The sequence below is a fragment of the Zingiber officinale genome, chromosome 5A (assembly GCF_018446385.1).
Source record: "Zingiber officinale cultivar Zhangliang chromosome 5A, Zo_v1.1, whole genome shotgun sequence".
NCBI classification, from domain to species: Eukaryota; Viridiplantae; Streptophyta; class Magnoliopsida; order Zingiberales; family Zingiberaceae; genus Zingiber; species Zingiber officinale.
This window is the reverse complement of record NC_055994.1, coordinates 107,930,192-108,002,280: the sequence shown is the minus strand read 5'-3', so window position 1 is coordinate 108,002,280 and position 72,089 is coordinate 107,930,192. Positions and strand designations below refer to the sequence as shown.

The 72,089-nt window shown below is 39.1% G+C and overlaps 1 protein-coding gene and 3 non-coding genes across 5 annotated transcripts; all 4 read left to right on the top strand.

Annotated features, from left to right (window-relative positions):
• The first annotated feature begins 41,146 nt into the window (after window positions 1–41,146).
• LOC121983118 (ABSCISIC ACID-INSENSITIVE 5-like protein 3) lies at window positions 41,147–43,419 on the top strand. 2 transcript variants are annotated; one of them, XM_042536091.1, is made up of 4 exons: window positions 41,147–41,269; window positions 41,362–42,071; window positions 42,149–42,220; window positions 43,229–43,419. In XM_042536091.1, the coding sequence occupies exons 2-4, from the start codon at window positions 41,388–41,390 to the stop codon at window positions 43,307–43,309; spliced, it is 837 nt and encodes a 278-aa protein (XP_042392025.1). In that variant the 5' UTR covers window positions 41,147–41,269; window positions 41,362–41,387; the 3' UTR covers window positions 43,310–43,419. The 2 variants fall into 2 exon arrangements, with proteins under 2 accessions (XP_042392025.1, XP_042392023.1); XM_042536089.1 differs by lacking the exon at window positions 41,147–41,269 and having other exon boundaries at window positions 41,299–42,071.
• A 1,873-nt stretch (window positions 43,420–45,292) lies between these two features.
• LOC121983646 lies at window positions 45,293–45,394 on the top strand. Its single transcript, XR_006112667.1, has one exon. It is a non-coding gene; the product is annotated as a small nucleolar RNA Z101 (small nucleolar RNA).
• A 67-nt stretch (window positions 45,395–45,461) lies between these two features.
• LOC121983647 lies at window positions 45,462–45,545 on the top strand. Its single transcript, XR_006112668.1, has one exon. It is a non-coding gene; the product is annotated as a small nucleolar RNA Z102/R77 (small nucleolar RNA).
• Window positions 45,546–45,725: 180 nt separating this feature from the next.
• LOC121983658 lies at window positions 45,726–45,866 on the top strand. Its single transcript, XR_006112679.1, has one exon. It is a non-coding gene; the product is annotated as a small nucleolar RNA snoR74 (small nucleolar RNA).
• The last annotated feature ends 26,223 nt before the right edge of the window (window positions 45,867–72,089 follow it).

Genomic DNA, 72,089 nt, shown 5'->3' with positions numbered 1-72,089 from the left:
ATTTCCTTAAATAACTCTAGGTTAACCAAAAGGAACAATCGAATCACAAATTCGAAAAAGAAGGAAAAACAAAATCGAAAAATAAATTCGATAAACTAGATCTAATTGCCTATTGTATTTAGAATTCTTACAAAGAGAAAAACTAGCATGATGCAGAAAATAATTACTAATTATACCTTCTCTTTGTATGCTAATGACCTCGAGATCTTCTGCCGTATTCCTCGCCTCGCCTTGGACGTCGTGTGGGCGACGATCCTCCAAGATGAACACCACCCAAAAGCTTCCTCCTTCTTCTTCTAAAATCCAGCCACCACCACCACCAAGGAGAAGAGAGCAAAGGGAGAGGAAGAAGGGAGAGGGCCGGCAACACCAAGAGATCACCCAAGCAAAAGAATAAGAGTTGTGTCTCATGAAGCACCCTCACCCCTTCTTTTATATTACTTGTCCAAGGCAAATAAGGAAAAACCTTTTACAAAAAATAAAATCATCCAAGAGTTTTTTCTTTTCCCTTTTTATTTTTCTTTTTCTTTCCTCTTGATTGAATCAATCACCAATCAATGGTTATGATCAATCCTATTTGGTTTAGGATTGAATTTGGTTTAATCCTATTGGCCGACCCTTGCTTGGGCACCAAGCAAGGTGGCCGGCCACAATTAAAAGGAAAGGAAAAATAATTTTTAAAAATTTTATAAGAAGAAATCCTCTTATAAAATTTACAAGCTCTCTTTCCTAAAGTATGAGTTAAAAAAGGAAAGTTTCTAAAAATTAAAACCATGTTTTAAAATTTAAAAACTCTCTTATAAAATTTCCTTTTTTAACATGGTGATAGAAAATTTAAATTTTAAAACTTCTTTTCCTTTTTTTCTTAAACCATAAGGATGGTTAAAAAAGGAAAGTTTGAAAATCTTTTAAACTCTCTATTTAAACATGTGGCTTAATTCAAATAAGGAAAGTTTTAAAAATTAAAATCTCTCTTTTAAAACTTATAGTTTTCTACAAAGAGAAGATTTTAAAAATTCAAAACAACCCTCCCTTTTTGAATTATTATGGCCGGCCCCTACAAGCTTGGTCACCAAGCTATAGGGTCGGCCCCTTTAAGAGGATGTGGCCGGCCATTGCTTGGTCACTAAGCAATGGTCCGGCCCCCTTCTTGGACACTAAGAAGAGCCTTACATTTGGATGGACTTGAGGCTATAATGAGGCTACGACAGGGACCTAGAGGAGAAATTAGTTTTGGCCTTCCGATGAGCTTGAGTATCCCATGTTCGCCGCGAACACACAACTCAAGTTCATCGATAATAGCTCATTCCACTAGAGAGTTATTACCGCACTACCGCACCAATCCCAAATTACATTATGGGCTCCTTCTTATCATGAGTGTGTTAGTCTCCCTGTATTTAAGATTACGAATGTCCACTAATTATGTAAGTTATTGACAACTCATTTAATTAATATCTAGCTCCAAGAGTAGTACCACTCAACTTTATTGTCATGTTGGACTAGCTCCACCTGCAGGGTTTAACATGGCAATCCTTATGAGCTCCTCTTGGGGACATTCTCAACCTAGATAACTAGGACACAGATTCCTTCTATAATCAACAACACATACTATAAGTAATATCATTTCCCAACTTATCGGGCATATTGATTTATCGAGCTAAACCTCACCCTTTGATAAGTCAAAGAAATAAATATTATATATATCTGTTTGTTATTATATTAGGATTAAGAGTACACACTTCCATAATAACTAAGGTTTAGTTCTTTTACTAAGTCAGTACAAAAAGAACTTACCTAAATGATCCTACTCAATACACTTAAAGTGTATCAGTGTAATTTATTAGTCAAGATAAACTAATATTTAATTACACTACGACTATACTGATGAGTTGTTCCTTTCCATCTTAGTCGTGAGCAACTGTTTATAATTTATAGAGAGCCGACAACATTATCTTCTGAGTGTGACACCACACTCCATGTTATCTACTATATAAATTAATTGAACAATTACATTTAACAAATAAATGCAGAAATTGACCAATGTGATTCTTTTATTTCAACAAATAAATGTTTACAAAAGCTAGGCTTTTAGTATACACTCTAACATGATTGAGCCATGTGTGTACAATATTGACCTCGAACAAAGAAAGTGGGGGCTCCTATGTTCGGATCAAGAGGACCAGACACCAGGTAGAATGTCCTAGTTGCGGCTAGGCAAAGAAGTCCTAGTAGGTCGGGTGGACCGAGGGGCAGAAAGACCTGGTGGGTCGAGGATCGGACATGGGAAGTCTGTGGTCCTTTGTTTGAGGGGGGATTGTTGGGGTTGCAAGGTTGCAAAAATAGTCCCACATTGAAAACACATGGGAAAGATCATGGGTTTATAAGAGAAAAAATATCTCCATTAGCATGAGACCTTTTAGGGAGAGCCCAAGAGCAAAACCATGAGGGCTTAGGCCCAAAGTGGATAATATCATGTAATTATGGAGATATCTAAATTCTTTTCCATCCTACAGTCGGAAATCTTTGAAGCTAAGGATGGATCCAATCGGCAGCCTCTTGTACCACCTCTACACTAATCCGGAGAGCATGGTGAGGAATATACGACACTTGACTCTATCGGTATACTGGTGGAGCGTTGTCACATTACAAATTTGATAAGGTGATCTTCAGGTCAGTTGCCTCCATGTATTCCCCAATCGTTAAAGGCCTATAATGGCGTGGCAGCTGGTCGTCGAGGATCTCTTGGGAGAACTATCGGTTAATCTGCTCAGTAGAGGTATCAAGCCGAGGTGCTTTACCTTTTCACTCATCTTGGACGGGCACGTCATTTGACGAGGAGATGGGTGTCTGCTCTGCTCTTCCCTGCTCTTTTGACGGCGTGAGGAACAATGCACAGTGGTAAGGGATGGGCGCGTTCGGAGAGTCTCGAGAGACATCGGTCGGCTTGTTGCTTTGCTTCCGACCGGCCTAATCTTCTGCTTGGGCTCTAGGTTCAATGTGTTGGCTTGTTCCTGATGCAGGGGGTGTTGTCCACTCAACGACCGACCGCTATCTGCTACTGCTCCATCATCTTTGCCGCTAAGGCTTGTATTAGCAACTCCAAGTCTTCTTGCGTTAGTGTTACCGTAGTAAGTTGTCCAACATCCTCCATCTTCACTCTTCAGATTCAGGTAAAGATTCACACAGATGGCGCCAAATGTGATCCTGTCTAAAAACGAAGATGACGACAAATTGGGGATGTCGATGGAAGTTTGATGCAACAAAGACTCCACGTAAGCCTGCAATATAGGAGGCGTTAGTGCCAAGCCGGGAGGGGGTTCCCGGCTATAACCCTATGATGCTCAAGTTAGTTTCCGATGAGTAGAAAAATGGAGAACTGTAGCAAGAGTGTGTAGAAAACGAAATTACGCATACCTTCGCCTGTAGATGGGAACCTCCTTTTTTACAGTCACTATAATATTCATGCACGCATCTCAAAGCGTAGGCACATTTTTTAGCATCTTAGGAAAAACAAGTCAAAAATGTCCCTGACATCATTCCTTAAGCAGCTATGCAACTTTCTGATGTCACAGCCTAGAAGTTTCTAAGTATGATTTACCTACTAGACATGCTCTGCTGTCAGCGGCACAAACTCTCAAAAGGATATGATGAGGTAGTCAGTAGGCCAATACACGGCCGACCGGCCGTTGCTCGGCCGAGTAGTCCCCGTCCAGACATAATACAAGGAATTATTGTTCTGCTTTCTGGTCAGGCGTACTATTGTCGGAGTGCTACCCTTTGTCCGACCGGACATGCCTCCCGCTCGGGGGTAGTGGTATCGGGGAGTTGCTGCTTGACTATTAGCCTTAATCTTGGGCTTTCCTAGAGTGGTCGTTCGAGCACGACTAGGGCCGATCAGGTTGTCATGCCCATTCGAGCAAACGAGGCCACCACTCAATTTAATTGGTTTGCTTCATGAGCCTGGGCCTTTAACTATTTTGACTTTGATCTCCACGTCTATTGTTTTTCTTCTATTTTAACCTAATGGTGAGCCTCTTTTCATCATCGCATCATATATTATAGGTGCTACGAACATTCTTTTGATGATAAATAAAAAAGAATACCCTTTTGATATTTCAAATTTTGTTCTTTTGATCGGGATTTTGTAGCTTGATTAAAAAGGTCTTACAAAGTTTGGATTAAGAAAGCTGGAGGTGATCAGTTAGATCCCATATAAATTTTTCATCAACAATCAAGATAAATTTAAGAAATATGTATGAGTTTTAATGGACGATCCAGCATTACAAATAATTTAAACTCATGTATATTATGTGATGAATGAGGTTAGAACACTACCTAAGCAGTCCGTCCCATCATTTAAGGAGTTAATAATTTGAGGGGAGGCAGAGGAGCCTCCTTTTTGTATTATCATCATCATTATAATCATATGTCTTTAATTAATCCTGAAAATGAACAGCTCGATCTCACAGATCAACTACCAGTAAATCTGAAAGCATGAGTAACTTTTTACCTATATATATATATATATATATATATATATATATATATATATATATATAACATAAAAGAAAGTATTTGAGAATTTTACCGTTGTTCTACCCGAGAGCATCTCCAACCTTTCATGCACCGGAAGGTGAGAGTTCAGGGATTAAATCTACTCGAGGCAATTCTTTCAGTGACACTGGGCGTGCCCCCTCACCATTTCCAACAGTAGTTCATTGTTTTCATTTTTATTATCTTGCATTTGTGTTGTTCTAGTTGCCACTTGCCAACTTCGGACGGAGAGAAGTCGTAAAAATAGCTTTTTATTTATTAGTAATTTTGATTAAAATTATTAAATAATTAGTTAAACTTGTTTGGATATTAATTAAAGTTACTTTAATTTAATTAAAAATAATTTACTTTATTAAATTGATCAAATTTTAAAAATTATTTTGATCTAAAAGTGCTATAATATAAAATCATTATTCAAAATTATTTAGCTCAAAGTTGCTTTAACTGCTCCGTGTTAAAGCATCTTTGCTCAAAGTTATTCATGATTTCAGATGTTCTTATGATAATAAAAATAAAGAATGTATTTTTTATTTTTTATTTTTTTCTCTAAAAATATGTGGGATGTCCTTTTAATTAGATCTTAATAAATCCGCATGTAAACAATATATGGAATCATGCATGAATTAACTTTTTTTAAAAAAAAAAAAGAAAAGGATTAGTAGTCTTTAAATTCATTTAGTAATTTTAAACGAATTGTTAAATTGTCTTATAGCACTCATGAATAAATAATAAATAAAAATACAACCAGGCTTGAAAGACTTTGAAAAACACAACATAATTCTTCTTTATTAAATTTAACTTGTTGGCAAATTTTCTAGAACACTTTGGGAACTCAAACTTCAAAAAAAATCACAAAAAAATTTAGGGCTATTTAGTAATTTTTGATAAAATTATAAAATGACTTTTCATAACTCAAATTAAAAAAATATAAACATAATAGATCTTTAGGAATTCCAAGAATAATCGATGTATTAGTTTTAGAAAATTTTCTAAATGTCTTATAAAAATCAAACTAAAAAAAAACACATAACAAACTTCCAAATAATCTAAGAAACAAAATACAAGACAATTTGTTAGTGAGGTGACCTCCTAAATTTCAAACATCAAAAATAAAACTTTAGTAGGAGTTCAAAGATCTAAGGAACATCTTACTTACTTTCAAAATTTGATTTTGTTAGTGGTGCAACACCTCCTCTTATCTTCATGGATTCTTTACCGGTGGAGTCAGGTCAGAACCAGGAATTTTATATCGAGGGGGTGAAATGCATATATTTATGTTGAGGGGAGGTGATCATATCGTTGTCTTCCATTTGCCTCTTTCACCCCCTCCCCTATTCGTATACCTCATACACTTCTTATATTTCAAAATTGAGAGGGAGGGGAGTAACCGCCGCCATCGCCCCCTGCCCTAGGTGGAGCCTTTATTGATTTGTCAATCTAGTGGCCTCTGTGTTTGCACGTCAACATGAGATAGAGCTCACTTTTGTCGGTGTTCACCTATCCTTTATACTAGTGAGGATTGTTGTCTACGTAGGCTGCCACATGATAGAGCTCACCTTTGTTGGTGTTCACCCGTCCTTTTATACTAGTGAGGGTTGTTGTCTACATAGGCTGTCACATTAGCTCGAGACCAACTCAATCGATGGAGGCATGTCCAGTACCAGCGACGATAGCATTGGCATTGTACCTTTGCCACAAGTCCCATATGCTGCCAGCTTTCCTATCAATGGAAGTTGTTAGCATCCTTGTGTCAGAGCTGCAACTGTCAGCGGTGGTCCGAGATCGGGATCAGAGCGGTTTGGCTCGATAGGGATATTTTCGATCAAGCATGTTCTAGTGATGTGAGCGTGTTGTTGTGGGAATGTTCCTAGCGTGTGACCTGTTATGAGAATGTTTCAGGTTGTGGATGTTCCCTAAGTAAGTGTACGGTTAGAATTGTTAGATTATATAATTCTATTGGAATTATTTGTTTATAGACGTAAGATAATTTAGTCTTTTATTTTTTTTAAAAAAAATTAGGATTTAGATTTTTTAATAATTAATTATATAAGCACTATTTATTTTTTAATCACTTTTTGAGATTCATTAAATTAAGGCGGCTATTTTTTTTTTTCTTTGACGTCAATTTCTATCAGAATTTCCTTTAATTTACTATGGGAATGATCTCAGTCAAGGATATTCTCAAAGTGAATAAATCTCTAAAATCTTGTATGATTTATTACGGGAATGTTTCCGATCAGGATATTTCTAAAGTAAGTACATGATTGGAGTCCTGTGTAAGTTGCTACGAGGAATATTTTAGTTGGAGATGTTCTCAAAATGAGTGCACCTTTGAAGTCTCGTGTGATCTGTTATGGAGATGTTTTCGATTAAAAATGTTCTCAAAATGAATGCACGGTTGAAATCTCATGTAGTTTCTAAGGCATATCCTCCCACGCGGAGATATAGTTGTGTAGGCACGAGCAATCAATTGAACAGGTAGTCCCGGTATATCAGATTTGATTAGAACCGTTTAGCACTTTTTAAGTAAAACTATTATATGAATTTTTGCTCTCGAGGTTATGGTGGAGCAAAAGGATGTCAAGTTTCACTCGGGCATCGATAGTTCGCATTTGTAGAGATTATTTTTTCCAAATGGAATGTGCAACTACTAGATATTGGACTTCGGGGTCATTCATCATAAGTATTTTCTGATTTACCCAGATGAAAAACTTCTCTGAGACTAGAACGATATCTCAATTCAATGTTATCTTATTTATTATTTTTTCTAGATGGTTCTAAAAGACCCAAACATCAAAAATAATAATAATAAAAACACAACAGAATTCTAAAGGTTTTAAGAAAAACGAACACAAGATTAATTTTTAAAATTAACTAAATTTAGGGTTATTTAGTAGTTTGAGAAGAAGAAAAAAAAATATTTTCAAAATTCAAGCATCTAAAAGTTATAGCCAAAACTATTAAATTATCTTTAAAATTATCTTCAAATATAAGGCATAATTCAATTTGAGTTCAAATTAAGAATATGTTATATTGTTATGAGACCGCTCTGAGACACAGTGTAGCCGTAAGACGCTTGGTTGATACTTAAAAACATCACCATTCAATACACATATTCTATTTTGGAGAAAAAAAAATTAGAGGAAGGGCGGCCTACCTCCATCTCGCAGAGTGGCCGTGTTTGCGGCCAACAGTTCTAGTACCGAAGTGGAATATGGCGGCCTACAATGATTGACCGATTGTGGAAGTTGGTTGCTGAATGGTCTTGAACTTAAGCAGTAAACACTTTTTGAGTTTTCCCTAATAGTCGGTAAAAAAATTTTATATGACCGAATAGATCACCTTCTGAATTAATCAGTTTCGAATAATTAAAAACCTCAATTATCACAGAAAAAAATAATAATAATAAGTCCTCCACGAGCATTTAGCAAAAAATATGAGACAAACAATTCAATTACAGATACACGAAGAACATGATCGATGGTGGTTCATCAGTAGTATGTAAGCTTATATTAGACGTGCCGCCTGACCTAACTGTATTTCTAACGCTTAATATACGTAGAGAGACAGTTAAACAAATCCTCATGTTGATAGATCTCTTACAATGCAAGCAACATTCACATCCCATCAAGCTGTGCGGATGCAGTCAATTAGGCGGTAACACGAGGACATGGAAACCAAAGAGATTGATACGATAGTTTAAGAGCACATTCATGCACACCAGAGAAGATACTTAGGAATGTGTGTGGGCAACAGCCAACAGGTGCTTTTAATTTATTGGAAAAACAAAAGATATGTGGGGGCATTGACCATGAGTTCATTCATTGGGATGGAGCAGATTAATTAATTGAAATCTGAAATGACTTGATAATCTTAACTCCCAAGTGCTGAGCCTGATCAGCTTTTGCTCAAAAGCAGCTGAACTGGCATGAGAATTAAAAAGTGATGCTGGCTAATTCAGTGCAATGGCTTTTGAAATCAAAAGATTGGCGTTTGCTTTATGACAGTGCATAATATAGGCAATGTAGTCCCGTGGGAAAAAGGGAGCTACAATTGACGCACTTTTAAAGTTATGTAATTCTCAAAAGATACATCCTAGTTTTAGAATTGCCAAAGACACACTTGTTTTTGATCGTAACCTTCCGTCTGTCTGCCTTAAATTAGAGAAAAATTATTATTATTTTTTAAATATAAGAAAACAAAATCGAATCGAATTAAATAAAAAACTTGTATTATTTCATTAAGAATTCATACAAAAGTCATGACCCTAAAAACCTCCTTCTATGATCACCTCCTAAATTAATCCATATATTTTAAATTTTTTTATAATTTTAATAAAAAATTAAAAATACAAACGAAGATTAATAAAAAATTGTAAAATTAAATGGACATTAATAAAAGTAAAAAATAAAAATTATTATTTTTTTAGATAGCTAATTACAAGAGGAAAAAAGGAATAAAATTAAAAAATTAAAAATTAAATAGATAAAAATAAATAAATTACTTTGGTGTTATTTTGATTAAATCATCACTATCTTGATGCTGATTTCTTAGAACCAACACCAACTTTGTGCTAGTTTCTAAGGATTAGTATCACAGTGATGATGTTATTCGAAAATAAAAACCAATGAAATCTGTTGATCTCACAAATGGTGGTGTTTATTTCTAAAGATTAATGCCACTATATTTATTATTCAAATATCAGAACAAATATGAACTATTGATCTCACAAAACGATGATGCTGATCAACGCTACTATAGTGCTGTTATTTGAATATCAAAATAAAATTCTAAAACATAAAAACTTTTGAGTATTGTTGGGAATGCCTTCAAACTCATAACTCGAGGTAAATTTGGGCTCTAGGGCAATGAAAAATTTTACTGGATTTGGAATAAATCCAATCAGAATTTGCTAGATTCATCAATGGATTTTGACTAAATTCTTTGATGAACCTTGAGAATTTAAATTTTTGAAAAAAAATTAACATGTAGAAAAAGATAGTAGTGTAGCAACAGTATTGATGGTGTGAAATCCTAGTTCTGAGATACATACAAGAACTTATGGGTCCATACTAATTATCTCAAAGTTTGAAATTTTAAAAATCTTTTGAGCACTGCTGGAATGCCTTCAAGTTGATAACTCAGGGTATATTTTGATTCTGGGGCACTATAAAAACTTACTATACTTGAAATTGATCTAATTACTGTTAGAACCTCAAGGTTGTTTTTGGTGTGATTAAACAAGTTAGATTATGTCTTGTTATATTCTGATCCATGTGTCTAAGTGTGCAAGCATTTAGGAGCACAGGAAGTCGAGCAAAAGACGTGACTACCGAGAAGGACGACACGGGAAAGAGCCGACGAGGTTAGTGCGTCCGAGGGATGAGACGCTGCGAAAGAGTACGACAGTGGACGAGAAAGATATGCACGATGTTCGAGGGACGAGAAGCCGGAGCGGAAGCCTGTTCGAGGAGAAGGCCAAAATTAGGCCCGTGTGAGCCTTATTTTGGTTGGCCGAAATCACCTAGGCGACCGGAGTAGTGGAAGAGTTAGAATGGAGCTATGGAGCTGCCCGACCATGAAAGGCGCCTTCGACTAGGCAATCTAGCCGTTGGCGGAAAGGATAAAGTTTTATCCTTTGCCTTGCTGGAGGCGCCTTCCAACCCTATGGAAGGCACCTTCAGCCTAAATATAAGTTTTTCCAGGGGCTATAAAAGGACCCCTGGACCTAGGAAAAATATAATAACTTCTATATTAATTTCCTAACAATAGTCTGAGCTATTAACGGATGTAAAAGGCTTCTCCGCTTTCAGTGAAGGAGACTTTTAAGAGCTTCCATTTAGCTTGGATTAACAACCAGCTAGGTTGTAACCAACTAAATTATGGTGCATTTTACTGATTTTATTTAAGTTGTTATTTCTGTATTATTTTATTTTCTATTGCTGCTAACCTAAGTTGGAAGATCGAGAAAGACATTTTATTGTTTCAGGCAACTCAACCCTCTCCAGCCGGCCCACCTGACCAACAAGTGGTATCAGAGCCAGGTCGCCTCAGAAGAACTAACCGCCGACTGAAGCAAACAAGAAATGGTCGAAGCTAGTATCTATCCACCAACGTTCAAGGGGGAGTTCATGTTTTGAAAGCAACGAATGGAGGTATTTCTCAAAATAGATTTTAATATTTTATTAATAATGAAATATGGTTATGAAACACCGAAGAACATGAACGGAGAATAAATCGAAAAATGCCTCTGGACCAAAAAGCAGGGTGACGATTTTACGTCAAATGGTAAGACTGAATTTATCTTTTAAGCGTACTATCGGTTGAATATCTCGACAAAATTAGCGACTACCAAAGTGCAAAAGAACTTTGGGAAAAGTTATTGAAGCTCCATGAAGAACCAAAAGAGGTCGAATCCAATTACTCGATGGACACCAAGTCATCATCAGAAGAATCCGAAACTAAGGAAATCGTCGAAATAGCTCTTCCAAAATGAGCATCGAGAGCATCGATGAAGGGGGAGCGTCAACAAAAGAAATCAACAATTCAGGGGGAGCTACAGATGACGGGATTGCAGGGTAAGTTAAGTACAATATCTTCCATCTAATACGTTATTCAAATTTGTTAAGTTATTATCAAAAAATTGTTACAAGTTAGAAAAAGAAAATATAGACTTGAAAATATAATTGTCCAAAGCATGCCCGCTAGATTTATATGATAATTTAAAAATAGAAAATGACAAATTGAAAACAGAGATAGAATATATGAAAAATCGTGCATGCTCAGAAGAACCATGAAGAATAATTTATTGAAGCTCCATGAAGAACCAAAAGAAGCCAAATCCAATTACTTGATGGACACCAAGTCATCATCAGAAGAATCTGAAACTAAGGAAATCATCCGAATAGCTCTAATAGCCAAGTACCTACCAGAAGACGAAGCAAGCTCTTCCAAAATGAGCATCGAGAGCATCGATGAAAGGAGAGCATCAACAAAAAAAAGCAGCAATTCAGGGGGAGCTACGGATGACGGGATTAACAGGGTAAGTCAGGTACGATCTCTTTCATCTAATAAGCTATTCAAATTTGTTAAGTTCTTATCAAAAAATTGTTGCAAGTTAGAAAAAGAAAACATAGACTTGAAAATATAATTGTCCAAAGCATGTCCGCTAGATTTATATGATAATTTAAAAATAGAAAATGACAAATTGAAAACAGAGATAGAATATATGAAAAATCGTGCATGCTCATATAATAAAAATATTAGGAAATATAAAAATCTGAACTAATATCTTAGATTACATAGGGGTCAAATTAGAAAAATATCCAAAAGTTACGTACCCCCGAAATTTTTAATTAACCTAGTTGGAAAGAACCTATATTGGGTTCCAAAGACTTGTCTAAATTAATATTTATACTTAGGGATTTCAGAAAGTACATTAAATATTTGATTTCATTATGAGGCTTTGTCTAGAAGTGGTTGATGATCCAATAACCAAGAAAGTCTAGTGTCTTACCACAGTCTGAAAGTCAATTGACGAAATAAAATGTTTAATTGAAAAACTAATAAGCATGAAATAGTTAGTTAAAATAATGCTTTCAATTTTTGTCAATTTCATACCATAGAATTTTTTTTTCCTAAGTTAGAGTTTCAATTTTTTTTTTCAAAAATACTTACTTTTTGTTTTTGGAAAGATACCCTTAGCTTTTTTTGTTATCCCAATTTTTTATGTGATCAAAGGGAGAGAAGAGAAAATTAAGTCTAGGGAGAGGTAGAAGTTAAAATTTTAAATTTAATTTAAAAATCCTTTTTACACTTTATTACATACTTGTAATTTTTTTTTGCTTTAACTTTATATTTGTTCACCCTAACTTAACTTGTGTTGCTCACATTAAAAAAGGGGGAGATTGTTGGAACCCAAAGGTTATTTTTGGTGTGATCAACCAAGTTAAGTTAGGTCCTGTTATATTCTGATCCCTGTGTCTAAGTATGTAGGAACTTAGGAGCACAGGAAGTTGAGCAGAAGACGCAGCTAGCGAGAAGGATGAGCTCGGTGCGTCCGAGGGACAAGACGCTGCGGAAGAGTATGCCGGTGGACGAGAAGGACGTGCGACGTTCGAGGGACGAGAAGCTAGAGCGGAAGTCTGCTCGAGGAGAAAATCGAAATTGGGCCCGGGTGAGCCTTATTATTTCGGTTGGCCGAAATCACCGAGGCAACCGGAGCTGCGGACGAGCTAGAATGGAGCTGCTAGAGGCGCCTTCAACAGGAGTTAAAGGCGCCTCCATGACCTTTAGGCAGAAGGTGCCTTCAACCTGCCATTGAAGGCACCTTCCATGACCATGGAAGGTGCCTTCGACCAGGCAATCTAGCAGTTGGAGGAAAGGATAAAATTTTATCCTTTGCCGCTGGAGACGCCTTCTAACCCTATGGAAGGCACCTTCAGCCTAAATATAAGTTTTTCCAGGGGCTATAAAAGGACTCCTGGACCTAGGAAATATATAACAACTTCTGTATTGATTTCCTAGCAATAGTCTGAGCTATTAACGAGTGTAAAAGACTTCTTTGCTTTCAGTAAAGGAGACTTTTTAAGAGCTTCTATTTGACTTAGATTAACAACTAGCTAGGTTGTAACTAAGTAAATTCTGGTGCATTTTAATGATTTTATTTAAGTTGTTATTTCTGTATTATTTTATTTACTATTGCTGCTAACATAAGTTGGAAGATCGAGAAAGACATTTTATTATTTCAGGCAACTCAACCCTCTCCAGCCAACCCACAGGATCAACAGTTACTAGGTCCATCAATGGATTTTAACTGAAATCCATTTATGGACCTAGAGAATTTAAACCTCTGAAAAATTAGCATGTACTAGAACATAGTAGTATAGGGAAGGTATTCATGGTGTGAAACCCTGGTTCTGAGAACTCTACAAAAAGTTATGGGTTCATGCCAGTTGCCTTAAAGTGTAAAAATTTAAAAACCATTTGAGCATTACTAGGAATGCCTTCAAGATGATAACTCTGGGCACATTTGGACTCCAAGACATTGTAGATATCTACCGGGCTTGGATTAGATCAAATTAGAGTTTGTTATATCCATCAATGAGTTTTGAATGAAACACATTAATGGACTTAGAGGATTTGAATGTCTAAAATATTAACATGTACTAAAGAGGATAGTATAGAGAAGGTATTCATGGTGTGAAATCCTGATTCTGAGACCCCTATAAGAACTTATGGGTCAGTTTTAGTTGCCTCAAAATCCAAAACTTTAAAAACCTTTTGAGCACTATAGGAAATGTTTTCAAGCTGATAAATCAAGGCACAATTGGACTTTGGGATACTGTAGAAATCTATCAGAATTAGAATGAGTCCAATCAGATCTTGCTAGGTTCATCAATGAGTTTTAACTAAAATTTATTGATGCACTTAAGGGATTTCAATGTCTGAAAAAATAACATGTACTAGAAGAGGGTAGTGTAGGGAAGATCTTCATGGTGTGAAATTTTGATTTTGAGACCCCTATAAGAACTTATGGGTCCGTTATAGTTGCCTTAAAGATTGAAACTTTAAAAACCTGTTGAGCATTGTTGGAAATGCTTTCAACCTAATAAGTGTTGGGGTTTTCGGGCCACGAAAATTACTTTTTCGCGTCGTGAAAACCCCGAAACCCCCGCTACCGGATCCGTGCGAAGATAAAACTTTCGAAAAACTTACGAGTATGAGTTTCTAAACCTCGATCTACAGTAGATCTACAAAGGAGAAGGAATATACCCTTGATGTGAAGCCCTTCGCAATCTCGCTTGTCCTCGGTTCGCCAGATCTCAAAAGTGTCAAAGTAGACACTTCTCTATGTGTATCCACACAAGCAAGAGATGGAGAAAAATCTCTGAGGATGTGCTAGCAACCTTAGAGATCAGTAACCATGGAGGAGAGGGAGAGAAGAGAACCAAGAAAGAAGAAGATGGAGTTACACATACAAAATGAAACTCCTCCACATGAATAAAAGTGGCCGGCCACTTTAGGATGGTTTGTAACCTCCATGGGATGCCAAGAGTCACAACTCTTGGTAACTCCCATGAGGTGGCATCCCACTTAAGCAACCATGATGATGTGGAGCATCATCATTGGCCCACTTAATGCCAACTCACCAATGAGGTGGCAAATGGTCAAGTCAAACTTGACCCTTCATCTTCCTCTCAAGTCAAGTCAAACTTGACCACTTCTCTCCCATGGTTGATCAAATCTAACCATTGGTTCAAGTCAATTTAAATTTAATGAATCTCTATTCATTGAATTAAATTAATTAAATGAGTCTAAGTCCAAATTAGACTCACTTAACACATGAACCAAATTGAGTCCAACTCAATTAGCCTACTTTGGATTACTCTTAATCCAATTTGGTTCATCATATGAACCTAATCATTTAGGTTCATCAAATGAATCTAATCTTCATCTAATTGCCCTTTGTGTGTGACCCTATAGGTCTTGTAACGTTGGCAATGCTCCTAAACTCATTTAGAAGCATAAGTAATGAGCGATATCTAGCAACACATCATTACTACCCAAGTTACAAGAATGTTAAGATCCAACATCACCTTTGTGACTACTAATTGTGACTCCTCACAATATATGACAAGTGTCCTTCTATCCTAGACATCTAGATTGATCAATGTGAGGCATAGACCGTATCATTCTCTGATCAATCTAAATTTTGAACTCCAAGTAGACTCACTAAATCAAATGAGCTCAATATCTCATATTGACTTATTTGGGTATGGCCATGCACTTCGTGGTCTCACTCTATCAAGAATATCGATGTCGCTCCCGTCATATAGGAGGGATAGATCCCATCTACATCACTCACATCCCTCTGCATAATTCGTTACATACCCAGTAATCGCCTTTATAGTCCACCCAGTTACAGGTGACGTTTGACGAAACTAAAATACATAACTCCTTATGTAGAGAACCATGGTGACTTCAGGTCTAAGGACTAGTAGTCATACTAATAGCCACATGAGAAAGTATATGATACTCATATAACGATCCATGATACTTTCTCATGGCGGGTCATTCAGTATACATTCTCCAATGCATACCCATGTGTCAACTTGATATTTCTATATCCATGACTTGTGAGATCAAGTCATCGAGTTGACCTACATGCTAGTCTTATTGCATTAACATTGTCCCTAAATGTTAATACTCGACTAGGAATGATTAAGAGTAGTGTTCCCTATATCATCTCACTATCGGTTCAACTAACCGATTGATATATGTGAGAACCTTCTACTCAAGGACGCTATTATACTTAGTTTATTTGACACCAATACAAGTAAGTATAATAACCAACACAAATGCCTTTATTTATATAAGAATATGATACAATAAGTCCATAATACAATCATCAAATGATTGGCTCTAGGGCTCTAACTAACAATCTCCCACTAGCACTAGTGCCAATCAGTGTATGCTCTAAGCCCCAATGACCTAGTGTGACCATCATACTTCCTCTGTGCCAAAGCCTTGGTCAAGGGATCTGCGATGTTAGCCTCTGTAGGTACTCTGCATATCTTCACATCTCCTCTCTCGATAATCTCTCGAATGAGATGGAAGCGCCGTAGTATGTGTTTGGTCCGCTGGTGTGAGCGAGGTTCCTTCGCCTGTGCTATAGCTCTATTGTTGTCACAATAGAGCTCAATAGGGTCAGCGATACTGGGAACCACCCCAAGTTCAGTGATGAACTTGCGGATCCAAACTGCCTCCTTTGCTGCCTCTGATGCAGCAATGTACTCGGCCTCTGTCGTAGAATCAGCTACTGTGTCCTGCTTCGAACTCTTCCAGCTCACAGCACCACCATCTATGCAAAATATGAACCCTGACTGCGATCGATAGTCATCCTGGTCGGTCTGGAAGTTGGCATTGTTGATACAGTCTGACCTGGATGTTGTTTTGCTGTTGACACTGATTTAAGTTTGTATCAGATATTTAACTCAGATTAATTACTAATTTAGGTTGACTAGGTTGACCTGATTGAGAAAGTCCTAACTGGGATGTTAGACAGTTGGAAAGTCCTGGTGAGTGAAGCCAGGCAAGAGAAAATCCAGATGGATCAAGGGTGATCGGACATCTGGTGTTGAAAAGTCCAAGAAGGAAGCTTGGCATGCGAAGTCAGAGAGGGCTCGGTAGCTCGTTCTCTAGGACCAGATGAAGTCGGAGAGAGCTAGGGAGGTCGTTCCTCCGGACTAGGTCAGAGAGGGCTCGACCCGGACTGAGTCAAGAAGCTGGATCGGTCGGCAGACCGATCCAGTGAAACCTTGGACACCTGGATCGGTCTGCAGACCGATCCAGTGAAACCTTTATACCTGATCGGTCTGCCGACCGATCAGGAATTGATCAGTCGCTACTGAACGTTTACTGATCGATCTGCAGACCGATCAGAAATCGATCAGTAGCCCACTGTGATTTTACTGATCGGTCTGCGGACCGATCAGAAATCAATCAGTAGCCTACTGAGATTTCATTGATCGGTCTGGGCACCGATCAGATTATCGGTCCGCGGCCGATCGAAGCGCGCCGGAAGCGGCGCTGATCGATGCGGGGACCGATCAGATTAGTTCCTGATCGGTCCGCAGACCGATCAGAGATGATTCAGAAAGCATGGATCGGTCTGCAGACCGATCCACAGTATGGCTTGTTTTGCATGCGCTTTCTCTTATTGTTTCTGATTCGCAATTGCTTTTACCTATTCTGTTTCTAACTATCTGCTGCAAGCTTTCTCGAAGTTACAGGTTACAGATTACTTGATGTTGGGTGAATTCAAATTAAGGATCATTAGTAGAAGGCGACGAAAAAGCTTTTGCTGTGTCTCGCTGCGGACAAACCAGTTTTGGTAGCAACGTCTCGTTTGAGATCTGCTGGCAACCGTTTGGTCGAAATCAGCTTGACTTGTGCTGATAGGTTCAAGCTCAGAGGTACCAGTGGAAACGAGGATGCCATTGGTGGGAGCTGAGACAATCAGACAAGGAAGAAGAGTGATTGGCGACGTCGTGGACGGTTGCAGGGATTTGCTGCAGGTTTGGCAGAGATCCGTTACAGAGCAGAGAGGCATATGAAGGTGGAGAGGAGAGGCTCTTGAGACAATGCTTTTGTGCTCTTGCTGTGAAAAACTGTGGAGAAAAACTCTCCGGAAGATTGAAGCAGTGTGCTTGTTCTTCGCTGATTGTGGCTGTGAGCTTCCTTTGATCATTTCACTTGATCCACTATTGTAAGTCTTGTGCTTAATTTCTGACTGCTGTTAAAGACTTTGTGGAGAGGTTACTCCACCGAGACGGAGAATCCTTTAGCCGGATAGCTTCGGGTGTGATCTACCGAAGATCAAGAGGATTCGTCCACCTTACGGACACGCCGAGGAGTAGGGCAAGTTATCCCAACCTCGTAAATCTCTGAGTTAGTGTGCTGTGCTTTCTTGTTTTAGTTTTCTAATTCCGCTGTGCTAACAAAGTTCTTGAAGTAATTTGTGTTTAGTGTTTTTCAAAGAGGCTATTCACCCCCCTCTAGCCATCTAAGGTCCCAACAAGTGGTATCAGAGCCTGGTGCTCTTCATTTCGGCTTAACAACCCGAAGAGCAAAACAATGGCCATGAAGGAGGGATTTAGCACCAACCGTCCACCTTACTTCGAAGGAGCAGATTTTCAATATTGGAAGGGCCGCATGGAGTACTACCTCAAAACCGACATAGCCATGTGGTTCTCAGTCAAGGAAGGTTTCACACCACCAAAGGATGAAGAAGGTAAGGAACTCGAGTCGTCAAAGTGGTCTACCGAACAACTCCGCAAAGCACAAGCTGATGCCAAGGCTATGGTCACCTTGCAATGTGGAATCGCCAAGGACCAACTCGTCAAGGTAGGTCCGTTCTCAAGTGCAAGAGACCTATGGAACAAACTCATCGAGCTCCAAGAGGGAACTCGAGATTCTCGGATTGCCAAGAGGGACCTATTCTTAAATCAGCTCCAAAATCTAACCATGAAGGACAATGAAACGGTGAGTGAACTTCATGGGAGATTCAAGGAGATCATCAATGGTCTCCACTCCGTGGATGAACGGGTAGAAAACCGTGACCTAGTAAGGTACGCTCTTAAATCTTTTCTTAGGAATGCCTTGTGGTCATCCATGGTAGATGCCTACAAGGTATCCAAGGATCTTTCCATTGTTAAACTAGATGAATTTTTCTGTGAGATGGAACTTCATGAGCTTGCTAACAAAGGTCAAAAAGAGAAGGGTATTGCTTTATTTGCAGGACCAAAGAGCAAGGATGGAAGAAGGAAGAAGGAAAAGAAGAAAGAAAAGGAGATTTCCTCATCCACCTCTTCTTCCGAATCCGATGATGAAAGTGGATCATCATCAAGCGAGATGGCGAACTTCGTAAGGAGGATTATGAGAAGAGGCCGAAGATACAAAGGAAAAGGTAAAACTAATGATCAAAATTTTGATAAATCTAATGTTACATGTTATGAGTGTAGCAAGAAAGGACACATTCGGAGCGAGTGTCCAAACTAAAGAGGAAGGAGGAACGAGCCAAAAGGAAGGAGGAAAGAGCCAAGAAGAAGAAGGCTCTCAAGGCCACTTGGGATGAGTCCTCATCAAGCTCATCGGAGGAAGAAGAGAAGATGGAAAAGAGCACTCGGCAATTGGCACTCATGGCAAGGGAAGAGTCAGAATCCGAGAGTGATGACTCAAGCGCTTCAACCACGGCTTCATCATCTTCGGATGATGAAGAGGTAACCTCTTCTCATATAGAAAAGTGTTATAAAACTATCACTCACTTATCTACATTGCTTAAAAAGTCAAAAACAGAAAATAAATTGTTGAAAGAAGAAGTAAAAACCTTAAGGACCCTTAGGGAAGATGAGGTCGATGACCTACATCTAGAAGTCCTTGAGGATGAGAACAAGGCCTTAAAGGGTGAGGTTGAGAAACTCAAGAAAATGCTTGAGAAATTCTCAACTAGCTCTAAGACTCTAGACATGATTCTAAATGCCCAAAGGGCGCAGTTTACAACAAAGCCGGGTTAGGGTATCAACCCAAGGAGTCGAGTTTCATTTCTCTAATGTCTAGAACTCAAAATAGTAGATCACATGTTTCTAGAGTTCATGGAACTAGGAAAGGTATGACCAAGGCATGGGTTCCTAGGTCTTTCGTTGTAGAAGCATTATGTCCCAAGATTTGGGTACCTAAAACCTCTATTTTTCGTGTATTGTAGGCATTGGTCGAGGGGGAGCATCTATCAACTTGGTTTGTTGATAGTGGATGCTCCAAGCACATGACTGGGAACAAATCACTGTTTACTACCATTCAAAACAAAAGTAGAGGTAATGTGTCTTTTGGTAATAATGGTAGCCTTAAGGTTGTAGGAATTGGAGACATTCATATATCCGAATGTCTTCATATCAAGAATGTCCTTCTAGTCAAGGGGATGACTTTTAATCTCCTAAGTGTCAGTCAATTGTGTGATACGGGTTACACAATTGAATTTCATTCAAGTCAATGTTTGGTTAAACACATTGACACACTTGACACGGTACTAGTAGGCACAAGGGTTGACAATATTTATCAAGTATCATTTAAAAGTGCTACTAATACTTTGATTAAGTGTTTCATGTCGAAAGAAGAAGAGTCTTGGTTATGGCATAGAAGATTGGCACATGTAAACATGAAGAACATCTGGAAGTTGGCCAACCAAGGATTAGTGCGAGGCTTACCAAGCATCAAGTTCCACAAGACCAAACTATGTGATGCATGTCAAAAGGGTAAGCAAACAAAAGCTGTCCATAAAGGTAAAAGCAATGTAAGTACATCTATCGCTTTAGATTTATTGCACATGGACCTATTTGATTGCAGTAGTGTAATATCATTGAATGGAAGTAGATATTGTTTGGTAATCGTTGATGATTTTACTAGATACACATGGACTTTCTTCTTGAAACATAAGGACCAAACTATAGATATTTTTATTTCCTTTTGTAGAAGAACTGAAAATGAAAAATCGACAACAATTAAAACCATTAGAAGTGATCATGGTGGGAAATTTCAAAATCATAGGTTTTAGAGTTTTGTCAAGAAAAGGGATATAGGCATGAGTTCTCTACTCCAAGGACCCCACAAAAAAATGGGGTTGTGGAGAGAAAGAACCGAGTCCTACAAGAGGCTGCACGAAGCATGCTTCATGAGTACTCACTACCGAGCTACTTATGGATTGAAGCTGTGAATACCACTTGCTATGTGCAAAACCGAGTATTGATACATAGGTTTTTAGGAAAGACCCTCCATGAACTTTGGTTTGGGAAACCGCCTACAATTAAACATCTTAGGGTGTTTGGTTGTAAGGTGTTTATCTTGAACACCAAGGATCATCTTGGAAAGTTCACGGCTAAGGCTGATCAAGGGATACTGGTCGGGTACTCTCTTACCAGCAAAGCCTATCGAGTCTACAATGAGAGGACTAAATTGATTGAAGAGTCCTCAGACGTAGCATTTGAAGAAATCCCTAAATCAAATGATCAATCAAGGGATGTAGGAGAAATTCAATTCGAACTTAGAAATCTAAGTTTGAATGATCAAAACATTGGAAGAGTCGAAGTTGACTCTGAAGATGATGAGCAAAGGCAAGAAAGGGCTCAATCTGATCTCTTGCCTGTGCTGAGTGAGACCACTCATGAGGCACCGCCAACTCCAAGGCAATCTAGGATAGTCTCTAGTCATCCACAAGACCAGATTGTGGGAGACATCCAACAAGGGGTTAGGACTAGATCATTCTTCAGAAATGAGTCGAATGAGGTTGCTTTGATCTCAGAAATCGAACCTAAACTAGTTGATGAGGCATTGCATGATCCTGATTGGGTCATAGCTATGCAAGATGAGTTAGGTCAATTTGAAAGAAGCCAAGTGTGGGACTTGGTTCCTAGACCTAAGAAGACCACCATTATTGGAACTAAATGGGTCTTCAAAAATAAGTTAAACCAAAAGGGAGAGGTAGTAAGAAACAAGGCAAGACTAGTAGCCAAGGGCTATAGTCAAGTTGAAGGCCTCGATTATGATGAGACCTATGCTCCTATGGCACGATTGGAGTCCATTCGTTCAATGCTAGCTTTTGCTGCACATAGAGGTTTCAAGCTCTATCAAATGGACGTTAAATCGGCCTTCTTAAATGGTTTCATTAAAGAAGAAGTCTACGTTGAACAACCACCGGGGTTTGTGAATACCGAAGCTCCAAACCACGTGTTCAAGCTCAAGAAAGCTCTTTATGGGCTAAAACAAGCACCTCGAGCTTGGTACGAAAGGTTGTCGACTTATCTATTAGAAAAGGGTTTTGTAAGGGGTCAAATAGACCCAACACTGTTTCTTCGTCAAGATGGTGAAAATATTTTTGTAGCCCAAGTATATGTCGATGACATAATTTGTGGCTCAAATAACAAGGGCTATTTAAATGAATTTATCACTCACATGGAAAGTGAGTTTGAAATGAGTCTTGTGGGAGAATTGACATTCTTCCTTGGACTAGAAATCAAACAAACTAGAGATGACATTTATGTCCATCAAGCAAAATACACTCAAGAGATGCTTAAGAAATTCAAAATGAGTGATTCTAAGGAAGTATCCACTCCTATGGCGACGAGCACTCGTCTTGACAATGATGAGAGTGGAAAATCAGTTGATCTAACGCAATATAGAAGCATGATCGGTAGTCTTCTATATCTCACAGCTAGTCGACCGGACATACTCTTTGCTGTGGGCATGTGCGCTAGGTATCAAGTCTGTGCCAAGGAATCTCACTTAATTGCAGTTAAGAGAATTCTGAGATACCTTAAGGGCACAATTCGAGTAGGTCTATGGTACCCTCGTACAGAGTCTTTTGACTTGATAGGCTATACCGATTCCGACTATGCTGGGTGCAAATTGGATCGGAAAAGCACTAGTGGGGGTTGCCAATTTTTAGGTTCATCTTTAGTTAGTTGGTCAAGTCGGAAGCAACATTGTGTTGCTCTCTCCACGACCGAGGCCGAATATATTGCCATGGGAGAGAGTGTATCGCAATTGTTGTGGATGATACACACCTAGAGGATTATGGACTTTCTTATAAGGGTGTACAAGTGCTATGTGACAACATTAGCACGATCAACCTAACTAAAAATCCAGTCCATCATTCTAGGACCAAGCACATTGAAGTGCGTCATCACTTCATTAGAGATCACGTAGCTAGGGGTGACATTGTGCTCACATATGTGGAGTCAAAGTCAAACCTAGCCGACATTTTCACCAAACCCCTTCCGGAGAATGAATTTAGTCATTTAAGGAGGGAGTTGGGAATGTGTTTGGCTCCTTAGGTCATTAGAACTTCACCATGATCAATAAGGACTATTAAAATGACAAGAGTAATTGGGATAATATTTTGGGCAACTTGGGAACATCTCACACAAACTATAAGGTTTAACAAAATATTTTTGTTTGCTAGAAATGGGGTGAGATGCTAGGAACAACCAAATTATTCAAAATGTATCATGCATCCTTGAATAATTAGGTTGAAGAGACATTAATTGAGTATGGGGAAGACCATTACATAACTCATGTGTATTTGGTTCCTAGATCTTACTCATATATTCCAACCAAGGAAACTTGGTTGGACTTTTCTCTATAAATCATGTAATCTTGATTGTTGGAATGTTTGATACTTTTGATCGATACCTTTCGTGATTTTGATTGAAACTAGGATAAGTCATTGAAATAATGATAGAAATTTGGACATATTTTGCCAAATTTGGGACTGAACATAGCAAGGTTGAAGATCTCAGTTTTTAACCTTGAGTTGTCTATTTTGACAAACTTGAAACTTGTCTGAAATATCAGTGTTTGTAGTCGACTTTGAAAGTCTCAAATTATAAACTAATTCACACCATAAGAGCCCATCGTTAGGACATAGTTATGCTTGTAGATTCTCAGGGTTCTAGATATGGATTTTGAAAGTTTTACTAGAGAAACTTCTACGAACTATCAAACATATCTAAGGATTTCGGTTACTGAAATCACTGAAAATTTCAGTATCAGACACTGATCGGGCTACAGCCCGATCAGGAGAAGATGGATCGGTCGACAGACCGATCCAAAAACTTCCCAACCTTTCTGTCTGTACTCTGATCGGTCCAGGGACCGATCAGGTTATTTTTGTGCGCCTCACTGATCGGTCCAGGGACCGATCAGGATAATCTGATACGCATAAGGCTCTTCTGATCGGTCCATAGACCGATCAGTGGTTCCATTGGTTAAGTCTGTGACTTAGGGGGCTTACTGATCGATCCCTGATCGGTCTACGGACCGATCAGGAAGTTCCCTGATCGGTCACCAGACCGATCAGGGGCTTCGCTGAAGGCTACTGATCACCTTCTGATCGGTCTACAGACCGATCAGGAGGTTCCCTGATCGGTCTGGTGACCGATCAGGGGGCTTCGGATACCTTCTGATCGGACAACCGTCCGATCCTTTCTTCACTGTACACTCATCTAAACCCTTAAAACCTCCCGATCCCTCCTTTTCTTCATTCACGCGAAACCCTAGCCGACTCTTCCCACCAGTTCACCCTTTCTCTTCTCTTTGCACGCCGAAGCTCCAGCCCTCGGAAGCCCTAGCCTAAAGTTCAAATGGCACCAAGGTAACTTCTTACCTCTCTAAAACTTGGCATTGTGTTTTCATTTCTCACTGGAACTTCTGTTATTGTTGTCTCGGTTCTTATTTGTTGGTGGCTCCGGTGCTCCCTCATTGCCCCATTTTACCCCATTGTATCCCCTTAGGAAGAAACCCACTGATGGTGAGGGAACCTCTAAGGAACCAACCAAGACATCCAAATCCAAAACTCCTGCTGCTTCTTCCCGACCCCAACCAGCTAGTTCCAGTAGATTCCCAAACCGCCAGTCTGAGCAAGCTTTTCAACAAAGGACTTTCAAATTACTCCCTTGTAGGTCCGTGGATAGAAAATTCATGGACGAATTTTGCCCACAAGTGTCCGAAATCATAGCATACTACAAACTCGATTCACTAGTCTACTTGGAACGAGATATCAACTATGACCTGGTCTCTGAGTTCTATAATAACCTTCATGAGACTAGTGATCAAGGTTTTAAAACAAGAGTTGCTAAGCGGACTCTTGATTTCAGTATCTCATCTTTCTTTGAGTATCTCGATTGTCGGAGGTGTTCCGGTGATGTTTTTTCGATATTTCCTGACTTACCAGAACAATTACTTCCACCGTTTGATATCTCACCTGACGACATATATGAGTACTTCTTCAGACAGCCTAGACAAGGGCTAGATGAGCTAGATGTTGACTTCCCTACTTTTGCAGCCTTGAGATTATCTCCTCAAGATTATATTCTTTTTAAAATTGTCACGAACTGTCTTCTACCTATCACATCTAAACCATTATCAGAGATTCGACCGTATCATTGTCTGATGCTTTACGGGTTGCGTAGGCGTCTTGATTTTGATATCATGTCGAGTATCTACTCCTCGATCATATCATATTCTCAGCCTAGCGGCTTCACTATTTATATGCCTTATGGGCATATAATTACTGATTGGCTTGAGACCCTTCAGATTGATGTCTCTAAGGGTAGAATAATCAAAATGGTCAGGCAGGATTGTCGACTTGGGAAACGGGCATTTTCCAAGTCTGGAATCATAGGGCGAAATGGGGATGTTCAGTGGAAGGATGGGAGAGCTTTAGGTGAGTTACCACGGGGACCTCCACGACAGGTTGCAGCTGCTCCTCCTGCTGACATTGGCGAGGCGGATCCTGATCTGCGCTGGCAGATCGCCGAGCTGGAGAGTCGGTTTGATCGACACGAGGAGATGGTGGCTGCTGAGTTCGATGGACTACGTATTCGGATAGACCAGCGCTACGATGACCTGCGCGGGCATATTGACCAGCGTTTCGATGATATGCGTAGTCATCAGGTGGTGACACAGCAGTTGCTACTCGGATGGATGGCACGCTACCCGCCTCCGCAGTCTTACCCAGGCTATCCATCTTCCAGCGTGCCGCCTCAGGATTTCACCCTTCCTGCCGATGATGATGATGCTCCTCATGTTGAGGACGTTGATTGATGTAGTCTGTGTGTCACCTAGTCTGTATGTATTTTGGATGCTATGTGTTAGTCTGACCTGGATATTTGTACTTCTGATGCTACTCATATATTTATGCTCCTCGGTTTTATATTTGCTTGCTTCTTATTATGCTTCATTTTCTGTATTTTTTATGCTGTTCCTATGCCATGATTTGATTGTATCTTTTGTCTTTCTTACTGTCATATTAAGACCTAAGAGGGAACTCTGGGTCGGTTAAGAGAAGGCAGTATGGTTTAAGGGGGAGCCTTTTGAGTTTTTGTCACCTCATTTGCACATTTTCGGTGTTTGACAAAGGGGGAGAGGATACCTAAGTTTAGAAATGTATGAAAGCTTGATTTTAGGGGAGAGGGTAAAGGGAAGGATCTTGATTCCCGTCATTGACTTGGTAGTGTATCCGTCTTAGGGGGAGGATCCCGATTTCCCTAAAATTATGGGTAAATGAGCATTCGATCTAAACTTAAATCGTGTTGTCAAACAACAAAAGGGAGATTGTTGATCTGATCGACACGGATGTTGTTTCTTTGTTGACATCGATTTAAGTTTGTATCGAATATTTAACTCAGTTAATTACTAATCTAGGTTGACTAGGTTGACTGATTGAGAAAGTCCTAACTGGGATGTTAGGCGGTTGGAAAGTCCTAGTGAGTGAAGCCGGGCATTAGTGGTGAGTGAAGCCGGTGAAAATCCTAGTGAGTGAAGCTGGTGAAGACCGTGAGTGAAGCCAGGCAAGGGAAAATCCAGATGGATCAAGGGTGATCGGACATCCGGTGTTGAAAAGTCCAAGAAGGAAGCTTGGCATGCCAAGTCGAGAGGGCTCGGTGGCTCGTTCTCTAGGACCGGATGAAGTCGGAGAGAACTAGGGAGGTCGTTCCTCCGGACTAGGTCGAGAGGGCCGGTCCAGCAGAGGCTGGATCGGTCGGCGGACCGATCCAGTGAAACTTGGACACTGGATCGGTGCGGACCGATCGGTGAAACTCTTATACTGATCGGTGCGCGACCGATCGAGGTGTCGATGGCTGCGAGCGTTTGCGATCGGTGCGGACCGATCGAAATCGATCGATAGCCCATGTTCTTGATCGGTGCGGACCGATCGAAATCAATCGATAGCCCTCGAGATTTCATTGATCGATGCAGGCACCGATCAGATTAGTCTCGATCGGTCCGCCGATCGGAAACGCGGAAGAGCGGCGCTGATCGGTCCGGGACCGATCGATTAGTTCTGATCGGTCCGCGGACCGATCAGGAGATTCGATTTCGAATCTCTGCAGACCGATCCACAGTATGGCTTGTTTTGCATGCGCTTTCTCTTATTGTTTCTGATTCGCAATTGCTTTTACCTATTCTGTTTCTAACTATCTGCTGCAAGCTTTCTCGAAGTTACAGGTTACAGATTACTTGATGTTGGGTGAATTCAAATTAAGGATCATTAGTAGAAGGCGACGAAAAAGCTTTTGCTGTGTCTCGCTGCGGACAAACCAGTTTTGGTAGCAACGTCTCGTTTGCGATCTGCTGGCAGCCGTTTGGTCGAAATCAGCTTGACTTGTGCTGATAGGTTCAAGCTCAGAGGTACCAGTGGAAACGAGGATGCCATTGGTGGGAGCTGAGACAATCAGACAAGGAAGAAGAGTGATTGGCGATGTCGTGGACGGTTGCAGGGATTTGCAGGGATTTGCTGCAGGTTTGGCAGAGATCCGTTACAGAGCAGAGAGGCATATGAAGGTGGAGAGGAGAGGCTCTCGTGAACAATGCTTTTTGTGCTCTTGCTGTGAAAAACACTGTGGAGAAAAACTCTCTGGAAGATTGAAGCAGTGTGCTTGTTCTTCGCTGATTGTGGCTGTGAGCTTCCTTTGATCATTTCACTTGAGCCACTACTGTAAGTCTTGTGCTTAATTTCTTACTGCTGTTAAAGACTTTGTGGAGAGGTTACTCCACCGAGAAGGAGAATCCTTTAGCCGGATAGCTTCCGGGGTGTGATCTACCGAAAGATCAAGAGGATTCGTCCACCTTACGGACACGCCGAGGAGTAGGGGCAAGTTATCCCCGAACCTCGTAAATCTCTGAGTTAGTGTGCTGTGCTTTCTTGTTTTAGTTTTCTAATTCCGCTGTGCTAACAAAGTTCTTGAAGTAATTTGTGTTTAGTGTTTTTCAAAGAGGCTATTCACCCCCCTCTAGCCATCTAAGGTCCCAACAGGCATCACTGTAACCCTTTACAGCTAGCTCATTATTGCCTCCATATATCAAGAAATATTCTTTGTCCTTCTTAAGTACTTAAGAATATTCTTGACCGCTATCCAGTGACTTTCACATGGATCTGACTGGTATCTGCTCGTCATGCTCAAAGCATACGAGACATCAGGTCGAGTACATAGCATGACGTACATGATAGATCCTATGGCTGAGGCATAAGGGATCTGATCCATGCGGTCTCTCTCCTCTCTAGAAGAGGAACCTTGAGTCTTCGAAAGACTCACGCCATGTGACATCGGTAGAAATCCCTTCTTGGAGTTCTGCATGGCAAACCGAAGGAGTACCTTGTCAATGTACGTACTCTGACTTAGGCCAAGCAATCTCTTAGATCTATCTCTATAGATCTGTATCCCTAGAATGCGGGATGCTTCACCTAAGTCCTTCATTGAGAAGCAACTCCCTAGCCAGGTCTTGACAGACTGAAGCAAAGGGATGTCCTTCCCAATGAGTAGTATGTCATCCACATACAATATGAGGAAGACAACTATATCCCCTACAACCTTCTTGTAGATACAAGGCTCATCTTCGTTCTTGATGAAACCAAACTGTTTGATTGCATCATTGAATCAAAGATTCCAGCTCCGAGAAGCTTGCTTTAGTCCATAAATGGATCTATGCAGCTTGCATACTCTGCTAGTATGCTGTGGATCTACAAAATCCTCAGGTTGTGTCATGTACACATCCTCGAGTAGGTGTCCATTTAGAAACGTGGTTTTGACATCGAACTGCCATATCTCATAGTCATGGTAAGCTGCAATAGCAAGCATGATCCGAATGGACTTAAACATCGCTATTGGAGAAAAGGTTTCATCATAGTCAATACCATAAATCTGCTTGAAACTTTTAGCTACCAAGCGACCCTTATAGATAAGTCCATCCATGTCAGTCTTTCTCTTAAAGACCCACTTACACCCTATGGGTTTTACCCCTTCAGGTGGATCAACCAAAGTCCATACTTGGTTGGTGTACATGGATTCCATTTCGGATCTCATGGCCTCTAGTCATTTCTCGGAATCTGGTCTCATCATAGCTTCCTGATAGGTGGTAGGCTCATCATCTATGAGCACAACGTCATCATGGTCAGACAAGAGAAATGAGTATCTCTCAGCCTGACGACGTACCCTATCAGACCTGTGAAGAGGTATGTCTACTTGAACTGGTTGTTGTTCCTCAACTCCTTGTGGAACAACATCATCCATAACACTTTGTGGTTCCAGTTTAACTTCCATCGAGGCTTCAGTGCTATTGTTCGTATCTTGAACTTCTTCAAGATCGAACGTGCTCCCACTAGTCTTTCTAGAAACAAAGTCCCTTTCTAGAAAGACCCCAGTCTTTGCCACAACTACCTTGTGCTGACTGGGAATGTAGAAGTAATATTCCTTAGTTTCCTTGGGATATCTAATGAAATAACACTTGTCGGATTTGGGTCCTAACTTGTCTGAGACTTGACATCGAACGTAAGCCTCACAACCCCAAATCCTCATGAAAGACACCTAGGCATCTCTCCCAGTCCATATCCTATATGGTGTCTTTATCACGGCCTTGGATGGAACTCGGTTGAGTATAAAGCTGCCGTGTCTAGAGCATAGCCCCAAAGGTATGTCGGAAGATCTGTGTGACTCATCATAGATCGTACCATATCTAATAGGGTACGATTCCTCCTTTCGGATACATCATTCCACTGTGGTGTTCCAGGAGGAGTGAGTTGGGATAGAATCTCACACTCAGCTAGGTAGTCACGAAACACATGGCTAAGGTATTCTCCACCTCGATCTGATCGAAGTATCTTAATACTCTTGCCAAGCTGGTTCTGTACTTCATTCTTGAATTCTTTGAACTTTTCAAAGGATTCTGACTTATGTGTCATCAAGTACACATAACCATATCTACTGAAGTCATCAGTAAATGTGATGAAGTGTCTATAACCGCCTCTAGCAGCGACATTGAAAGGGCCACATACATCATTATGTATAAGACCTAACAAGTCAGTCGCTCTCTCATTGTGCCCACTAAAGGGAGTCTTAGTCATCTTGCCTAGTAGGCATGACTCGCACGTCTCATAAGATTCAAAATCAAATGAGTCCAGTAACCATCCTTATGGAGCTGGGATAAGCGCTTGTCATTTATATGACCTAAGCGACAGTGTCAGAGATAGGTTTGGTTCAGGTCATTTGACTTGAACCTCTTGGTATTTATGTTATAGATAGAGCTTTCAAGGTCTAGAATGTAGAGTCCGTTCATCAGAGGTGCACTACAATAGAACATATCTTTTAAATAAACAGAACAATATTTGTCCTTAATTATAAAAGAGAAACCTTTCTTGTCCAAACAAGAAACTAAAATTATGTTCTTAGTTAATGCAGGCACATAACAACAATCATCCAACTCTAATACAAGCTCAGAGGGCAGAGATAGAAAATAAGTCCTTACAGCAACAGCAGCAACAAGTGCTCCATTGCCTACGCGTAGGTCCACCTCGCCCTTCGCCAATGCCCTGCTATTTCACAGCGCCTGCACATTAGTACAAATGTGAGATGCACATCCGGTATCTAATACCCATGATGAAGAAATAGATAGATTGACTTCTATAACATATATACCTGAAGTGGAAGTCTCACTTCGCTTCTTCTTAAGATCTTCCAGGTACACCTTGCAGTTTCTCTTCCAGTGCCCGGTCTGACCACAGTGGAAGCAGGTAGCATCCTTGGCGACCCCTCCTTTAGGCTTCAGTGCCTTGCCTTTGCCCTTGGCTTGGGACTTTCCTTTGCCTTTGGGCTTGCCCTTGCCCTTGTGTTTCTGAACCATCAGAACAGAGTGGGGCTTTGCCTTCTTAATGTTAAACTCAGCAGTTCTCAACATGCTAAGCAGCTCGGGCTGTGGCTTGTCAATTTCGTTCATATTGTAGTTTAGAATGAACTGACTATAGCTATCCGGCAAGGATTGCAAGATCAGGTCAGTGGTCAGCTCTTGGCCAAGCGGGAATCTCAATCTCTGTAGGTATACTATGTACCAAATCATTTTGAGTACATATGGGCCTACGGGAGCCCCATCTGACATCTTGCACTGAAACAGTGCCCTTGAGATCTCAAATCTCTCATGCCGCGCTTGTCCTTGATACAGTTGATGAAGATGTTCAACCATATCGTAAGCGCCCATTAACTCGTGTTGCTTCTGAAGCTCAGAGTTCATGGTCGCGAGCATTAGACAGGACACATCTAATGCATCATCTTGATGCTTCTTGTAAGCATCTTTATCTACTCGCGTGGCATTGGCAGGAGGAGCCTCTAGAATGGGCTGCTCCAGAACGTACAGTTTACGTTCCTGGGTGAGAACTATTCTCAAGTTCCTATACTAGTCTAGGAAATTTGCTCCGTTGAGCTTGTCCTTCTCAAGGACTGAACGCAGGGAGAAGGAGTTCGTATTCGACGTCATGGTTATCTACAACAGAAAAATGCAGAAAATAAATATCATATTCTTTTAAATCATTTAATTGGCCCTTTAACTAAATGATGCTCCCACTGAATTCTATAATTCATGTGGGACAAGATCCACATCATACTAACCCTTGAGTTAGCTTTGGCTAATACGTCCAAGATTTAGTATGATCGGTAGGTAACTATTTACCAATTACATCTCTATGCAACTCTTGTTTATAGGATCATTATCCGCAGTTATATTAAAACTTGAGTTAGTTTTGGCTAATACGCCCAAGAATTAATATAAATGTGATTTATGTCCTATCTTTCCAACCATTAGAAGAATGCCTATAGTTGTACTCGATCCAACTGAGTTAACTAGGAATACTCAATCTAATTGAGTTTGTATTCGCTCATGCGTTGATAAGCAGGACCAAGATTGTCCCTCCGTACCCTACCAAGATAATATGTGTTGCTCTGCTTTGGCAGATTCAACAACACATGTGATCGAGGTAGTGATAGGTATCATGGCACGGTAGGCATTAGAGTTGACGTGATTTAGATCTAATCTAAACGATGATGCGTATCATATACTCGATAGATCTAATCTAATCGAAAGGGTGCATCATGTGCACGACTTAGATCTAATCTAATCGTTAGGCACTAATTAATTACTTAATCATGCATCACATATACACAAGCAATTAATTAAATTAATTTATGATTTGTCATGGCCCTACAACGATATTCTCAAGCCAATGAGAAGATCGGATGGTCAACCTAGGGTCAATGGCTTCTTAAGCTCCTCCCTTTGACCACCTTGTGTTGCTCGCGCCCTCCTCGTAACTCCGTCTCGAGTGGACCTTCCACGACTCCAATTTTGTACATTAAAATTTTGAAACTCGAGTTACATTCGAGTCTAAACTAATTTACAACAAGAATATAAAATAGAGAAAGGCACGACGCGCAGGTCGCGAAAAAAATACAACACGCACATCACATGACGGCACGCAGGCCGTATTATGAATTACAACACATTTATACCAATCCAATTGGGTCTTTTGGGCCATGACTATCACAAATTATACATAATTCTAAATTATATAATTTTCATAATTTTCTGTAATTTTAATACCAATTTTTACAATTTTTACGAGTAAAAATTCCCGGCGGTCCCGTTTAGCGGTTTTCGGGCGCAATCGCGGAATGAATCCCCTTGCGGGGCCAGGGGCAGCGCCCCTACCTGCGATCTAACCATCGCGAGGGTTCCTTAGCGATCCTACAGCGCCTTAGTCCGCTGTCCCAAAAAGTTTTGGGACGAAACCTTGCCATTTCAGAAAAATCTTCTCGGTAGTCGAAGCCTACAAGTGTCGAAACACTTGTGCTTCGCTTCTACGAGAAAAATATCCATAAAAACTCTAAAAATCAGAAATTTACAGAATGTTGCAGTACTAAATTTTTGTCATAAAAACAAAAACTAAACTCGTACAAGCTTCGCACGTGGCTCTGATACCACTGTTGGGTTTTTCGGGCCACGAAAACCGCTTTTTCGCGTCGCGGAAACCCCGAAACCCCCGCCACCGGATCCGTGCGAAGATAAAACTTTCGAAAAACTTATGAGTACGAGTTTCTAAACCTCGATCTACAGTAGATCTACAAAGGAGAAGGAATATACCCTTGATGCGAAGCCCTTCGCAATCCCGCTTGTCCTCGGTTCGCCGGATCTCGAAAGTGTCAAAGTAGACACTTCTCTATGTGTATCCACATAAGCAAGAGATGGAGAAAAATCTCTGAGGATGTGCTAGCAACCTTAAAGATCAGTAACCATGGAGGAGAGGGAGAGAAGAGAACCAAGGAAGAAGAAGATGGAGTTACACATACAAAATGAAACTCCTCCACATGAATAAAAGTGGCCGACCACTTTAGGATGGTTTGTAACCTCCATGGGATGCCAAGAGTCACAACTCTTGGTAACTCCCATGAGGTGGTATCCCACTTAAGCAACCATGATGATGTGGAGCATCATCATTGGCCCACTTACTGCCAACTCACCAATGAGGTGACAAATGGTTAAGTCAAACTTGACCCTTCATCTTTCTCTCAAATCAAGTCAAACTTGACCCTTCATCTTCCTCTCAAGTCAAGTCAAACTTGACCCTTCATCTTCCTCTCAAGTCAAGTCAAACTTGACCACTTCTCTCCCATGGTTGATCAAATCTAACCATTGGTTCAAGTCAATTTGAATTTAATGAATCTCTATTCATTGAATTAAATTAATTAAATGAGTTTAAGTCCAAATTAGGCTCACTTAACACATGAACCAAATTGAGTCCAACTCAATTAGCCTACTTGGGATTACTCTTAATCCAATTTGGTTCATCATATGAACCTAATCATTTAGGTTCATCAAATGAATCTAATTTCCATCTAATTTCCCTTTGTGTGTGACCCTATAGGTTCTTGTAATGTTGGCAATGCTCCTAAACTCATTTAGAAGCATAAGTAATGAGCGGTATCTAGCAACATATCATTACTACCCAAGTTACAAGAATGTTGAGATCCAACATCACCTTTGTGACTACTAATTGTGACTCCTCACAATATATGACAAGTGTCCTTCTATCCTAGACATCTAGATTGATAAATGTGAGGCATAGACCGTGTCATCCTCTGATCAATCTAAATCTTGAACTCCAAGTAGACTCACTAAATCAAATGAGCTCAATATCTCATATTGACTCATTTGGGCATGGTCATGCACTTCGTGGTCTCACTCTATCAAGAATATCGATGTCGCTCCCGTCATATAGGAGGGATAGATCCCATCTACATCACTCACATCCCTCTGCATAATTCGTTACATATCCAATAATCGCCTTTATAGTCCACCAAGTTACGGGTGACGTTTGATGAAACCAAAGTACATAACTTCTTATGTAGGGAACCATGGTGACTTCTGGTCTAAGGACTAGTAGTCATACTAATAGCCACATGAGAAAGTATATGACACTCATATAACGATCCATGATACTTTCTCATGCGGGTCCTTCAGTATACATTCTCCAATGCATACCCATGTGTCAACTTGATATCTCTATATCCATGACTTGTGAGATCAAGTCATCGAGTTGACCTACATGCTAGTCTTATTGCATTAACATTGTCCCTAAATGTTAATACTCGACTAGGAATGATTAAGAGTAGTGTTCCTTATATCATCTTACTATCGGTTCAACTAACCGATTGATATAGGTGAGAACCTTCTACTCAAGGACGCTATTATACTTAGTTTATTTGGCACCAATACAAGTAAGTATAATAACCAACACAAATGTCTTTATTTATATAAGAATATGATACAATAAGTCCATAATACAATCATCAAATGATTGGCTCTAGGGTTCTAACTAACAATAAGTCGGGGCACAATTGGACTCCGGGGCATTGTAGAAACCTACTTGATTTGAAATAAGTCCAATTAGACCTTGTTAGGGCCATTAATGAGTTTTGACTGAAACTTATTGATGGACCTAGGAGATTTGAATTTTTGAAAAATTGACATGTACTAGAAAAGGGTAGTATAGAGAAGGTATTTATGGTGTCGAATTCTAATTTTGAGATCCCGACAAGAACTTATGGGTTCGTGCTAATTCTGTTAATTTGAACCTATGACTTATAGTGTTATGTTGATGTTACAAAGGGGTGCTGCTGATTTTCAAGGATCAACACCACTATGGTGTTGTATTCGAAGTACAACACTAAGTATACTATTGATATCACAAAATGATGTTGTTTTATAATGATCAACACCTCTATATGTTGTTATTCAAAGAATAGAAACCACACTGTTTTGTTGATATCACAAAAGAGTGTTGGTTTCCAATGATCAACGCAAATAAAACTCAATACATATTACTAACTTAAAAAAAAGTTTGGGTTGGAGCCCACCTTAGCCTTTGGGGTGGCTCTGTCCCTGACATCGACGTCCTCTAGCACGTCAGACCATGTTGACAGATAAGTTTGATTTATTTTTAGCAAATTTTTAATTCAAACTATTCCTTATAACTTCGACAACAATTTCATAAATAGTAAAATTGTACAACAGTCTTGAAGCAAATTTGTTTTGTTAAAGATGGCCACACAAAATGTTGACAAGTAGGATGCATAACACGTTAAAGCCCGCTCCGCCCTTATGATGGATGTTCCAGTCAATCATGGGAAGAAACTAGAGAAGTTCACTTCGTTGAATTTTATATGGAGACAATAGAAGATTCTCTTCTACTTTATCATGTTGAACCTGACCTGATTCTTAACAGAGGAACCTCCCAAGCCAACTGAGGATGCTACTAAACCATTAGTGCAATGCAAGCATAGAACCGTTCAAAGTTTTTATGCAAGAATTATATCTTCAACTATCTTGTCGACTCATTCGACATTGTGTATAATATGAAAAGCACGATTAAGGAACTATGGAAGTTCTTGGATGAAAAATACAAGACAGTAGATGTGAGGTCAAAAAGTTTATTATGAGTTAATTCTTGAGCTATAAGATGGTTGATTTTAAAACTGTGATCAACTAAGTCTACGAGCTATTGGTGATTCTGCATGAGATTCAATAAGAGGGCATGATGTTGAGTGAAACCTTTCAGGTAGCTGCAATCATTGAAAATATGTCACTTGGCTAGAAAGACTTCAAGAACTACATGAAACACAAGTGGAAGGAGATGAACATCTATGAACTTGTTGTTAGACTTCATATTGAAGAAGACAATAGGAGTTTTGGCAACAGGCCATTCTCTCAAGCAACTATTAAAGCCAACGTGGTTTAGCATGACCAAAGTTTAGAACTGTAGAACCATAGATCTTCCAAGGTAGCTAAGGTGGAACCCAAAGAAGGCATCATAATCCTCAAAATGCAAGAAGTTGAGGAAGAATCACAAGGGCAACCCATGTGTTGTGGTCTCTAAAGTGAACCTAGTGGTTTCAAAGTCGAGAAAGTGGTGGATTGATATTAGTACCACCAGATATGTGTACTCCAACCAGAAGCTATTCCACAACTTTGAAGAATTCAAAGATGAGAAAAAGCTATTCAAGAAACTCGGCAACTTCATTGATCCAGCGGTAAGAACAGGGACCCCCCTCTGAGGGAAGTCAACGTCACGTGAAAGTCAAAGGGTCAAACGGCCGACCGGAGAAGGGGAGACCGGTCGGCCGAATGGGGTCTCAGCGGAATCAAAAACAACCCAACGGGGAGTCGGGTCTCCGACGCTCATGGGGAACAAGGTCGCCAGGCCGATCGGGTAGCCCGCTCGGCCGAGGCATAAAACAACAATACTGAGAACAGTCAGCAGAGCACCCGACCGGGAATCTCCCCAGCGGACCAACACATACGACCGGCCGGACGTGAGGGGACTGCCGACCGGCCAAACACTCGGCATGGGGTAAGAAGAGACAAAAGGACAAGGGAACATCATCTGACAGCGGGTATGTTCAACGACCAGGCCATACGCAGGATCTTATGACAGAGGGTTCCATTGTCCCATCAGAGATGTGCTCGGACTGTAGCAGTATGGTGTCAGGTAAGCTTTTCTGACAAGCACATACTGAGGTATGGGCTGAGGACATGTATTCGCCTCGGTATGTGTGCGTGAGCTCCTTCATAGCTCTATATAAGGAGCCTCACACTTCGCCGGAGGTACGCATTCTCTGATATTGAGAGCCACTTCTTTATTGTCCACTTGTCTGACTTGAGCGTCGGAGGGTCGTCGTCGGGAACCCCTTCCCGGCCCGACTTTTTTGCAGGATCGTCGAAGGTCCGTACGACCGGTTGTAGATCCACGTCAACAGTTCGGAGAGTGCCACGTGCCCAGCGTCCATTGATTCAGCGTTCGGACAGGATCATTCATATATCAAAGGCAAAGTGGTTCTAAAGATGATCTCTAGAAAGGAGTTGACTTTCAATAATGTGCTATATCAAAATTTTGAAAGAATTTAGTGTTTGGATCACTTTTAAGTAAGCATGATTTTCATATTATTTTTAAGCCAAATAGAGTTATTTTGTCTAAAAATAGAATATTTGTAGGACAGAGTTATGTAAGTGATGTTTATTTAAACTCAATATAATGGCTAGTAGGCCTAAAATTAATAAAAGTGAAATCTCTTCCATTTATATACTTGAATCTTCCACTTTATGGTGTGATAGACTAAGATATATTAATTATGATATTTTACATAAATTAATTAACATGCAAAGAATACGTACATTCTAGATTGACTCGAAATACAAGTGTAAGACTAGTGTTGAGACAAAATTAACAACGTCATCCTTTCAACATGTTAAAAAAAACAACTAACCACTTGACATAATCTACACCGATGTATGCAACTTAAAAGGATACCGACATATGGTAGAAATAAGTAATTCATCACTTTTATTGATGATAATATAAAATTTTGTTATTTGTATATTTTCAAAAGCAAAGATGAAGTTATCAAGAAGATTTGTTCTATATAAAAATAAGGTTGAAACTAACTTAATAAAAAAAATTAAGGTGATACAAAGTGACTAAGGAAGGTGAATATGTGCCATCGTTAGTTGAGTTTTTATGTTGAATATGAAATTAGACATTAAATAACAACTCCCTATACTCCTCAGCAAAATGTTATTTTTGAACAAAATAATTGTACTCCAAATGCAATGATGAATGCTCTTTTATTAATCTCTAGACTGCTAGAGTATAAGCAGGGGTGAAGCTCTATTAACAACTAATTATTTTTTTAATAAAGTGTCGTGAAAAAAATAAAGAAGAGTCTTCATGAGTTATGGAATGGAAGCAAGTCATCTTATAAATATTTATGAGCGTGGGGTGTCTTATTAAGGTTTTAGTTCCTAATATGAAAAGGGTAAGATAGGACCAACAATTCATTGGTGCAATCGACCTCTAGTTAAGGTTGACTAAATTGACCAAGTTTGGTTGACCAAACTCGAGTTGACTTAAGTTGAGTTTTGATAATTGATCAATATGTTAGTTAGTTAAATGTCAAGTAGATCAAGCGGTCAAAAGTTCAACAAAGAATTAATTAGAGAAAAGTCCAAGTGGATTATAATTGATTAGACACTTGACAGTTAGAAGTCTAACAAAGAGTTAACATGAATGAAGAAATCATAACAAGTTAAGATTGACAGGATGTTTGAAAATGGTGAAGTCTTAGTAGGTCAAAGTGAACCAAATGCTAGGCAATAGAAAGTCCCGACAGGTCAAAATTTATTAGATGCTGGACAAATGAAGTATAAATAGGTTGAGGTCAATCGGATATTAGGTAAGACAAGAATTCAACTTTGGTAATGTTGAAATAGGAATATCAGTCAATTGATATCGATGAACCGATTGACTCTAAACCCTAAAATTGAGGTTTGAGAAGTGTTCAGGGTTTAGTTTTAGAGTTACTACAATGTTTTTAGGTTTTATAGTAACATTTTTTGTTTACTACAGTGTTTAGGATTTGCTACACTATTTATGATTTGCTACAGTGTCAAAGTTTAGAGTTTCTACTACAGTGTCTTGCTACAGTAAAGTTGATTGATGAGTTTGATTGATTGACTAATGGCACTATAGCAACGAATATAAAGTTTAAAATTCGACTATTACAGTTGAATGTTTTGGGACCAGTCCATTGATGAACAATAACCATCAACTAAAAGCATTGTAGAAGTGAACAAAAGGTTTCTGAGTTACATTAGAAACTAGACTGGTTGAGCATCAATAGATTGATGAATAATAACAATTAACTGATAGTGGTCAAACTGAGTTGGTAAGAGTCATTCTCTAGGTTGAACGGTCAAATTTAGTGGAGCAATCAACTAATGGTAAAGAGTAGTCCATTGATGGGCGAAAATCATCCCCTAGCCTTATGGATATAAAGGAAGGTTTTCATAGCCGATTCTTGGAGACATGTGTTGCATTTCCAAACCTTTGGAGGGAGTGCTCAAATCAAAGTTTTCATTTATAAAGTTATGTACTTTCATTTGTAGTTGTATATATCTTTGTTTTATTTTTTTATATTGCTTGTATAATAATAGGTGTTGTAAGAGGTTTCCCTATCTCCAGAAGGTATTCAGTAAGGAGAGAGCTAGTGGTGATTTCACTAGGATGGTCGGGAGTTCTAAATCACGTTAAATTGGTGTGTTATGTATGTGTTTTACCTTGTGTTTTGTTTCTATTTTTTCACTGCGTACTAACACATTGTAGACGAGAATAATGATTGAGAACAAACGCAAAATCAAGAATTATTATTCAACTCCTCTAGCAATGTCAACAATCCCAACAAAACTATTGATTACATATTCAATGGACATGCTTATAACAACGGTACTTATCGGTTCCTGATGTATAAGTCTTATATTCTAAACATACAAAAGAACTCAATAAATGAATTAAGAAATACGTCATTTTTCAAATATATGTTTTCTTATAGAGGAAGCGAGTTCCTCAAAATGGGTCTATGAAACACAAGAAGATGAACAAGATGAACCGAATGAGGTTGAGCTCAGACGAAGTAAAAAAAACTCATATGGAAAAATCTTCCGAAATGGATTTTCTCATTTTCATGTTGGAAAGTAAACCATAAAGTTATTCAAAAGCTATAAGATTTTATAAAGGACTCTAATGAAAAGCGGTAATCACATCTAAGATTGATTTATTCTTATAAAATTACATTTGAAAACTTATGAATCTTTCTCTTAAAAATAAACCACTAGATTGTAAATGAAAATTTTCAAACGAAAAATAAAATCAGATAGAACAATTAATAAATACAAGATAAGATTGGTAATTAAAGATTATTACCAATGAGAAACTTGACACTTATTTTTGAGTTATGAGATTATGTTCCATCATATTATTGCTAATTATTGTCATTATGTGAAATTTAAAAATTAATCAAATGAATGTAAAAATAATTTTTCTAAATAAGAATTTAGAAAATGAAATCTAGCGTAAAAACAACTTAACTTAAAGTATTTTGTCTCAAGATAGAAAAATAAGATTTATAGATTGATGAATTAATATATAATTTAAAATAAATTTTAAAATAATGACATGAAAAATTTGATAATATTATGAAAGAAAATGAATTCAAGATTAATAAAAATGATAAATATGTCCGTACTAAAATCACATGAAATGATTGTCATTTTATATGTTTATATAGATAACATATTTATCATTAAGATCAATAATAATAATATGATTAAATTTATTAAAGATATATTAAATTTAAAATTTGATATAAAAGATACGAGTTCAACTAATACACTTCTATAAATTTAAATTCTTACAACACCAGATGAATTTATTTTGATCTCCTCAAACTCAAGCAGCCTACGCTCTTGGACACTCGGGCTGCTTAGACACGTGGGCTCTGGCTCTCAGGAAGTCGACATGTTCAAGGAATCTTCTCGGTTCGGCTATCTAGTATCGTTCGGACTCGTGCGGCGACATCCTGTAGCACATTAGAAGCTGTGCTTAATTCTGATTGTATAGCAATGTAATACTCAGGTCTTCTCACTTCCATGGCTGTGCTGATCAATTGTGGAATGATCAACTGAACAGGACCGGAACTTGTTCTTCTGTTTCATGTTATCATTGGATATGCCAATGGAAAGAAGGCACGAGTCGTCTGAGGTGTGCTCCCAGTCCAGTCCACTAGTCCAGTCCACCTATAAATAAGCCAAGAACCAACACTTGCTCTTTCTCGGGGCTCTCTTCACCAGCTTGCACATTTAGAACCTGCCAAGTCGCGGTGTGACGGTCCAATGAGATGATGGCGGCTGTTCGTGCTGCTGCTGCTGCTAGATTCTGATTTGTTTCGATCAGGTGTCCCACGTTCGTGCTTCCTTGAGTTGCTTGTGGATTTTGCCGAAATGGCAGTCAGTAGTGTTTTTTCTTTTGATCCGCTGTACCTGCAGGAATCGAGCTGTTGGAACGAGTTGGCATGGCAATGGCGGCTCAGGGCGTGGACAAAGCGGAGAAAGAGGTTCAATCGCAGAGCTTGAGCGGGCAGGGCTCGGTGTACAACCTCACCCTCAGCCAAGTCCAGAACCACCTCGGAGAGCCCTTGCCCGGCATGAACCTCCAGGACCTCCTCCGAAGCGTGTTCCCCGCCGGAGAGGACGGCCGCTCCCCGGCGGCCGACGCCGGCGCCCTGAGCAAGAAGACGGTGGACGAGGTGTGGCGGCAGATCCAGCGAGGGAAAGAGCAGGAGAGGCAGCAGCACCCGAGTCTGGGGGAGATGACCCTCGAAGACTTCCTGTGCAGGGCCGGAGTTGCCGGAGATGCGCCGAATGAGGGCGGCGGGTATCAGATTACCTTCGGGCCGACGCCTCACTGGCTGCACCACTGCCATCCGCGGCGCCGGAAGCAGCAGAAGCAGAAACAGAAGCAGCAGAAGAGCGTCACCCACCAGCCTGCGCCCCAGCCACTTGCTGCAGCCGCCGGGAACATATCGGAGACCGCGTATCACGAAGGCGGAGGAGCCAATTCCTCGCCGTTTAATCCACAAACGCCGAGGCGGAAAAGGGGGCACTTAGAAGATTCGGCCAAGAAGACGGTGGAGCGAAGGCAGAAGAGAATGATCAAGAACCGGGAGTCAGCTGCCCGTTCTCGAGCAAGGAAGCAGGCAAGACCTCAAAACTACAGATCGTTCAACTTCTGCATACTCATTCCTTCATCTGTTTCCCCTATTTTCGCACACAGGCTTACACCAATGAATTGGAGAACAAGGTTTCCAGACTCGAAGAAGAAAATCAAAGGTTGAGGAAGAACAATGTAAGTAATCTTTCCATTTATTTTTTGGAAAAGTTGTCGTACCTGAATCTGAATGGAATTAGTTACTAACTGATCTATTTCCTATAACTCATAAATTGGAGATGTTTGAAAGTATCTTTAGTTTTTAAAGAGCGTATAGTTTAGAATGATCTTTTCTTACTTGGGGATGATGGGATACAACGGCATGTCCAGAACCATAGAATTTGGATTGTCACCTAACGCGAATGATCTATGAATGACTCACATGGTTTGGAGAGGTTTGGGTGTGTTAGCAGTGCTTATGGACTCTGCAATTGGAGTAGGATGTGGTGGTTAAGAGGATTTGTTGGTGCTTGCTAGTGATCTACAGGGCACAGAGATGGGAACTTTATTCATGGTTGTTGATGCCAATACTTGAGGAGGAGAAATTGATGTCTATTATTTTCGTAGACACCAAAAACAAAAACAAAAACAAAAAGAATATTATTTTCGTAGAGTAAAGCACTAAAAATAGGATCACAGATACCATTGATGTCTATCGAAGTAGATTGTTGCGTAGAATAGACCGGAGGTGTTGGTGATCGCAAGGGGGAACGGAGTGGTCACGAGGTGGAGGAAGCATCATGGAACACTAAATCAGTTAGACAGTATAGAAAATATGGAAGAGAGTGATGCCAAATGGGAGTAGACCCTAATCATCCGGTAATCTCCCTTCCAACTAAGAGCACGAGAAGTCCTAGATGATCGAATCAGACTCCACTACCATGCTACACTTTGGGGATAGAAGTGGCACAAATCAATAGAAGATTACTGAGTAATTTCATTGATCAATGAACACGAAGACTTCACGCAACACACTTTAGGGGATATCAGTTTGATACTAGTAGTTCTATCTATAGTGAATCAATTGCCGAGGCTTCTATGGCAATGTGAAATTCTTGCAGAAAATGGTATTCATGTTCATATCTAGATGATTTATTATCGAAGCTAATCTTGTGTGAAGCTAATCTTGTTTCTAAACTGGCACAGGAGTTGGATGTCATGATCCACCATATTCCGCTGCCTGACCCGAAGCAACAACTACGTCGAACAAATTCGACACCTTTCTGATCTGTTCTGGGAAGGATTTGCATGATTTAGCTTATTGAACTTGTATCGAGATTCGAGACGACTGGCTTACATGTTGAATCAGTTAAGAACTGGCTTGAAATGTTAGATTGTGACAATTTGATCTTGCATCTTTGAGTTTTGGTTCCATTTTGCTATAAAATATTATTACTCGGCGACCAACTACTGCCACAGTAGTTGTTATGGGATAAATATTTTAGGCGATAACCCTCGTCCCAGGTCTCCTGTTAGTCGACTTCACGGCCCACGCAAAGGAGTTAAATCATAATAACTATTGAAGCAAGTGGGGTGGCAGGGTTGAATGTTTTCACCGCAGAGTACGGGAGTATTATTCCTTACCAGCCTTGTGAATCGAACCTACGATTTGATGTTAATACTATTAATCCACTTACCATAACAGCTAAGCCGGGAGACACCACGCTTTATCCGGACCAGCATTCAACGTTGATTTACCTCCTCCTAGGATCCCTGTGAAGCCAGGCCTAGGGGGCCGCTGGGCGGCAGGACCCGCCTTTGCACAATGAGCCGTGGAGGCTAGGATAAATATTTTAGAGCTCAAATTTTGAGCTGTGCATAAATTATAGTTCGAATTTAGACAACTAGGAGCATCGTCTAGACATCTAAATCATAGAAAAAAATAGTTGTTGTAACATCTAAATAATGATACATTGTTTTATTTTTTTAAAAAATAGAAGTTTAAAAGAAATATAAAACAAATTTTTAGATATATTTTTTCAATGTATTCAAATCTTTTAGAAATATTTTATGTGATAGACGTTTGTATTTTGATAATTTTATTTTTTTAAAATTATAAATTATAAAATAAAATTTCTAATTATAAACTAAAGGTGAAGTATTTTGATCGAATGACTCGAAGGGCATTCGTAGAACTGAGATTGTCGATGAGTGAATAAGTTTGTGTTCAATTTAATAAAAAATTATTTATATTTATTTAATATTAAAAGAACTTAAATATTAAGAACATCCACATCAGTTTTTCTATTCAAAGATTTTATTCTAAATTTTGAATAGGATAACTAAAAATCTTTTGCATCAGTTATCCTATCCATTGCCTAAATTTTGATTTTGATGAATAGTAATTCCCTAAATTTAGATTTGATGAATAGTGATTCTCTAAATTTAGGAAATCAAACTTCTACCCTAAAAATAAAATAATAATTTTTTTAATCTCTCCTTCCACTCAATCTCTCCGCTTCCCCTCATTTCATAAATATAATAATAAAAAATAGAAGAAAGAGAAGAAAATAATAAAAAATTAAGGATGATGAAAATTTTAGGATATTTGATGTAGTGTGTAGTGAAAAGTAATTATCTAAATTTAATAAAGTGGATCATTTATTTTAAATTTCAAATATAATAATAAAAAAACTGATGTGAATACTCTGAGTCATTCATAAAGAAAATAATTTATTAACTTATTAAAATATATAAAAATGTAGTAACTTATATATTTTTACTATCTTCAAGTTTATAATATGTTAAAATTTTAAAACTTAATATATCATCCATCAAATTCATATTTTATCTAAATTATAAAAATAATATTATCAATTGAAATCGATAAAAATTTAAGTTCTATTAAATAAATAAATCTAAACATTATTAAACTAGAACTTCAACGCCAAGAGGCGATCGGTTGGGCCAAGGCCTGCGATGAGGCGTGATGTGTTTCGGGCCGACGGCCCAGACAATCCCAATTTGACGGAACTCGAACCCTAATTCTCTACCCTCTGTATATTCTACATCGCCTCTTGCGCTCCCGTCTCCAAAGCCAAAGATCGACGTCGACTATCGGCTGCAAGACTGCAAGCAGCGCCCAGCGCCCAGCGCCAGGCTATCTCCTTGCTGTTGTTGTCGATCGACGTATAGTTTCAGATCTCTTCCTCGGTATTGGTTTCATTTTTCACTGTTCTTCAACCTATTCTATTACTTTATATATTGGTGAGTGGGCAGATGATGATTTATCGTTTTTAATGGGTAATTTGCGTCTGAAGCTTGTATTCGTGATGTTACCTATCGTATCACCTTGGAGATCTGATGCCCAATTTCTTTCATCTTTTGTCTCTCCTGGTTTCTGATTTCCTAAACGGTTTCCAACATGTTCTATGAATTGGGATGAGATGATGATGGATTATTTCCCTATTGGTTTGATAGCCGATATGATGGCTACACCTGTATTAGCTCTATCTGATCGCCTCTGCTCTTCGTCATTCATTTTTCCTTTTGAATTTAATGAACAAATTAAAATTGTGAGATAAATTTCAAGCTATACACTTTACGAATTCTACTTTTTTTTTTTCTTTTGGTCTGTTTTTTCACTGTGATTAAGGATATATCAATGAGGATGTCTAGAACAAAAACTGCTGTAAGCCTAACTATACATTCATGGGCTTGTTTTTTTTCCTCACTCATAGCAAGCTTCTCGAAAAGCTTTAGGAATATTGTGTTCATTGTTACTGGCTGAACTGTCTTAGAATTTTTTTCCTTGAAAGATGGTTCAATAAACAATGGAACATCCCTTTGCCACTTCTTGCTCTAAATTTATTTGAAATAAACAATGGATCCCCTTCTCCTTCGTTTGTTAGAAATAACTAAGTGAAATCTTACTGGCAAACACACACACATACCACCATAATAGGATTTTTAACAAATCCATCAAGATTATTTAGGTTTGCTTCCCATAATTAACAGGTTCTCCCATATTGCAACAAGAAACCAATGAAAATACAATTTGTACAATACTTATTTTTCAAACGCTCCATTGCTTAGAGCACAGGCTATATTATTTTAGATTCCATCACACAATTTTCAATTCTCATACCTAAGCAGTTATTAGTTCTTGTGCTTTAATTCTCATTTCTCATACTTAAATAGCTTAAGAAAATCATCGGTTCTTGGGCTTGCATCCAATACAGTACATCCACAGGGAGGTATTAGCTTATAGGTCCACATATGTAATAGGTGTTTAGTAGGATGAGATACCGCAGACAAATTAAAGCAGCATTGGTAATAAACTAATCAATTTATGTCATAATACCAATTGTACAAGCTAAAAGGAAGAGGAAAGTTAAAAGAATAAGGGAGGATAAGGATGAGAACATAGATATGAAATTGATTTATTTGTTTTGCTTTGTATTTATTTTTTACATCAAACTCTCACTATTATTAATGATTTATTGTATATAGTCTTTTTAAGACTCATTATCAATAGTTAAGTTTCCATAGCATTTTTTTAATCAATACCATTTATAATATACAAAATAATAATAAATTAAATTATGTATTAATAATTTTGATAAAAATATGATAGTTGTAACTCATTATTATTATTGTAATAATAACTATTATTCTATTTAAAAAAATGAATATTGTTTTAATTTTTACAATTAGCAAGTTAACATGTAATATTTTATTTTTATTTTTATAGCATCGATATAAATGAGTTATATTTATATAATAGTAAAACTAAATTTGTCAAAATTATAATATTAAATTATATTTATAATATTCTTTTAGATTCACACACCATAACACTACTATTTGTGGGCGAATCATTCTGGACACAAATCATGTATAAAATCATTTGTGTTCGCATCACTTCGTAGGTTGCTAACAACTCTGCTGATCTTGCGCATCAAATATGAATGGATATTTGGCAATGATCAAGTAAGTGTTGACTGGCCTCGTCTAGAAAGCAGCGGAATTGGACCATCCAAAACCTAATTTATGCTGTACTTTATAATAATGACCTTTCCAAACTTTCAAATATGCATAATATTTATTGAGTTGAAATGTGAGAAATAGAGGAGAAAAAAAATTGAAATATAGTCGTCCAGAGAATTCAAACTCAGGATGTGCGTTAAAAAAAGAAAACCTACCATTGGACAAAATGTAGATATTTTTCTTTAAAGGGGCCAAAAAAATATATATACTAAGAGATTAAAAAAAATTCTATATTTGTATTAAAAAATTTTGGGGAGGTTGTGACCCCTCCGGTCCTAAATCCGCCCGTTTGCCATGAATTTTCATCTGAAATTTCTCAAACCCTTGGACTGATGTGCGCCCACATATTTGCAGTCGGGTAGCAAAACCATTCAATTGTGGTTTTGCAAGACCATTCAAGAACCTCTTGGAAGTGCTTCAATTCATTGGATCAATTGCAAGAAACAAAAACACAGAAACAAATTATTCTCATTCACCAAAGGATACATTTAGAGTTTCTGTATTTTATGTCCATTGTTTAGGCACATGCAAACCATTTTATTGATCATTTAGCTTGTATCCTCAAAATTATTGATTTTGATTATTATAAACTTTTATTTTGTTGAATAATTTGATGGTGAGTCTATTTGTAAATTATCTTGAGTCCCATTTTATATCAGTTTTTTTAAATTGTAAAAAATTAAATAAAATATTAATATTTTATGTTCAAATGAACATTTAAATAAAAAATTTACCATAAATTACTTATGTTGTAATAGTTTGTGGTTTGTAAATCAAGGATATCCTAAAAAAGAGAGACATTTTTATTTATATAATAATTATTAGGGCACCTGCATTGGTGATTAATATAACATTCACCACTTCAACAAAAAAATATAGAGTCCACATATTACATATACATTATATTACTTTTATTCTTTCATATTTATTTTAACATTAACATTCATTATTGTGGGATTCATATGTTACATACATATTATATTAACATGTTCATTCTCTCACATTCATTTTAATATTAACACTTATTATTTGTGGGCTTTATTTTTATTTTACATTAAATAAATATAATTTTGATTTTATTTACATAATTAAAATGATTATTATGTAAAATAAATAATAATAATATTTTAAAATATATTTATTATATAAAAAATATATTTTTTTGTAAAAGATATACTAGTTGCATTGATTTTATGGATAATTTGGTGGATATAGAAAATATGGATAATTTAGTAGAATTTGTGAATTCTACAAAGAAGCATTTTCTAAAAAAATTCTAAAAAGGGTTATTTTCATCTATTTCGGCGGAAAATAATAGAGAGAAAATTTTTAAAGGGATTTAGGGTGTGTTTTTCATTTTCATTTTCTAGAAAACGTGTATTTTTTTAAAGTAGAAAATGACTTTTTGACATTTTTTATTTTTCTAAAAAATCCTATCTATTTTTTTTAGAAAATAGACAATAAAAAAAAATACAAACCAAGCATCATTTTTTATAAACGCACATTTTTTATAAAATAAAAAAGGAAAATGCATAGATAAATATTTATAGGTAAAATTTTATTTTATTTTATTTTTAAATTAAACTAGTCGTTATTAATCTTTAACTAGCCATTTACTTTTTTATTTTATTTTAACCTCATCAAAAATATACCACAAATTTAATTTTATTTGTTAGTTTTTATTTTTATTATTATTATTTTTTTGAATAACTCACCTAGGGCATGCACCGTGAGGTTTTTTTTTATAAATAAAATTTTATTTTATTATTATTATTTTTATAAACGGAAGTTTTGAACGCATTCGATTACTTCAAAGTTACATTTGCAGTAATACCACCATACATTGATTTTAACACCAATAACTGTTATTAACTAATAACATTGCTGAAGGCAGTTTTTTGATAGAAATATAATTGATGGAATTATCAATGGGGTTGTTGTTGCAAGTTTATTTATAGGGGAAGGAGTTAAATCTATGGGAGGTGGACGAATTTCTTCTTATCTATTTTTGTATATATTTTATGCATCAATATTTTTATTTATTTTTTTATTCTTTTATAATTTATTTTAATTTTTTAATTTTTTCTTTTTGATTCGGCCATAAATACACTGTATATAAATTTTCTTTGTAGTTATTCTCAAGTACAAAGGTCTGTTTTAGTAAACAAATTAGTGTGTGATAGTCCCTTATTAAATATTATGAAAAATTTGCCCTGCAAATAAATTATATTCAATATTAAATCTATGTTATATAATAAAAAGTTATAAAATATAATTAAATAGAAATTTTAATAAACAAAAGCATAAAAAATGGGAATACAAGGTTAATATATAATTAACAAAATTTTCAAAGTTATTCTTAAATTTAATGTTTTTAATCTGATTTAGCAGAAAATTCAAATTTTATTATACATGAATTCGTTTTCATTAAAATGATTACATGATATTCATATATTCATGTGATAAACATGTTATGATGTAGATTAGAGATGTAAAAATACCTAAATTTTTGGTGTACCACATCTATCAGAAATATACTAAACCATATTAATTTTATGATATACCAACATACTGAAATTTTTGATATCGGTATAATATTTATATTAAAGTTTTTGATATATTGTACTAATACCGACATTTTATCCTAAAAAGTATGAAATTTAACTATATTAAAATTTTAGTATATTTAGTATGGTATCAGTATAATTTTGATATACAATGTAAGAAATAATTTTTGATAATTTCGGTATACCACCATTAATGTAGACATTTAAAACTATTATTTGGTTAATAGGGGTGGATGTGAGAATATGAAAATTACATATATATATTTTTTTCAATTTAGATAAAAATAAAAACTTATATTATTAAAGATTTTATTAGAAAAATATATTAACTCATGATATTTGAAAATAATCAAAATTAAATATATAAGAATCCTTGTGAATTGTTAAAGCCTCTGAAAAAAAAGGTCTTAGGTCTTCTTAAATAGTTGTTATAATATCAATGAAAATAATCTGGTCTACTTACTAAACTCTTTCTTATAATCGCTTAATATACTCTTACTGAAGATTACAAGTTCAAGTGTAAATCATTAATTCAAGTGTCTTCTCACATTTAAACAAGTTATTCAACATCACAATACTATAATTAATACTAATCACAATAATTGAAACTTTAATTTTTTAATAATATCTTATGAAGTTTGACCTCAATAATAATTTGTAGAGAGGTAGAATATTTTCCAATAGGTTGTTGAAATGTGTACTACAATAATTAATAGTTTGATAAGGTTTTATATGAGTGTCATGGATTTAAGCAATAGAGAGTTAACATGTGATTGGTCAACTTAGTCAACAATTAAAGACAATTATAAGGATAGATTAGACCCATCCACACATCTTGCGCATGTTAAATGTCATTGTATAATCTCACACTTTGAGATCTATCTATAAATAAAGAATTAAATTAAATTTCAAAAGGTACTATATGGAGTTCTTCCCATCTCAATATATTTTGATCAACTTTTTTTAACACAATTTGAGCTAGATAAGGTGTGTTCATAGGCTTTTATATTTGGTGTGATCTTAAAGAATGAGGAGACAAGGATGTGCACTGGCAAAATGAGGAGCAAAAATTAAAGAGAACATGATTTCATTTATAAACTAATGGGAGTTACAAAATCAAATAGGAATAATATTTAATAGTAGAAATGTTGAAGGTGATTAATTCGGCAAATAACCTGAATTGTTCATTTATTTGCTTCCTTTGGTAATATTACATTTGGTGGGTGAGGACTTTAATGCCATGCCTACTTTGCCCGGCCCCCTCATCACGTCAAAATAATACTTAATCTTATATTAATAAAAGATATTTTAATCCATTTTAAATTTATGATTTTTTTAATATATTTTAAATATGAGATATTGATTATATTTCCAACAAGTAATTTATTTTTTTATTTCTTATTTAAGAAAATAAAATTCTTTTTTAGTTGACAACTAAAGTGATGATAAATCCAAGAATCACTTCTGACACAATTTAATAGACAAATCCACACCCAATGACACTAATGTAAACAATATACCAAAAGATGCAAAGAGAGACAAACCTGGGATGGAATGACGGCAAACATTTAAGTTACAAAATTACTACTATATGACACAACAAATGCATGTACTTTTAATTTCTTAGTGAAGGAAAAAATAAGGAAAAATTTACGTACAGTCTCTATTGGTAAATATAATTTTGTATATAGTCCTCATTGAATAAATCTTTATTTCTACTCCCTAGTCAAATATACTTATTTAATTGTCCATGATATTTTAAGTATAAAAAGTCTAAAAATGAGTATAATTCCTCTTAAATTCAGTACATTAAATTGGAATCTAGTATATTTTCTATCAAATTGAGCACGATTCTTTTTCCACCTCAATTAGATGGAAAATATACTAGATTTTCTTTAAATGATACTCAACTGGATGAAAAATATACTAGATTTTCTTTAAATAGTGTTGAATTTAGAATGAATTATATTAAGTATAAAAAAAAATCGTACTCAATTTAATAGAAAATATACTCGATTCTAGTTTAAAGTGCTGAATTTAATAAAAATTATACTCATTTTTAGACTATTTATATCTAAAAAATATGAAGGACAATTTTAATAGAAACTATACTCGAATATACTAGATTTTCTTTAAATGATACTTAATTGGATATAAAATATATTAGATTTTCTTTAAATGATACTTAATTGAATAGAAAATATACTAGATTTTCTATAAATATTATTGAATTTAGGAGGAATTATATTAAAACAGAAAAAAAGTCACACTCAATTTAATAGAAAATATACTCGATTCTAGTGTAAAGTACTTACTTTAAGAGAAATTATACTCATTTTTGGATCTTTTATACTTAAAAAATCAGAGAGGCAATTAGGTAACAATATTTGCATGAGGGAGTTGACGCAAATAAAATTTTGCATGCAGGGAGTGAAACAAAATTTTTATGAGTAGAGATTACATGTAAAATTAAAGTTGTGATTGGAGATTTTTCTCTACTTTACTCAAAAAAAAAAAAAAAAACAATGAAGTAGGTTATATATATCGACAATAAATTTCCTTAATGAAAATCATTCATGAACTAAAGGGCTTGTTGCATTTGCATGGAACATTTTATCCAAGAGCATACTAAATTATGTGTGTTTAATTTGGGGCAATCAAATTCAATTGATGGAAAATTGATCGGGACACCTAAGGGGGCGTTTAGTTCTTTCCTAGGAATAGGAATCGGAATGAGAATCATTGTATTATGGAATGTGAATGGGTATGAGCATGTATATCACTCTTAAAAGCAATGTTTGGTTAGTTGTATATCTTCTATCGGAATAAATCAAAATTTTCTTTTTTACCTTTAAAGGAAAATAAGAGAAAAAATTAGATGTGAGAGAAAGATGAATGTGAGAGAAAAATATGATGAAAGAGAATGATGAGAGAGAAAGTGTGATAAGAAAGAATGAAGAGAGAGAAAGTGTGATAAGAGAAAATGAAAAAAGAGAGTGTGATTGGAGAGAGCATGATGAGAGAAAATATGATGTGAGAGAAAGTATGATAGGAGAGGATGAAGAGAGAGAAAATATAGTGAGAAAAAATGAGGAGAGAGAGTGTGATGAGAGAGATTGAGGAGAGAGAAAGTATGGTGAGAGAAAAAGAGAACAGTGAATATGATGGGAGAGATTGGGGAGAGAGAAAGTATGATGAGAGAGAAAGTGTGTTGAGGAAAAAAGGAGTAAGTGTGATAAGAGAGATTGAGGAGAGAGAAAGTATGATGAGAGAGAAAGTGTGATAAGAGAGAAAGTGTGTTGAGGAAAAAAGGAGGAAGTGCGATAAGAGAGATTGAGGAGAGAGAAAGTATGATGAGAGAGAAAGTGTGATGACAAAAAAGAGAAAAGAGAGTGTGATGGGAGAGATTGAGGAGAGAGAAAGTGTGATGAGAAAGAAAGTGTGATGAGGAACAAAAGAAGGAAGAGAGTGCGATGGAAGAGATTGAGGAGAGAGAAAGTGTAATGAAAAAAAGAGAGAGTGTGATATGAGAGATTAAGGAGAGAGAATGTGTGTGATAAAATGATGAGAGAGAAACTATGATGAGAGAGAAAATATAATGAGAGAAAATAAGAAGAAATAAGTGATATGAAAGAAAAAATAAATAAATATATTTTGATATTTGATATTAATGGAGAAAATTTTAATTTTAAGTCAAGGGTATTTTTGGAATAATGAAATATTTTGATTGATGAAAATAGGGTAATGGCTCATTGAAGGGGAGGTACATGAGAATGAGTCATTACCCAATTTCAAGGATTCATTCCCTTATTTGTATTCCTATTCCTATAATCTAAACATTAACAATGGGAATCAATGATTCTCATTCCCATTCCCCACTCCTATTACCCTAAATCAAACGCCCCCTAAATGTTACAATCAATTAGATTAGAGAAATGAAATTAGGTGTTGTGGGCATCAAACCCAGATTCAAGACTTGCAACTTGATATTGTTGTATTGCACAGTCTCCACATTAAATCCGATCACTGGAACAAATCAAAAACAGCGCATGGCGTCCAATAATTAGCAAAACTCGAATATCCAAATTCAAAAAAAGATAACGCATAGGGAGAAGGCGAAAGCTATGAGATTCACTGACTTGGTATCGTAGAAACCTCCTCGTCCATTTGAAGTCGATCTGAAACAAACAAACAAACAAAAAAGATAATCCCAGGGGGAAAAGGAAACTCACAGAGAATGGTGGTTTTCCTGGCATTGTCAAGGTTGAGGACAAGAATTCGAGCCTCATGGTTACCGAAGAGGGAGGACAGCATCCGGGTAAAGAAGATGCCCATGGATTTGAGCCAGAGGATGCGATCTCAAACCCCAGGAGCACAGATCGGTTGGTTAACACGAGAAATCAGAATCAAGAAAGTGAAATAGCAAGAGAGCGAAACCTTGTTGGAAGATGAAGGGTGAAGTGTGTCGGGAAAAAAAAAAGAGATCGTTTAAATGGGGATTGGGAGAAGTGTATGAACTTGTTCAAACTTATTATTATGACACTTATAGATTAAAATTTTATTTTATAATTTATTACTTAATAAATATTACGAAGTAAGATATCATTTAAAATTAAAGTACAATCCATTTTTTTAATCTATGAAGTCTAAACTCTAAAATGATATTTACTTAATCAATTTTATAATCGATTATCATATATTACTTCATAAATAATAATATCTGAAGTAACCTTTGACGAAGTCTATGATCAATTTTCACATTGCGAAGTAACCAATTCAACCATGGTCGAGAGACTAGGGTAGCTCAATCGACAGAGAGGCCGGGAGAAACTAAGTCGACTATGGTCAAGAGATCGGAGAGCTTGACCGACCCGAGGCTGAGAGAAACCAAGTCGACTTTGGTCGAGGGACCATGGGAGCTCGACCGATCAAAAGGCTAGGAGAAATTAACTCAATCCTGGGTGAGAGACTAGGAGAGCTCGACTAACCATGAGATTGAGCGAAAATAACTCAATTCTTAGACTACGGGGCTAGAGATGTTAATGAGTTAAAATTGTGACAGATTCTACATCCTCCATCTCTATCCCATTTATTATATTTATCCCCATCCCATCCTCATCCACATCTCACTTTCATCCTCATCTTCATATCAATCAGAGAATTAGATATCCATATTTATACTCATACTCGTAACCATCAAAGGATTAGATATTTTCTATAGACTATACTAATAATTTTCTTCATTCCCTCTAACTACCATCATTTGAAAAAACATATTAAAATTAATATCATATAAAAACATAATTCAACAAAAACATAACATCTATTGCCTACTCATAATTTAATCATATTCGATAAAAATATATTAAACATCAACTCAAATAGTAAGTGAGTTTTGAATTTTTTTTATTTACTGTAGATTATTTAATCGGGTATTTGGATCGGATATAGGTAACATTTTATTACACCCGCCTCTATATCTTATTACCCAAATATCCATATCTGATAATTTAATCGGGTCCCAAAAAAAATCCTTTTATATCTTTTTCAATTCAGGTTGAATATCGGATTCTCCATCGAATTCTGAGGAAATTGTCATCCACATGCAGGACAACCTTTTACTGTATGAGAAAGAATAGCTCGATCCAGATACCATACAACAACCCACTTAAGTGTGAGAGTGAAAGCTTAATCTATTACCAGGGGTTGAGAGAGAATAACTTTATCCTTAGAATGTAGGATAGCTCGCTACATAATAACGAGCATTTTAATTTATTATTTTGACTTTTATATTTAACATTTTTATCCTTGCATATGTTTAAATTTTACTTTATATTATGTATCTATTTTAATCTTTCCTAAATTTCAACATTATTTTATAATTTTATAGAAAATTAAAGAAAATTCATGGATATGAGTCAAATAGAACTAATTGAACCCATTACAAGGTTAAGGAGAGGTGATTGATATGGTTCAATCTTTGTTCGATTCAGCAATTTCCACTCGATTGAAATTGATTTACTTGGAGAAGAGGACTAGTTCGGTTAAATTGGGAGAACTTGGTTCAACTCATTCCAAGGAGGGCATCTCAACCCATCCAAAGAAACCAATCAACAAGAACCAATCTCAAGCCCAACTGCACTCCCTAATGGATCCCCTTTCTCCTTAATGAATCGGATCAAAACCCGGATCCTCAACCCAAAACCCGGATCCAAATTCAATGCAGGACACTCAATGAATCCGGGTTTAGTATCCTCTCAATCCAAAACCCAAACCCCAAAACCCAAAACCCAAACCCATTAAAAAACCTAATCTCCCTGCCGCTTCCTAATCTCACGGAGAGTATCGAATCACCGACACGCCGCACCTTCCAACTCTTCTCCCTCTCGATCCTCACCATCAAGAGCTCCGGCCATCCACCTCTCAACCGCCGGACGGAGCTCATTTCCTCCATCCACCATCAAGCGGTTCTCCACTCCATCCCAACTCACGCCAACCTCACGGACAGCTTCTCCCCGACGCCGGCAACACCTCCTCCTCCTCCATTGGCCGGCCATCTCCACCTCTCCTCTTCGGATTCGAAGAGGAGAGTTCATCTTCTTCCACGCCGGCCATCACCATTGAGAGCTCTGGGATCCGAGGCTCACAAGACAACCATTGATATGAGGGCTCTTGCTCTTCAATCAAAGCGGAGAATGTATCTAGAAAGAAAAATGCTCCTCGCCTCCTGAGTTTTCTGGTCATATGAGAGCAAATGGTTCCGGAAAGGACGAAGTCGACAAATGCTTATATCTTAGTGTTAACGTTGTCTCTTTTTCCCTGAGTCAAGGCTAGTTTTCCTTCTTATTTTTGAGTCAAGTTCAGTTAAAGTTTTTTGTAGATACAATGTGATTGAAATAATGATGTTCTCAGATTCTGGAAATACCTTCTATTAAAAAATAAAAATAAAATTGAAAGAAGTTTAAGGTGCATATTGGGAGGAGTAATTTGAATATCTCATAAGAGGTTATGGTGCATAATTAAATTCCGTGTTCCTTTAAATGCTAATTTTGACCCAATTTAAATTTGATTATTAAAATTAGGGATGTTAATTCGAGTGGGTAGAGTTCGGGTTCGGGTCGGATTAGATTTTTTTTTTTTTTAATCTCAACTCGAATCCGACCTGAACTCGAATTCAATCTTAAACCTCCAAATTCGAAACCGACCAACACAAATCCGATCTAAATAACTAGAAAAATCATATTCAAAATATATTTTTTCTTTTTACTATGTTTCCTATAATTCTTTACTTTTATCTTAATATTCTATTATTATCATACTAATATTTTATTTGATTTAATCCAAAAAAAACCTATTAAATCCAAAATTTGGATCAACTCAAATCTGACCTGAACCTGATCTGAAAATTTTCAACTTAAAATCCTCCAACTCGAGCCTGAAAATTTCCAATTTAACTTGATTTTTTTTTTGGATCGATCAAAAACATAATGACTAAATAAATCAATCGCTATTCGATTGTTAAATTCATTTAGTGACTAATTAGCGATGAAATCCACCGTCGTATGAATTTTTTTGTAGTGTATTATTTCAAAGAGAATAGCTCGATCCTTGGATTGCATGACAATCCATTACCATTATAGAGAAAATAATTTGATCTCGACTTAGAGGTTGAGAGAGAAATCCCTAGATCACAGGGTTGTCAGCTACTATTTGAGAGAGAATAACTCGATCTCAACTGAGAGACCAAGAGAGAAATAATTCAATCCATAATCCCAGAATACCCACAGAGTCGAGGAGATAGTGGAAAATTCAATCCCACGACTCCTAGAAGATTACTTAGATCCCTCACTAGAAAGATATTAGAACCCCTTCAATGAGTAATTGTTGGAACTTATTCCATAATCTATCAGAGATTGTCACCGGAGTTAAAGGGGATTGATCTTGTCGAGAATCTGGAAAGACGGGGATGTCGGAATGACGTGTCTAGAAACTTGACCGCATCTCCATGACCCGGATGGTGAGCTGTCTTCTGCGTTGACTAAGTCGCCCGAAGTCCTCTGGTCAACAGTACCTATATCCAATGACCGGGTTATCCCGGTCCCTGGTACCCGATGCTCGAGGCAGATCCCACAGATGTATAAACAATTGAATAATAGCAGAACAATGAAATAAACATAAGAGGAGTACGATGACGTACCCTGGCCCCGGGGCCTTGGATGGATGGGTGAGCTGGTCGCGGGGCTGATCAAGTCGTTGCGACCGTGAAGGGTAGGTAAATGTCCGCCAGATGAGTAGTTGGCTCCGGTGGCTCGAAGCCGGACACGACATAGATCTGTAAGACGACGAGCAGTCTAATCACAGCCTCGGCTCGCAGGCCGGAATAGGGGCACGAAGGTCGGAATATAATAGCGGCACGAATGCCGAACACCCTTTCGACTCGCAGGCTGAATCAGATAAATAATACGAAACGTAACGCTTCAGGCGGCGGCTGCTCGGAGAGTGACGACGGCGCTTGCTCTAGACGACTGTGGTAGTCGCCGGAGGTGCAGTCGGCAGCTGGAGGGGGCACCGGACGCTGGAGTTGGCGGAGGCGGCTACAACCACTATAGGCGGCGAGGATAGCCACTAGAGACGGCTGCGTTAGTAGTGGTGACAGCGGTCACTGTAGGCGGTGCTAGGCACTGTAAGGGGTGGCGGCGGTCGCTGTAGGCGGTGGTGGCGGCTGCTAGACCCAGCGACGACGACTGTTAGACTCAGCGGTGATCGCTGGACTCGGCGGCGATGGCCGGCGATCTGAAGCGACCCAGAGGGATGAGCTGCCGGTGTGCCGGCGATCTCAGGTGGAGGCGGCGACACCTGTTCCAGCTAGTGGTGGCGGGAACAGAACACGAAGGCCCCCGTCCTAAACCCGGCGGCCGGAGGTTTCTGCTCGCGAGAGGAGAAGGAGTGCGGAGCAGTGGCTGGTCTATCCGGCGATTCGGCGGTGGCGTCGAGAGGAAGAGGAGAAGGGGAGAAGCGGTCGTCGCCGGTGTTGCGAGGAGGAGAGGGAGAACAGCGGTGGTAGCGGCCGGTGATGGCGCCGGCGAGGAGCATGAGAGGATGAGGAAAAAGACATGCTTTCTTCCTTAGCGGCGGCGGAGAAAACTGAGCCCAACCCCCTTCTCTCCACGAACCCCCCCTTCCCCCTTAATGCCCTAATAGTCAAAAGACACAAACACCCCTCTCCCTCTCTCTAATTCCCCCTTCGCTCTCAGGTTGCATCCGCATCACAAGCCTCCCCTTCAAGTCTAGTCGAAGGAGGCGTGAGTCCGACTGACTAGACAGTCTATCACAAAGGCTGACTCACTTTCGACAACCTGATCAAATCGCTGACTCCATAGTATAATGCCACGCGATCGATCGCTACAGTAATGGTGTCGCATGAGATGGTAACGGTGCCGAGCGGACTACGAGAAATAATACCAAATCGACAATTGGACCGATGCCGAGCGAGAGGCAGAACGTCATGCGAGCGACGAGTAAAATGATAGTAGATTAAGCGACACGTGGGACAACGAGTAGACCGAGCGGACGAGTGATGTCGAGCGTGCGACCGCGAAAATGCCGACCAATAAACCGTAAAATGCTGACCGGACCATCTAGAGAATGTCGAGCAAAACAAGCGCGTGGCTGAGTGGACGATCGGGCATAGCATAAGGCGGCTCCCGAAGTGTCAACTGAGCGACGAAAAAAGGTGTCGGGCGGCTGCCAGGCAAGCTATCGGGCAAACGACCAGTGAGTATCTAGACAAATACCGAGCGAGAGACGAAGTAGAGCTGGGTAGGAGTGGGGTCCGAAAACTAAGCGGGAGCATCGCCCGTGAAATCGAGTGTGTGCAGAAACGAAAGCCGTGGACCGAACGAGCGTATCGTATGTGAGATGAACTGGAGTGTAGCCCGTGAGTCGACCGCGCATGGACGCGCAAGTAGTGAGCCGACCGGGCGCATAACCTTTGAGATATTCTGGTGCGAAACTAGTGGAGATACTCTTGTTTGCGACCATCAGAGATAGCTCGACCCCGAACAGGGGAGATAAGATGCTCTTATAAGTTGATCTATGACCAGTGAGAAGCACCCGACTCTGAACGGGAGAAATAAGAGATTTGATAAGCAGGTCCGTGACCAATGAAGGCCACTAGACTCCGAATGGGGGAATGAAGTACGCTCGACCCCGAACGGGGGAGATAGCAGGTTTGATAAGCTGGTGTGAGGCCAGCAATGACGCCTTGATCCAACCAGGGAAAAAATAGAAAATCTGATGTGCTGATTCGCGAACATCGACGACCGCTCGACCCAGAACGGGGGAGATAGATGCTCTGATAAGCTCGACCCCGTACGGGGGAGATAGATGCTCGGATAAGCTCGACTCCGAACGGGGGAGATAGATGCTCTGATAAGCTCGACCCCAAACGGGGGAGATAGAAGCTCTGATAAGCTCGACCCCGAACGGGGGAGATAGATGCTCTGATAAGCTCAACCCCGAATGGGGAAGATAGAATATCCGACGAACCGGTCCGTGAAGGCGGAGGTTTAACGTCGTCGCTCGATGGTCTTCAAGTCGGGCATTTATAGTCACCGGTTCGACTCTGGGGTTTAACGTCGTCGCTCGATGGTCTTCGAGCCAGGTATTTATAGTCGCCGGTTCGACTCTGGGATTTAACGTCGCCGTTCGACGGTCTTCAAACCGGGTATTTATAGTCACTGGTTCGACTCTGGCATTTAACGTCGCCGCTCGACGGTCTTCAAGCCGGGTATTTATAGTCGCCGGTTCGACTTTGGGGTTTAATGTCGCCGCTCGACGGTCTTCAAGCCGGGTATTTATAGTCGCCGGTTCGACTCTGGGATTTAACGTCGCTGCTCGACGGTCTTCAAGCATAACTCAAACCCGGCTGATCGGCACGGGATCTTCGACAATGAGCTCACAGTTCAGATAATATACGCCTGGCTGATTAGCACGGGGTCTTCGACAATGAGCTCACAGCTCAGATAATATACGCCCGGGCGATCGGCACGGGATCTTCGACATCGAGCTTGTGGCTCGGATCATATATGTCCGGTCGATCGGTACGGGGTCTTCGACATCGAGCTCATGGCTCGGATCATATACGCCCGGCCGATCGGCACAGGGTCTTTGACATCGAGCCCGTGGCTCGGATAATATACGCCCGGCCGATCGGCACGGGGTCTTCGACTTCGAGCCCGTGGCTCGGATAATATACACTCGGCCGATCGACACGGGGTCTTCGACATCGAGCTCATGGCTTGGATAATATACGCTCGGCCGATCAGCACGGGGTCTTCGACATCGAACTCATGGCTCGGATAATATACGCCCGACCGATCGGCACGGGGTCTTCGACATCGAGCTCGTGGCTCGGATCATATACTCTCGACCGATCGGCACGGGGTCTTCGACATCGAGGAACTAGGGCTTATCATATAACTGAAAGAGAAAAGATAACACAATGACCTGCAGACCAGCAGAGGATTTGACTCAGTTTCTTGACTCCCGAATACCCGTGGAGTGAGGAGAATGACACATTCGTCGAAACCTACCGAAGTCATGAGGATGGTAAAATTTTCCGACGTCGTCCATCTTCGCGTTCCATATCAGGTGCTTTTCCACAGATGACGCCAATTTGATCCTGTTGGGAATCTAGGAAGACGGGGATGTCGGAATGACGTGTTTGGAAGGTTGACCACATCTCCATGACATGGATGGTGAGCTATCTTCTGCGTTGACCAAGTCGCCCGAAGTCCTTTGGTCAACAGTACCTGTATCCAACGATCGCGTTACCCCTGTCCCTGGTACCCCCGATGCTCGAGGCGGATCCCACAGATGTATAAGCAGTTGAATAATAGCAGAATAATGAAATAAACATAAGAGGAGTACAATGACGTACCCTGGCCCCTGGGGGGGGGGGCGCCCTTAGATGGATGGGTGAGCTGGTCGCGGGGCTGATCTAGTCGTTGCGACCGTGAAGGATAGGTAAATGTCCGTAAGATGAGTAGTTGGCTCCGGTGGCTCGAAGCCGGACGCGGCATGGATTTGTAAGACGACGAGCAGTCTAATCACAGCCTCGGCTCGCAGGCCGGAATAGGGGCACGAAGGCCGGAATACAATAGCGGCACGAAAGCCGAACACCCTCTTGGCTCACAGGCCGAATCAGATAAATAATACAAAATGTAACCCTTCAGGCGGCGGTTTCTCGGAGAGCGACGACGGCGCCTGCTCTAGATGGCTGTGGTAGTCGCCGGAGGCGCAGGCGCAGTCGGCGGCTGGAGGGGGCACCGGACGCTAGAGTCGGCGGAGGCGGCGACAACCACTATAGGCAGCGAGGACAGCCGCTAGAGGCGGCGAGGACAACCGCTAGAGGCGGCTGCGATGGCAGTGGTGATAGCGGTCACTGTAGGCGGTGCTAGGCGTTGTAAGGGGGGGGGGGGGCGGCGGTCACTGTATGCGGCGGTGGCGACTGCTAGACCTAGCGACGGCGACTACTGGACTCAGCGGTGATCGCTGGACCCGGCGGCGATGGCCAGCAATCTGATGCGACCCAGAGGGATGAGCTGCTGGTGTGCCGGCGACCTCAGGTGGAGGCGGCGACACCTGTTCCAACGAGTGGCGGCGGGAACAGAACACAAAGGCCCCCGTCCTAAACCCGGCGCTCGGAGGTTTCTGCTGGCAAGAGGAGAAGGAGTGCGGAGTAGTGGCTAGTTTGTTCGACGATCCGGCGGTGGCGTCGAGAGGAAGAGGAGAAGGGGAGAAGCGGTCGTCGCCGATGTCGCGAGGAGGAGAGAGAGAACAGCGGTGGTAGCGGCCGGTGATGGTGCCGACGAGGAGTACGAGAGGATGAGGAAGAAGACATGCTTTCTTCCTTGGCGGCGACGGAGAAAACCGAACCCATCCCCCTTCTCTCCACGAACCCCCCCTTCCCCCTTAATGCCCTAATAGTCAAAAGACACAAACACCCCTCTCCCTCTCTCTAATTCCCCCTTTGCCTTCAGGCTGCATCCGCATCAGGGATAATCTAAATTGAAATTATAGAAACAACTCAGACATATTTGTCGAGATGATTTAGACTGATAATCTCAATGACTTGAGCTGATAATTGTTGGAATACAAACAATTTGTTACCGGAGATTTTTAGGGGACTTAGTTGAATTTAAAAATTACACATAATTTAAATTCAACTTATAGTTAAGCTGACTTGAGCAGATGATCTTAGGCTGCTAGCAAGGGCTTATTTTTATCAAAGTGTCAACCTCAGAGTGACTGAGTGAGCAGAGCGTCTGAGCAAAGAGGTCGGTCGGACGAGGCAGACAGGCCGAGCAAGAGAGGCTGGTTGGGTCGAGCAGACAGACCGGGCGGTAGATAGGTCGGTCGGGTCGAGCAGACAGGCCGGTCAAAGTAGACAGGTTAGGCTATCAGAGAAGTCGGTCGGGTCGAGCAGACAGGTCGGGCTATCAGAGAGGTCGGCCAAGTCGAGCAGACAGGTCGGGCTGTTAAAGAGAATGGCCGACCGGGCGAAGATCCCGAGCGGGCAGAGAAGTTTGTCGGTCTGACAAAGAGACCGACCGAGCGAGCTGACTGAGATCTGCGAGTCGTAGTTTCCTTGAAACAAATTCGTCTACCTCCGGCTGTGCTTCGAGACTTACAAGGGTCGTCTGTTTTCCAGGATATAATGGACGACCGTGAATCCGACCAAGCACTGGTGGTCATGGCGAACCTTTTTTCATGCATTTGTTAACATCCTTAATGTATGTGAATCAATATAAATCAACAAAAATGTCTTGAAACTTTCAATGTGGGACTAAAGTCCCTTTCACAATGGAGTCTCCTTTCTCTTTCATTTCTTCTTCATTCACTTATTCCACAATCTCAAGCTGCCAACTTGAGCAAATTAGGTCGATCTTCTTTGTCAAAGTAGTGATCTTGAGTATAAAGCCGGTAGCCCGAGCCCGAGCCCGAGCCCGAGCCCGAGCCTGAGCCTGAGCCTGAGTGGGTATTCACAACTTCAATGCTTTACACATTATAAATCAACCTCATTGTTATTTAATATGAGATTAAACTCTCATGCACAATGTAATCTTCTTTCTGGTCTCTTTTTTCATTTATATTTATCCAACAATAATCAAGTTAACTGAACTCTAACGAGATTGATCCCCAGCCGAGAAACACTCACGAGCTTGTATAAAACTCAAGAATCTGAGTGGCAACGATTACATTTTCTTTTCCATCACAGAACAGATCAACAATTTTTTGTCTGTTCTTCCCTACTCCGTGAATGCAATAACATTTTGACCCTGCCAGGTATGCAGTTCTTCGAGAAATTCATTTATTATCTCCCAGAAGGGAATGGAATGAATCACAATTTCTGCAATCATTCTTTCAACAAATATGATACATCCCAATTCTTGAAAATCCCTATATTTCAAAAGAGATTTGACAAGACATTCCACCTTTGAAGGTCAATATATCTTTTTGAAACACCTCCAGAATATATAGCTTTGACGGTATGTTTTGCTCTCCGAGCAATATAAAAATGTTAGTAATTTTTAGTTATAATTTAGTTATAACTTTTACTCGGATTTTAGAACGAGACAATCTATTATGTAAATTGAAGTTCATTTAAAGATTTATATTTATTACTAAGTAAAACTCATAACTGGCCCATATTCAGGTTCAGAAACATCGTTTAAAGTATTTTCGGAGGCTCTTAACATATATATATATATATATATATATATATATATATATATATATATATATACTATTTTTAATAATTTTTATTATTTTTTTGATATTTAAGTGTATGTTTGTATTATGTAAGTTAGAATATTGGGTCTATATAAATATCTATTTAATTGATATTAACGATTATCTTTTATTATGGAATCAAACTCTTATTTTTCAATAAAACTTAGAGATGACCATTGCTCTTCATTTGTTGATTTTCTTGTGTTTTGTTTCCTCTAAACTTCCACCTCCAGAATAATCATTTATTCTGATGGATGTCAGTTGCATGACTGACATTATTGATATCTAGCTCTATATACTTTATATATCTTGATCATGTTGAGTTTTAATTTAAACTATTTCTTTACTTATTATAATGCATAGATATATGTATTTTGTCTCATATTGCTAAGTAAAAAAAGATTGGAAGACTTTATATATGGAGTCCTTCCATCCTTACTTAACAAAATTAAGGGGACCTATATGCATGCACGGGCCGAGCCCAAATCAAGTGGTTTCGGAGGGTTCGAGCCGGAAATCCATAAACCGAGCGCGACGCACGTGATCATCGCGCGTAGAGGGGTGCAAATCCCCCGCTCGTGGGCCTCACGCTTGCAGGTGACCTGGTTTGTTTTTGCCAGTCTTTGGTTCGCTGGCAAGGCTTGGTTCTATCCCGCGCGTGAGGAAGCGATGCACGGTTTGGTTCTATCCCGCGTGTCAGGAAGCGGAAGCAAAGAAGCGACGCACCCCCGCGTCAGAAAGCGGAAGCGACGCACGCTTTACTTCGTTCACTGCTTCAGAGTGTATAAATACACTGCCTCTGTTCCTGGTTAAACACACACTCAAGCTTTCTGCTTCCCTCTCTAGTGCGTGCACTGCCTTCTTCTTCTCTTCCGAGTTTTCCCTTGTTCTGAAGCTTGGTTCCGTGATCTGAGTTTGAGTCCGAGTGCGACGTTCGTCTTGGAGTGCACCTACGGACGACGCGAGTGGTTGTCGGATCTTGGGAGAATTTTGCCGGAGAGCCTCTGCACCGTGGGCGGCAATAAATTCTCTAAAGACAGTCGACACGCCGACGCTTCAAGCGGAGATACATTTTCTCGACCTCTCTTTTATTTACCTGTTTATTGCATGCTTGCTGTTTTGGTGCAATTTTACTACTATTAGTGCTCTCCTATCAACAACAATTTTAGAGAATTTATTGTAAGCATCAATAGACATGATGAATGATAGGGTAACGGGATCTGATGAGGCTAGCGCTAGACCCGAAAGATTTTTCGGGCAAAACTTCAGACGTTGGCAACAACGGATGAAATTTTGGCTTACTACACTAGGGCTATTCTCCGTTATAGAAACAGATCCTCCTTCACTTGATGAAGAGGAACCTGCCTATAGTGCTGCCTTATAGAGGTTTAAGCAAAGGGATTACCTCTGCCATGGGAGGATCCTGTCTGCTCTCTCAGACGCACTATTTGATGTATACTGCTCAATATCTTCGGCTAAAGAGCTGTGAAAATCTTTGGATAAAAAATACAACTCCGAAGATTCTAGTTTAGAAAAGTATACTGTGGCAAAATTCCTAAACTTCAAAATGGTAGAAGACAAATCTGTGGTTGAGCAGACACATGAATTCTAAGTTCAAATTCATGGTCTTGCTGAAGGAGATATGCCATTACCTAAAAAATTTCAGGTCTTATCTATCATCGAAAAATTACCTCTGAGTTGGGAAGATTTTAGCATGACTCTTAAACATAGGAGAGGTAAAATCTCTCTAGAAGATTTGATGATTGCCTTAAATATCGAAGAAGAACATCGGAAGCAACATAAAGATGATGATAAAAGAATGCTTATGGATTTTATTCCAAAGGCAAACGTAGTAGTCTTATCTGACAAGAAAAAAATTCAAAAATCAGAAAATGAAGAACAAGATAAAACCCGAACCAAAGATTCAAAAGAAAAATGGAACCAAGCCGTGCTGGGCATGTGGACAAGTTGGACATTATGCCAAATTCTGCCCTAAGAAGAAAAACCAGAGCAATATGTTCAACACCAAGGAACAAGCAAATGTTGTGACTGCTAGTGACGACACCATCAATAGGTTTGTTACCTTCAAACCCAAACTAAACTTGATCTATCAACCCAATGAATGGTTCGTTGATACAGGTGGTAATGTGCACTATTGTGCTGATCGCTCTGCCTTCCTTACTTATCAGGTAATTGAAGGCACTTCCGTGACCATGGGGAACCATTCTGCAGCCAGGGTGTTTGGGATAGGACAAGTTGACCTGAGGTTCACCTCTGGAAAGTTCTGTCACTGCATGAGGTGCATCATGTTCCAGCGGTCCGTCGGAATTTGATTAGCGGGTCAAAATTAGTCTGCGCTGGTTATGAGTTGAACTTTAAATGTAATAAAGTTGTAATATTACATTTAGGAACCTTTATTGGAAAAGATTATCTTAATGAAGGTTTATTTAAACTCAATGTAGAAAATGCTACCTTAAATAAATCTACTAATATTGGTTGTTCATATAACATTGAGTCTTATGATATATGACATGACAGATTAGGACATGTCAATTTTAATACCGTAAAAAGAATGATGAATCTAGACATGATTCCTAAGCATGCTATAAATAATAAGAAAAAATATGAAGTTTGTTTGCAATATAAACAAACCCGAAAACTATTCAAATCAGTTGATAGAAATTCTGATATTTTAGAATTGATTCATATTGACTGTTGTGAGTTTAACAGTGTAATAACGAGAGACCATAAAAGGTATTTCATTACCTTCATTGATGATTACTCTCATTATTGTTATGTTTATTTGCTGAAAAGTAAGAATGAAACTTTAGATAAATTTATGGTTTTTAAATCTGAAGCTGAGAATTAAACAAATAAAACTATTAAGAAGTTAAGGTCTGATAGGGGTGGAGAGTTTACCTCAAATCTGTTTCAAAAATTTTGTCAAGATACATGTATAATTCATGAGGTAACTGCTCCATATAGTCCTCAATCCAACGATATAGCAGAACGAAAAAATCGAACCTTTGAAGATATGATTAATTCCATGTTAGGCAGTTCTGGGTTACCCAACTTCATGTGGGGGGAGGCTCTATACACTGCATGCCATGTGTTGAATAGAGTCCCCATGAAGTCAAGGGATAAAAACCCATATGAGCTTTGGAAAGGATGGAGGATTGTTGGGACCGATTATGTAGCTAGAGGGGGGGTGAATAGCTCGGTGCGATCCTCTTTCTTGACGTTGCTTGTTTCTTCAAAGATATGTAGTGGAAATACAAAGAAACACAATACACAACGCTAACAATAGGATTTACTTGGTATCCACCTCACAAGAGGTGACTAGTCCAAGAATCCACACACTCACGCACCCTCCACTAATAAAACACTCCTTTATGGTAACTACCAAAGGCGGAGAAGCCCTACAAGTTCACACTACAAGAAGAAAGGGAAAGGGAACAAAATGCAAGCTAAAAGCTTACAAGTTAACACAAGAAAACCCTAACCCTAGATTTCTTCTTCTTGCTGTAGATCCGCCTCTTGACTTGGAAAACCTCCAAGAACCTTCAAGATCTGGCGTGAGAACTGTGGAGAAGTCGCTGGAGTCGCTGTGAGGATCGGAGATGAAAGATGTTTGAGTTCTAGCGAGAGAACAACTCGCCAGCAGCTAAATACGACGCCAACGGTCGGATCCCAATCGATTGGATTGCTCCCAATCGATTGGGGAGGATTTAGATCGATCGGCTGATCGATCCAGAGCGCCTCTGTGCTCTCAGGAATTGCATGGATCGATCGGCTGATCGATCCAGGGCTTATCACACGAAATCGCAGCTCCCAATCGATCCACTGATCGATTGGGGGCTCTGGATCGATCGATCGATAGATCCAGTGCTGTTCTATGCGATCGCGTACTTGTCCCAATCGGTCCACTGATCGATTGGGAGGAGGCTTGTCGCGAAGACTTGCCCAATCGATCGGCTGATCGATCCAGCTCATGATTTCTCCTAAAATCAAGTCTAAAACCTCCTAAACCAATATCCGGTCACCTATGACCTGTTGGTATATCATGCCTAGCATCCGGTCACCCTTGACCTGCTAAACTCGCTCACTAAGTGTCCGGTCAATCCCTTTGACCCACTTGGACTTTCCTCCTCGTGTCAAGTATCCAGTCAATCCCTTTGCCTACTTGGACTGTCCACCTCGTGTCAAGTATCTGGTCAATCCCTTTGACCTACTATCAAAAGATAGCCTTCACCAAGGTTTTCCAAAAGCATTTTAAAATGATTTTCAAAACCAATATCCAATCATGTTCCTGGGGCTCAATGCACATGACTTGTACATTAGCTTTCCCAATGATTGGAAAACACATAACTATGTGTTTTGATGAACTTAAAACTCAAAAGAATGCACTAAGTCAACATCTTGAGTTTTTGTTCATCATCCTGACATCTCACTTGTATTTAATGTGTATGAAACCACATACAAGTCACCTTATAACTCTTAGTGAGATGTAAACTTTAGTTTTGCCCTAATCTAGGGATCATGCATATCTACCTAGGCATTTTGAGGTTATGAATATCCACCAAGGATGTTACTTGTTAATAAATGCCATTAGTCCTTAATTGCAAGGAATAAACTAATGCATAATAATGTTATGGCATACATCAAAGAAATAATTTTCAAAAGAAAATTCCTATAACTACATGATGTATGTATGACATGACATGATATTTTTATAGTTTTCATAATAAGACATGAATGCAAAAATACATATGATGTCATGACATATGATGAGCAAATAAAGCATGGCAAATTAGCATAACAGAAATACCTAGATTATCTATCTAAGTATCCTTAATTCTTAGCTAAATTAAAATTTAACCCTAGTTGTCCACTATTTCCCAAGAAAATGTCAAAACCCAATTTTGACATTTCTTTTGCTTTTCCTAATTTTGTGCCAATTTAAATTAAACATATTCCTCAAATTTTGGCACAATTTTCTCTTTTAAAGAGTAACAAATTAAAATAAGGCTTAGACTTGTCTTTGTCTTCCCAATAAAATGCCAACATCCCAACTTGGCATTTCTTTAGACTTAATTTCTTGTGCCAATTTAAAATTATATCCAAAAACTTAAATTTTTGGCACATCTTACTCTTTCCAAGAGTAAGCCATTAATCCTTATCATTTTCAAAGGTTAACAATAACCTTGAAAATGCTCCCCGAGTGTCAACTTCATCAAAGTTGGGTTAACTACCATTCTAATCGGAGTTGACACTCTCTAACCCATCTATGGGGTAGAGAAAATGCTCCTAGGAACCCAAAACCTATTGGTTCTCTTTGGATGCTCTAGGTACTCGCTAGGGATAACCTCCCTAGATACCTTCCTAGTGACTTTGTTTTGCTTCTTAGAAGCCTTGGTCACCTTTTCTAGGTCAACCCTAGGGATTTCTTTCCTTGTGACCTTTTTAGTGACTTTGTTTGACTTCTTAGAAGTCTTAGTCACCTTAGTTGCAAAAATACTCCTTGGGATAACTTCCCTTGTACTTTTGATTTGACCCTTAGACCTAGACTCGGTTCCATAGCTATATGGAACCCTATGGTAAGAAATTACATCCTTCTTAGCCTTAGGTTTGTATCCCAAACCTCTATGACCATTGGATGACTTTTGTTGTCATAAACCTAGGTTATGCTCATTTTGCCCTTTAAGGATATTTTCCATCCTTTTTAGGGTCTTTTCTAACTTATCAAGTCTTGACCTCAAGACTTGATTTTCCATCCTTAAGTCCTTAGCTTTAGGTTTTTCAATGAATTCATGAGCATTTTTATTTTTAGGCTTGTAACTAAAACTCTTAGTTTTCTTGCTTAGATTTTCATCTACCTTCCTAAACCTAGGTGTGATAATTTTAGCATGAAAAGTTACATGTTTCTCCTTAATGCTATCATGCTTTCTATTTCTATGGTAAATAGCATTAAAATGATAAAAATTAGAACTAGCATGCTTTTTTACTATTATTCAAGGGAGTAGGCTCAATAAATGGTACCTTTCTTTTTACCTTGGAGGCTCCCCCTTGACTTATGCTTCCTCCATGAGCCTTTACCGCTTTCTTCCCCTTGGGACATTAACTTCTATAATGTCCCTTTTGGTTACACAAAAAGCACACAATGTGCTCCTTGCTCTTCTTTGTTGAGGGAGCGGTCTCTTTGGGCTTCTCTTTGCCCTTTAGTGCCACTTGACCCTTCTTCTTTGTTGGTGCAATATCCCTCAGGTCAAGGTTGACCTGGGTAACCAAGCTGAGTCTTGGTTTGGGTTTAGATGTTTGACAATAAGATATTGATTGAAGAAGAGTCAAGTAGGTCAAGGTTGACTGGATACTTGACTGGGAAGTCCTAACTGGGATGTTAGGCAAAATGAAAGTCCTGGTGAGTGAAGCCAGGCAGAAGAAAAGTCCTGGTGAGTGAAGCCAGGCAGACGAAAGTCCTAGTGAGTGAAGCTAGGCAGATGGAAAACCCTAGTGAGTGAAGCTAGGTGAAAGCCCTGGTGAGTGAAGCCAGGTGAAAGTCCTAGTGAGTGAAGCTAGGCAGATGGAAACCCTGGTGAGTGAAGCCAGGTGAAAGTCCTAGTGAGTGAAGCTAGGCAGATGGAAAACCCTAGTGAGTGAAGCTAGGTGAAAGCCCTGGTGAGTGAAGCCAGGTGAAAGTCCTAGTGAGTGAAGCTAGGCAGATGGAAACCCTGGTGAGTGAAGCCAGGTGAAAGTCCTAGTGAGTGAAGCTAGGCAGATGGAAAACCCTAGTGAGTGAAGCTAGGTGAAAGCCCTGGTGAGTGAAGCCAGGCAAGGGAAAATCCAGATGGATCAAGGATGATCGGACATCTGGTGCTGGGAAGTCCAAGTAGGTCAAAGGATTGACTGGATACTTGGCAAGGAAGGAAGTCCAGATGGGTCAAGGTTGACCAGACATCTGGTGGAAGTCCAAGTAGGTCAATGGAGTGACCGGATACTTGGCACGACGAGTAAAAGTCCAAGTGGGTCAAAGGGATTGACCGGACACTTGGTGGGGAGTCCTGGCAGGTCAAGGGAGTGACCAGATGCGAGGCATGATGTACCAACAGGTCAAGGTTGACCGGATGTTGGTTAGGGAGGTTTGGAACTTGGTTTTGGGCAAAAACCAAGTGCTGGATCGATCCGTGGATCGATCCAGGCTGTGGATCGATCAGTGGATCGATCTAGATTCTTCCCAGCGAACAGAAAGCTTCTGGATCGATCCGTGGATCGATCCAGAGGTCCCGATCGATCAGCCGATCGATCGGGACGATGCTGCTTCGCGCGATAAGCGCTGGATCGATCCATGGATCGATCCAGGCGCGTTTCCTGAGCACAGAGGCGCTCTGGATCGATCCGTGGATCGATCCAAAGCCTCCCCGATCGATTCGGAACATTCGAATCGATCGGGATCCGACCGTTGCGTCGGGTTTAAAGCCGCAGGCGAGCGTGGTCTTCGGTATCTCTTTACGAGCTCTTCTCAGATTCATTCCAGCTCCTCCACAGCTCTCTACATGCACGTGATCGCCAGTTCTTGAAGGTTCTTGGAGGCTTTCCAAGTCAAGAGGCGGATCTATTGCAAGAGGAAGAAGTTAGGGTTAGGGTTTTTACGACACATC

What these genes read in the sequence shown, in the direction of transcription:
- LOC121983118 (XM_042536091.1), top strand. Translation starts at nt 41,388, where the DNA reads ATGGCAATGGCGGCTCAGGGCGTGGACAAAGCGGAGAAAGAGGTTCAA. An exon ending in GTTCTCGAGCAAGGAAGCAG is followed by an intron (nt 42,072 to 42,148) that starts GCAAGACCTCAA and finishes TTTCGCACACAG; the next exon opens with GCTTACACCAATGAATTGGA. An exon ending in AAAGGTTGAGGAAGAACAAT is followed by an intron (nt 42,221 to 43,228) that starts GTAAGTAATCTT and finishes AAACTGGCACAG; the next exon opens with GAGTTGGATGTCATGATCCA.